The 72,089-nt window shown below is 46.0% G+C and overlaps 3 protein-coding genes and 1 long non-coding RNA gene across 4 annotated transcripts; 1 reads left to right on the top strand and 3 right to left on the bottom strand.

Moving 5' to 3' along the window:
- Positions 1–18,625: 18,625 nt before the first annotated feature.
- On the bottom strand, positions 18,626–21,789 carry LOC123446573 (probable serine/threonine-protein kinase At1g01540). Its single transcript, XM_045123153.1, has 7 exons — positions 21,031–21,789; positions 20,830–20,934; positions 20,591–20,713; positions 20,255–20,425; positions 20,033–20,162; positions 19,730–19,939; positions 18,626–19,090 (listed from the first exon to the last, which is right to left on the bottom strand). The coding sequence occupies exons 1-7, from the start codon at positions 21,699–21,701 to the stop codon at positions 18,944–18,946; spliced, it is 1,557 nt and encodes a 518-aa protein (XP_044979088.1). The 5' UTR covers positions 21,702–21,789; the 3' UTR covers positions 18,626–18,943.
- Positions 21,790–44,655: 22,866 nt separating this feature from the next.
- On the bottom strand, positions 44,656–45,555 carry LOC123401123. Its single transcript, XM_045094852.1, has 2 exons — positions 45,083–45,555; positions 44,656–45,003 (listed from the first exon to the last, which is right to left on the bottom strand). The coding sequence occupies exons 1-2, from the start codon at positions 45,533–45,535 to the stop codon at positions 44,656–44,658; spliced, it is 801 nt and encodes a 266-aa protein (XP_044950787.1). The 5' UTR covers positions 45,536–45,555.
- Positions 45,556–45,709: 154 nt separating this feature from the next.
- Positions 45,710–46,156, bottom strand: LOC123446584. The gene is made up of 3 exons (XR_006631407.1): positions 46,067–46,156; positions 45,886–45,990; positions 45,710–45,800 (listed from the first exon to the last, which is right to left on the bottom strand). It is a non-coding gene; the product is annotated as an uncharacterized LOC123446584 (long non-coding RNA).
- Positions 46,157–53,649: 7,493 nt separating this feature from the next.
- LOC123446591 (protein S-acyltransferase 8-like) lies at positions 53,650–59,049 on the top strand. Its single transcript, XM_045123171.1, has 5 exons — positions 53,650–53,896; positions 54,169–54,354; positions 54,460–54,753; positions 55,765–55,998; positions 58,210–59,049. Exons 1-5 carry the CDS (start codon positions 53,849–53,851, stop codon positions 58,741–58,743), a joined length of 1,296 nt encoding a protein of 431 aa, XP_044979106.1. The 5' UTR covers positions 53,650–53,848; the 3' UTR covers positions 58,744–59,049.
- Positions 59,050–72,089: the final 13,040 nt, after the last annotated feature.

Below are 72,089 nucleotides of genomic sequence, written 5' to 3' on the forward strand. Positions count from 1 at the left end.
GGAGGTGCCGTCCGTTCGGTACTAGATTGTGGGACTGATCGCGGGATTGTTCGCTGGGTGGATCGAGGGACGTGAGGACGTTCCACTACATCAACCGCGTTCATTAACGCTTCTGCTGTACGGTCTACAAGGGTACGTAGATCACTCATCCCCTCTCGTAGATGGACATCACCATGATAGGTTTTCGTGCGCGTTGGAAATTTTTTGTTTCCCATGCGACATTCCCCAACAATCATATGCTCCATGACATTCAAAACATCTTTGAAGTCCCGGTTCTAAGCCATACAAAACTACAAAATGAACTAATGAGTAGTCATCCTTACGCGACTGCCAAGCGTTCAAAATGTCTTGGGTTTTCGTATCACGTAGTGGATCACCTAGCGCTGCATCAAGGACATATTGCTTTTGGCCAGCCGTGAGGATAAGCCTAAGATTACGAGCCGAGTCAACAAAGTTGCTTCCATCATCTTTCAGCTTAGCTTTCTCTAGGAACATATTAAAATTCAGGGTTGCTACTGCGTGAGCCATTGATTTACAACATAAAATTTTGCAAAGATTACTTAGACTATGTTCAAGATAATTGAGTTTAGCTAATCATATTACTAATAAACTCCCACTCAAATGGACATCCCTCTAGTCATACGAGTGTCGCATGATCCAAATTCACTAGCTGAAGTCCGATTATCACGTGGGTTGACTATAGTTTCAATGGTGAACATCTCCATGTTGATCATATCAACTATATGATTCATGCTCGACCTTTCGGTCTCTGATATGTCTCCATCGTATCTATAATTTTTTATTGTTTCATGCCAATATTCAACAACTTTCATGTACTTTTGGCAACTTTTTATACTATTTTTGGGAGTAACATATTGATCCAATGCCGAGTGCCAGTTCATGTTTGTTGCATGTTTTTTATTTGAGAGAAAATCCATATCAAACGAAGTCCAAATGGGATAAAAACTTATGGAGATTTTTTTTTGAAATGTATGTGAATTTTGGGAAGTAGAATCAACAGAAGGCGGTGCCCGGGGGGGCACAAGCCAGAGGGGCGTGGCCCAGGGGGTAGGGCGCGCCAGGCTGTCTTGTGGTCACCCCGTAAGGCGGTTGGTGCCCTTCTTTTGCCGCAAGAAAGCTAATATTTGGATAAAAATTGTGTTAACATTTAATCCCAATCGAAATTACGGATCTCTGGGAATATAAGAAACGGTGAAAAGCCAGAATCTGGAGGGCAGAAAAACACAGAAACGGAAAGAAACAGAGAGAGAGATCCAATCTTCGAGGGGCTCTCGCCCCTCTGCCGTCATGGAGGCCAAGGACCGGAGGGGAAACCCTCCTCCCATCTAGGGGGGAGTCCAAGGAAGAATAAGAAGGAGGGGGGCTCTCTCCCCCTCTCTCCCGGTGGTATCGGAACACCGCCGGGGCCATCATCGTGACGACGATCTACACCAACAACTTTGCCGCCGTCATCACCAACTCTCTTCCCCTCTATGCAGCAGTTCAACACCTCTTCTAACCACTGTAATATCTACTTAAACATGGTGCTCAACTCTATATATTATTTCCCAATGATGTATGGCTATCCTATGATGTTTGAGTAGATTCATTTTCTCCTATGGATTGATTGATGATCATGATTGGTTTGAGTTGCATGTTTTATTATTGGTGATGTCCTATGGTGCTCTCTGTGTCGCGCAAGTGTGAGGGATCCCCGTTGTAGGGTGTTGCAATGTGTTCATGATTTTCCTATGGTGGGTTGCTTGAGTGAGAGAAGCATAAACCCGAGTAGGTGGGTTGTTGCATATGGGAGTAAAGAGGACTTGATACCTTATAATGCTATGGTTGGGTTTTACCTTAATGATCTTTAGTAGTTGCGGATGCTTGCTAGAGCTCCAATCATAAGTGCATATGATCCAAGTAGATAAAGTATGTTAGATTATGCCTCTCCCTCATATAAAATTGCAATAATGATTACCGGTCTAGTTATCGATTGCCTAGGGCAAATAATCTTCTTGTGACAAAAAGATCTCTACTAAGACAAACTTAGTTGTTTCTTTATCTTAGCTGCCCCTAGTTTTTATTTATGTGTTCTTTATTTTCTTGCAAACCTATCCTATCACGCCTACAAAGTATTTCTAGTTTCATACTTGTACTAGGTAAAGTGAACGTTAAGCTTGCGTAGAGTTGTATCGGTGGTCGATAGAACTTGAGAGAATATTTGTTCTACCTTTAGCTCCTCGTTGGGTTCGACGCTCTTACTTATCAAGAAGGCTACAACCGATCCCCTATACTTGTGATTTATTAGTCTCTTGTGTTCCGAGGCCATGTCTACACATGCTAGGCTCGTCAAGTTTAACCCGAGTGTTCCGCGTGTGCAACTGGTTTGCACCAGTTGTATGTGAACGTTGAGTCTATCACACACAATCATCATGTAGTGTCTCGAAATGACGAAATGTCGCAACAGTGCACAGTCGGGGAGAACACAATTTTATCTTGAAATTTTAGTGAGATATCACCTTATAATGCTACCGTCGTTCTAAGCAAAATAAGGTGCATAAAAGGATTAACATCACATGCAAATCATAAGTGACATGATATGGCCATGAACTTGTGCTTCTTGATCTCCATCACCAAAGCACCGGCATGATCTCCATCGTCACCGGCGCCACACCATGATCTCCATCATCGTGATGCCATCGAGGTTGTCACGCTAACTATGGTGTTACTACTAAAGCTACTACTAGCAATAAATCAAAGCATCACCAAGCGCAAAAATAATTAAAGACAGCCCTATGGCTCGTGCTGGTTGCCGTAGCATCGACGTGCAAGTCGATATTTAACTATTACAACATGATCATGTGATACATCCAATATATCATATCATGTCTTTGGCCATATCACATCACATGCATACTCTGCAAACACAAGTTAGATGTCCTCTAATTTGTTGTTGCAAATTTTATGTGGCTGCTATGGGTATCTAGTATGATCGCATCTTACTTACGCATAGCGACAATGGTGATATGAAAATTGCTATTTAACCTTCTCCAAGGACCGCCACGGTCAAATCCGATTCAACTAAAGTTGAAGAAACACACACCCGCCAGTCATCTTTATGCAACATGTTGCATGTTAGTTGATGAAACCGGTCTCTCGTAAGCGTACGAGTAATGTTGGTACGGGCCGCTTCAATCCAACAATACCGATGAATCAAGAAAAGACTAAGGAGGGCAGCAAATTGAACATCAACGCCCACAAACTCTTTTGTGTTCTACTCAAGATATCATCTACGCATGAACCTAGCTCTGATACCACTATTAGGGAACATTGCATGGGAAACAAAAAAATCCTATGCACACGAAAGACCTATCATGGTGATGATCATCTACGAGAGGAGAGATCAGATCCACATACCCTTGTAGATCTCTAAGAGGGAAGCATTAAGAAACACGGTTGATGTAGTCGAACGTCTTCGTGATCCGAATCGCAAGCGTCCCATCAACTCCGTCCCGATCTAGTACCGAACGGATGGCACATCCGCGTTCAGCACACGTATAGCTCGATGATGATCTCCACCTTATTGATCCATCAAGAGAGACGAAGAGGTAGCTGAATTCTCCGGCAGCACGACGGCATGCCGGTGATGGTGGTGGAGCTACTCCAAAAGGGCTTTGGCGTGCCGTACCAAACTAGCTACGGGGTGTCACGAAGTGGTGGAGGGAGAGAGGGCTGCACAATGGCTTGGGGTGCAAAAATCCTCTCAAACCTCCATTATATATAGGAGGAACAAGATGGAGGGTTGGCTTGGCTCCTACTCCAAGGAGGAGCTTCGCCGAGCCCAAGAGGGAGGAGTCCTCCTCCAATTCGGTGTGGTGGAGGACTCCTTCCTTACTTATCCACCTCCTTCCCTTTTTTCTTTTCCTTTTTTTTCTTTCAGCCGAAATAGGTTTATTGGGCTGGCCTCACTAGCCCACCAAGGTCTGGTGCGCCACCCATGGGCCTATTAGGTCCTCTCCTGGGTGGGTGGCCCCTCCCGGTAAAACCCCGGAAACCATTCGTCACTCCCAGTACTTTACCAGTAATGTCCGGAATCTTTTCGGAAGCCAAATGCAACATTCCTATATATCAATCTTCATTTTCTGACCATTCCGGAAACCCTCGTGACATCTGGGATATCATTCGGGACTCCGAGCAACATTCGGTTACCAACATCAATAATTCAACTATACCGAAACATCACGAAACCTTAAGTGTGCAGAACCTGCGGGTTCAAGAACTATGTAGACATGACCGAGACACTCTCCGGTCAATATCCAATAGCGGGACCTCGATGCCCATATTGGATCCTACATATTCTACGAAGATCTTATCGGTTGAACCTTTATGTCAAGGATTCAGTTAATCCCGTATAATGTTCCCTTTGCCCTTCCGTTTGTTACTTGCCTGAGATTCGATCGTCGGTATCTCTATATCTATTTCAATATCGTTACCGGTAAGTCTCTTTACTCGTTTTGTAATACAAGATCGTGTGACTAACTCTTTAGCCACATTGCTTGCAAGGCTTGTTTGTGATGTTGTATTACTGAGTGGGCCCCAAGATACCTCTCCGTGATAAATTCTAGTCTTGATCCATGCTAACTCAATGGACACCTTCGGAGATACCTGTAGTGCACCTTTATAGTCACCCAGTAATGTTGCGACGTTTGATGCACACAAGGCATTCCTCCGGTGTCAGTGAGTTACATGATCTCATGGTCATATGAACGTATACTTGACATGCAGAAAGCAATAGCAACAAAATGACATGATCACATGCTACGTTTATAGTTTAGGTCTTGTCCATCACAACATTCCCCTAATGATGTGATCTCGTTATCAACTGACAACACTTGTCTATGGCTAGGAAACCTTAACCATCTTTGATCAACGAGCTAGTCAACTAGAGGCTCACTAGGGACATTGTCTTGTCTATATATCCACACATGCATTTGTGTTTCCTTTCAATACAATTATAGCATGGATAATAAACAATTATCTTGAAATAGGAAATATAATAATAACTATTTTATTATTGCCTCTAGGGCATATTTCCAACAAAGCCCAAGCCTAGCCCGACCCTGTTGGCGGGCTCAAAACTCAGGCCCAAGCCCGGCCCACGGGCAAGCCCCTCGAGCCTAAGCCCTGGATTTTTGGATCGGGCCGGGCCGAAGGTGGCGAGGTGTACTCTGAGGGTCAATATTAAAGGTCGCATGTATCATACGCCATAAAGTTTGGCGAGAGGACATTTGAGAAGGAGGTGTTGTACAATTTCGTCATGATCGCAAAGCAACATGCATACTACCCTCCCACCTTCATTTTGCCAAATTAACCTTAGTGAGAATCATTTCTTAATAAATGAACCACATGAAAATATTGATTCTTAAGGATACTTTAATCTTCTAAATATGAATTGATTTGGGGATTGGACTGGAGTCGATTAATTCTAAATACGTAGATTTCACAGAGAATACCCCATTGGTGGATAATTTTCAATGAAACGTATCAGGTTCATCACATCGGTGAATGTCCATCACCCTTCGCACAAGATGCAACCAGCTGCCCCATCAACCCCCCACTAGTGACCTCTTGAACTATATATTTAAAGGAACAAACTATAATACTGTGCCACTAAGCATCCTTGCGTTGTATAATATTATATAGAGAATGGTATTTTGTGTCTATGGCATCTCCCCTAACTATGTATCTTCTCATAATCTAGTAGAGTTACTGTTTCCAACGATAAATTTAGTCATGTTAAAGAAGGCGACTTTCGTCCTCATTAGCCCCTTCCAGAAAGATGAGTCATTGGATCTTACGGTAGCCTGGGCCAAGGTCTTGGACTGCATGTACTTTTTGCGCAAGATTTGTACCCACATTCCTTCAATTTCAACAAAAAACCTATACAACAATTTTCTCAAAAGATATCTATTCTTAACCTCCAAATTCTCAATCCCTAACCCATCTTGGCCATTCGGCGTGTAAATAATAACCCATTTGGTAAGACTATTTTTTTTAACTTCATTACTTTGCTAGAAAAATCGTGATTGACAGAAGTAACACCTTTTTCAAACCCTGCACGCACCTTGAAGAAAGAGAGTAGAAACATCGGCATGCTTGTCAACTTGAGTTCGTAGGACTCAGACTTGTTTCCTCCCACACTCGTCAAAGCCCTTAATCTGTAAAACTTGTTAAAGAAACGGTCATTTAACTTGTCATACGCCTTCTGAAAATTCACAAGCAAAATGGCACGTGCGTTGCAACGTGAGAAACAAATACCACACGCTTTTAATCTTTTTATAATCATTTTGATTTATTAAAATAATAAGCTAACTAACTAATGTAGTCAGTCCTATCCTATTTTGTTGAGAAATCACGTCCATTGTTAATTCCACCATGATGAGAAATTAAGCGGGACAAGCAAAGCAAAACAAAGAGGCTACGTGAATTGATCAATGGACTGTTATCTTACTTCACTCATGGGGTAGAGAATGTGGGATCAGATGACAAACTGAAGGTGGTGTTCCATTCTCTGTCTCTACAACAATACAATATTACATTCAATACATTCATTCATCAGCAAACAAATCCCTACAAAACAAAATTTCTTGCCGGTGCTTGGCACGCGGTTCGAGGCATGGGGAGGGGATCTCACCAGATGATGAGTTCCTGCCGGAGGAGGGGATACGATGAGGGGAGCAAGGGTTAGGCGCCTCTATCTGGCCTTAAGGAGTCGTCGTTGCCGCGCCATAACCTCGGAGTTCCCCGTGTGAGCCATGGAGGCCCGCTTCCACCTACAAGTACTTCGCTCCGCCGCGTCCCCGCCGTTCTGCATCAAGCAGACGCATCATCCCCAGCCACTGTAGTTGTCGCGTTGATTTGACCCAGAAGCTGTGCTCCAGCGCTGAAACGGGGGCAGCAAGCGGGTAGAGGTACGGCCGCGGAGGCGGGTGGGTTGAGATCGACAACAGTGGTGGTTGAGGTCGGCCGCGGAGGCGAGTGGTGTGGCAGCGGCCTCCGCACAGTCCAAGGTGGACCAGGGTCGACACGATGCGCTCGAGCGCCGCAACAGGGGCAGTGAGCGGGGAGAGGTACGACCGCGGAGGCGGGTGGGTTGAGATCGGCAGCGGTGGCGGTTAAGGTCGGCCGCGGCGGCGAGTGGTGTGGCGGCGGCCTGGGCACAGGCCAGGGTGGCCGAGGGTCGACGGGAGGAGGCGATGCGTACGGGTATAATTTTTTGCAGCGAATCGTTTTTTCCTTTTGCGTTGCAGATAAATGATGGAGCGCGGGTTGCATAACAAAAATTACACGGGCTTTTTTATAAAAATGTCGCGGTGGGTTTTCTGACGGAAGCCATAGTCTCTTTATTATTAGGTATATAGATATATAGCAAAAGGGCCCGTGCGTTGCAACGGGAGAAAAAAATACCACATGCTTTTAATATTTTTATAATCATTTTGATTTATTAAAATAATAAGCCAACTAACTAATGTAGTCAGTTCTATCCTATTTTGTTGAGAAATCAACCCATCCATTGTTAATTCTACCATGACGAGAAATTGAGCGGGACAAGCAAAGCAAAACAAAGAGGCTACGTGAATTGATCAATGGAGTGTTATCTTATTTCACTCATGGGGTAAAGAATGTGGGATCAGATGACAAACTGAAGGTGGTGTTCCATTCTCTGTCTCTACAACAATACAATCTTACATTCAATACATTCATTCATCAGCAAACAAATCCCCACAAAGCAAAATTTCTTGTCGGTGCTTGGCACACGGTTGGAGGCATGGGGAGGGGATCTCACGAGATGATGAGTTCCTGCCGTAGGAGGGGATATGATGAGGGGAGCAAGGGTTAGGCGTCTCTATCTGGGCATAAGGAGTCGCCGTTGCCGCACCATAACCTCTGAGTTCCCCGTGTGAGCCATGGAGGCCCGCCTCCACCTGCAAGTACTTCGCTCCGCCGCGCCGCCGCCGTTCTGCATTGAGCAGACGCATCATCCCCAGTCACTGTAGCTATCGCGTTGATTTGATCCAGAAGCTGTGCTCGAGCGCCAAAATGGGGGCAGCAAGCGGGCAGAGGTACGGCCATGGAGGCGGGTGGGTTGAGATCGACAACAGTGGTGGTTGAGGTCGGCCGCGGCGGCGAGTGGTGTGGCTGTTGGAATTATGCCCTAGAGGCAATAATAAATGTATAGTTATTATTATAATTCCTGTATCAAGATAATAGTTTATTATCCATGCTATAATTGTATTGAATGAAGACTCATTTACATGTGTGGATACATAGACAAAACACCGTCCCTAGCATGCCTCTAGTTGGCTAGCCAGTTGATCAATGATAGTCAGTGTCTTCTGGTTATGAACAAGGTGTTGTTGCTTGATAACTGGATCACGTCATTGGGAGAATCACGTGATGGACTAGACCCAAACTAATAGACGTAGCATGTTGATCGTGTCATTTTGTTGCTACTGTTTTCTGCGTGTCAAGTATTTATTCCTATGACCATGAGATCATATAACTCACTGACACCGGAGGAATGCTTTGTCTGTATCAAACGTCGCAACGTAACTGGGTGACTATAAAGATGCTCTACAGGTATCTCCGAAGGTGTTAGTTGAGTTAGTATGGATCAAGACTGGGATTTGTCACTCCGTGTGACGGAGAGGTATCTCGGGGACCACTCGGTAATGCAACATCACACACAAGCCTTGCAAGCAATGTAACTTAGTGTAAGTTGCGGGATCTTGTATTACGGAACGAGTAAAGAGACTTGCCGGTAAACGAGATTGAAATAGGTATGCGGATACTGACGATCGAATCTCGGGAAAGTAACATACCGAAGGACAAAGGGAATGGCATACGGGATTATACGAATCCTTGGCACTGAGGTTCAAACGATAAGATCTTCGTAGCATATGTAGGATCAAATATGGGCATCCAGGTCCGGAAACGAAGATTGATATATAGGATGACCTCATTTGATTACCGGAAGGTTTTCGGAGTTACCGGGAATGTACCGGGAATGACGAATGGGTTCCGGGAGTTCACCGGAAGGGGGCAACCCACTCCGGGGAAGCCCATAGGCTTTTGGGGGGGTCACACCAGCCCTTAGTGGGCTGGTGGGACAGCCCACCAATCCCCTATGCGCCAAGAGAGAAAAAATCAAAGGAAAGGAAAAAAAAGGAAGAAGTGGGAAAGGGGAAGGACTCCCTCCCACCAAACCAAGTAGGACTCGGTTTGGGGGGGGGGGAGAGTCCTCCCCCCTGGCTCGGCCGACCCCTTGGGGATCCCTTGGACCCCAAGGCAAGGTCCCCCTCCCTCCTCCTATATATATGGGGCTTTTAGGGCAGATTTGAGACGACTTTCTCACGGCTGCCCGACCACATACCTCCATAGTTTTTCCTCTAGGTCGTGTTTCTGCGGAGCTCGGGCGGAGCCCTGCTGAGACAAGATCATCACCAACCTCCAGAGCGCCGTCACGCTGCCGGAGAACTCTTCTACCTCTCCGTCTCTCTTGCTGGATCAAGAAGGCCGAGATCATCGTCGAGCTGTACGTGTGCTGAACGCGGAGGTGCCGTCCGTTCGGTACTAGATCGTGGGACTGATCGCGGGATTGTTCGCGGGGCGGATCGAGGGACGTGAGGACGTTCCACTACATCAACCGCGTTCTCTAACGCTTCTGCTGTATGATCTACAAGGGTACGTAGATCACTCATCCCCTCTCGTAGATGGACATCACCATGATAGGTCTTCGTGCGCGTAGGAAAATTTTTGTTTCCCATGCGACGTTCCCCAACAGTGGTATCAGAGCTAGGTTCATGCGTAGATGTCTTCTCGAGTAGAACACAAAAGGTTTTGTGGGCGGTGATGTGCGTTTTTCTGCCCTCCTTAGTCTTTTCTTGATTCCGCGGTATTGTTGGATTGAAGCGGCTTGGACCGACATTACTCGTACGCTTACGAGAGACTGGTTTCATCGTTACGAGTAACCCCCTTTGCTCAAAGATGACTGGCAAGTGACGGTTTCTCCAACTTTAGTTGAATCGGATTTGACCAAGGAGGTCCTTGGATGAGGTTAAATAGCAACTCATATATCTCCGTTGGGGTGTTTGCGTAAGTAAGATGCGATCCTACTAGATACCCTTGGTCACCACGTAAAACATGCAACAACAAAATTAGAGGACGTCTAACTTGTTTTTGCAGGGTATGATTGTGATGTGATATGGCCAACGATGTGATGTGATATATTGGATGTATGAGATGATCATGTTGTAATAGAAATATCGACTTGCATGTCGATGGTACAACAACCGGCAGGAGCCATAGGGTTGTCTTTATACTAACGTTTGTGCTTGCAGATGCGTTTACTATTTTGCTAGGATGTAGCTTTAGTAGTAATAGCATAAGTAGCACGACAACCCCGATGGCAACACGTTGATGGATGATCATGGTGTGGCGCCGGTGACAAGAAGATCGTGCCGGTGCTTTGGTGATGGAGATCAAGAAGCACGTGATGATGGCCATATCATGTCACTTATGAATTGCATGTGATGTTAATCCTTTATTGCACCTTATTTTGCTTAGAACGACGGTAGCATTATGAGGTGATCTCTCACTAAAATTTCAAGACGAAATTGTGTTCTCCCCGACTGTGCACCGTTGCTACAGTTCGTCGTTTCGAGACACCACGTGATGATCGGGTGTGATAGACTCAACGTTCACATACAACGGGTGCAAAACAGTTGCGAACGCGGAACACTCGGGTTAAGCTTGACGAGCCTAGCATGTGCAGACATGGCCTCGGAACACATGAGACCGAAAGGTCGATCATGAATCATATAGTTGATATGATTAGCATAGGGATGCTTACCACTGAAACTATACTCAACTCGCGTGATGATCGGACTTGGGATAGTGTAAGTGGATCATGAACCACTCAAATGACTAGAGAGATGTACTTTTTTGAGTGGGAGTTTAGCATATAATTTGATTAAAGTTGAACTCTAATTATCTTGAACATAGTCTAAGTCCACTTTGAATATATTTGTGTTGTAGATCATGGCTCACGCAAGTGTCATCCTGAATTTTAATACGTTCCTAGAGAAAGCTAAGTTGAAAGATGATGGAAGCAACTTTGTAGACTGGGCTCGTAATCTTAAGCTAATCTTACAAGCTGGAAAGAAGGATTATGTCCTTAATGCTGCGCTAGGAGATGAACCACCCGCTACGGCTGATCAGGATGTTAAGAACGCTTGGTTAGCACGTAAGGAGGACTACTCAATAGTTCAATGTGCAGTCTTGTATGGCTTAGAACCGGGACTTCAACGTTGCTTTGAGCGTCATGGAGCATTTGAGATGTTCCAGGAGTTGAAGTTTATCTTTCAGAAGAACGCCCGGATCGAGAGGTATGAGACCTCCGATAAATTCTATGCTTGCAAGATGGAGGAAAACTCGTCTGTCAGTGAACACGTGCTCAAATTGTCTGGGTACTCAAACCGTCTAGCTGAACTGGGGATTGAACTCCCGCAAGAAGCTATCACTGACAGAATCCTTCAATCACTGCCGCCAAGCTATAAAGGCTTTGTGTTGAACTACAACATGCAAGGGATGAACAAGTCTCCCGGCGAGTTGTTTGCGATGCTGAAAGTCGCAGAGTCTGAACTCCGTAAAGAGCATCAAGTGTTGATGGTGAGCAAGACCACTAGTTTCAAGAGAAACGGCAAAGGCAAGAGGGGCAGTTCGAAGAAGAGCGGCAAGCCTGTTGCCAATCCGCCGAAGAAACCCAAGGCTGGACCTAAGCCTGAAACAGAGTGCTTCTATTGCAAGGGTATGGGTCACTGGAAGCGCAATTGCCCCAAGTATCTGGCAGATAAGAAGGCGGGCAAAGAAAAATCAGGTATATTTGATATACATGTTATTGATGTGTACTTAACCGGCTCTCGTAGTAGTGCCTGGGTATTCGATACCGGTTCTGTTGCTCACATTTGCAACTCGAAGCAGGAACTGCGGAATAGACGAAGGCTGGCGAAAGACGAAGTGACGATGCGCGTAGGAAACGGTTCCAAGGTTGATGCAATCGCCGTCGGCACAGTGTCACTTCAACTACCATCGAGATTAGTGATGAACTTAAATCATTGTTATTTAGTGCCTGCGTTGAGCATGAACATTATATCTGGATCTTGTTTATTGCGAGACGGTTACTCTTTTAAGTTTGAGAATAATGGTTGTTCTATTTCTATGAGTAACATCTTTTATGGTCATGCACCGAATGTGAGAGGATTGTTCATATTGAATCTTGATAGAGATACGCATATACATAACATTGAGACCAAAAGAGTTAGAGTAAACAATGATAGCGCCATATTTTTGTGGCACTGCCGCTTGGGTCATATTGGTGTAAAGCGCATGAAGAAACTCCATGCTGATGGACTTTTGGAGTCACTTGACTTTGATTCACTTGACACGTGCGAACCATGCCTCATGGGCAAGATGACTAAGACTCCGTTCTCCGGAACAATGGAGCGTGCAAGTGACTTGTTGGAAATCATACATACCGATGTGTGTGGTCCAATGAGCGTGGAGGCACGCGGCGGATATCGTTATTTTCTCACCTTCACTAACGATTTAAGTAGATATGGTTATGTCTACTTGATGAAGCACAAGTCTGAAACATTTGAAAAGTTCAAGCAATTTCAGAGTGAAGTGGAAAATCATCGTAACAAGAAGATCAAGTTCCTACGGTCTGATCGTGGGGGTGAATATCTGAGTTTCGAGTTTGGTACTCACTTAAAACAATGTGGAATTGTTTCGCAGTTGACACCGCCTGGAACACCACAGCGTAATGGTGTGTCCGAACGTCATAATCGTACTTTGTTAGAAATGGTGTGATCTATGATGTCTCTTACTGATTTGCCGTTATCGTTTTGGGGTTATGCATTAGAAACAGCTGCATTCACTTTAAATAGGGCACCATCGAAATCCGTTGAGACGACACCATACGAACTGTGGTATGGCAAAAGGCCAAAGTTCTCGTTTCTTAAAGTTTGGGGATGTGATGCTTATGTCAAAAAGCTTCAGCCTGAAAAGCTGGAACCCAAAGCGGAAAAGTGCGTCTTCATAGGTTACCCGAGAGAGACAGTTGGGTACACCTTCTATCTCAAATCCGAGGGCAAAGTGTTTGTTGCTAAAAACGGAACTTTTCTCGAGAAGGAGTTTCTCTCGAGAGAATTGAGTGGGAGGAAGATAGAACTTGACGAGGTTGTCGAACCTCTCATCCCTCTGGATGGTGGCGCAGGGCAAGGGGAAACCTCTGTCATTGCGACGCCGGTTGAGGAGGAAGTTAATGATGATGATCATGAAACTCTAGTTCAAGTTTCTGTTGAACCACGCAGGTCGACGAGATCACGCGCTGCTCCAGAGTGGTACGGTAATCCCGTCTTGTCAATCATGTTGTTAGACAACAATGAACCTGCAAATTATGAAGAAGCAATGGTGGGCCCAGATTCCAACAAATGGCTAGAAGCCATGAAATCCGAGATAGGATCCATGTATGAGAACAAAGTGTGGACTTTGGAGATACTGCCTGAGGGCCGCAAGGCTATTCAGAACAAATGGATCTTTAAGAAGACGGACGCTGACGGTAATGTGACCGTTTATAAAGCTCGACTTGTGGCAAAGGGTTTTTCACAAGTTCCAGGAATTGACTACGGTGAGACTTTCTCTCCCGTAGCGATGCTTAAGTCCGTCAGAATCATGTTAGCAATAGCTGCATTTTTCGATTATGAAATCTGGCAGATGGATGTCAAAACGGCGTTCCTTAACGGTTTCCTTAAGGAAGAGTTGTATATGATGCAACCCGAAGGTTTTGTCGATCCTAAAAATGCTGACAAGGTGTGCAAGCTCCAGCGATCCATTTATGGACTGGTGCAAGCATCTCGGAGTTGGAGCAAACGCTTTGATGAGGTGATCAAAGCATTTGGGTTTATACAAGTGGTTGGAGAATCTTGTATTTACAAGAAAGTGAGTGGGAGCTCTGTGGCGTTTCTAATATTATATGTGGATGACATATTACTGATTGGAAACAACGTAGAGTTTTTGGAGAGCATAAAAGGTTACTTGAATAAAAGTTTCTCTATGAAGGACCTAGGAGAAGCTGCTTACATTCTAGGCATTAAGATCTATAGGGATAGATCAAAACGCCTGATAGGACTTTCACAAAGCACATACCTTGATAAAGTTTTGAAGAGGTTCAAAATGGAACAGTCCAAGAAAGGGTTCTTGCCAGTGTTACAAGGTACGAGATTGAGTAAGACTCAGTGCCCAGCAACTGATGAAGATAGAGAGCATATGCGCTCCGTCCCCTATGCTTCAGCCATAGGTTCTATCATGTATGCGATGCTGTGCACTAGACCGGATGTTAGCCTGGCCATAAGTATGGCAGGCAGGTTCCAGAGTAATCCAGGAGTGGATCACTGGACAGCGGTCAAGAATATCCTAAAGTACCTGAAAAGGACTAAGGAGATGTTTCTCGTGTATGGAGGTGACGAAGAGCTCGCCGTAAAAGGTTACGTCGATGCAAGCTTTGACACTGATCCGGACGACTCTAAGTCGCAAACCGGATACGTATTTATTCTTAATGGGGGTGCAGTAAGCTGGTGCAGTTCCAAGCAAAGCGTCGTAGCAGATTCTACATGTGAAGCGGAGTACATGGCTGCCTCGGAGGCAGCTAAGGAGGGTGTCTGGATGAAGCAGTTCATGACGGATCTTGGAGTGGTGCCAAGTGCACTGGATCCAATAACCTTGTTCTGTGACAACACTGGTGCCATTGCCTTAGCAAAGGAACCAAGGTTTCACAAGAAGACCAGACACATCAAACGACGCTTCAACCTCATACACGACTACGTCGAGGAGGAGGACGTAAATATATGCAAAGTGCACACGGATCTGAATGTAGCAGACCCGCTGACTAAGCCTCTTCCACGGCCAAAACATGATCGACACCAGAACTGTATGGGTGTTAGATTTATTACAATGTAATTCACATGGTGATGTGAGGGCTAGATTATTGACTCTAGTGCAAGTGGGAGACTGTTGGAATTATGCCCTAGAGGCAATAATAAATGTATAGTTATTATTATAATTCCTGTATCAAGATAATAGTTTATTATCCATGCTATAATTGTATTGAATGAAGACTCATTTACATGTGTGGATACATAGACAAAACACCGTCCCTAGCATGCCTCTAGTTGGCTAGCCAGTTGATCGATGATAGTCAGTGTCTTCTGATTATGAACAAGGTGTTGTTGCTTGATAACTGGATCACGTCATTGGGAGAATCACGTGATGGACTAGACCCAAACTAATAGACGTAGCATGTTGATCGTGTCATTTTGTTGCTACTGTTTTCTGCGTGTCAAGTATTTATTCCTATGACCATGAGATCATATAACTCACTGACACCGGAGGAATGCTTTGTGTGTATCAAACGTCGCAACGTAACTGGGTGACTATAAAGATGCTCTACAGGTATCTCCGAAGGTGTTAGTTGAGTTAGTATGGATCAAGACTGGGATTTGTCACTCCGTGTGACGGAGAGGTATCTCGGGGCCCACTCGGTAATGCAACATCACACACAAGCCTTGCAAGCAATGTAACTTAGTGTAAGTTGCGGGATCTTGTATTACGGAACGAGTAAAGAGACTTGCCGGTAAACGAGATTGAAATAGGTATGCGGATACTGACGATCGAATCTCGGGCAAGTAACATACCGAAGGACAAAGGGAATGGCATACGGGATTATACGAATCCTTGGCACTGAGGTTCAAACGATAAGATCTTCGTAGAATATGTAGGATCCAATATGGGCATCTAGGTCCCGCTGTTGGATATTGACCGAGGAGTCTCTCGGGTCATGTCTACATAGTTCTCAAACCCGCAGGGTCTGCACACTTAAGGTTCGACGTTGTTTTATGCGTATTTGAGTTATATGGTTGGTTACCGAATGTTGTTCGGAGTCCCGGATGAGATCACGGATGTCACGAGGGTTTCCGGAATGGTCCGGAAACGAAGATTGATATATAGGATGACCTCATTTGATTACCGGAAGGTTTTCGGAGTTACCGGGAATGTACCGGGAATGACGAATGGGTTCCGGGAGTTCACCGGAAGGGGGCAACCCACTCCGGGGAAGCCCATAGGCTTTTGGGGGGGGTCACACCAGCCCTTAGTGGGCTGGTGGGACAGCCCACCAATCCCCTATGCGCCAAGAGAGAAAAAATCAAAGGAAAGGAAAAAAAAAGGAAGAAGTGGGAAAGGGGAAGGACTCCCTCCCACCAAACCAAGTAGGACTCGGTTTGGGGGGGGGGGGAGAGTCCTCCCCCCTGGCTCGGCCGACCCCTTGGGGATCCCTTGGACCCCAAGGCAAGGTCCCCCTCCCTCCTCCTATATATATGGGGCTTTTAGGGCAGATTTGAGACGACTTTCTCACGGCTGCCCGACCACATACCTCCATAGTTTTTCCTCTAGATCGTGTTTCTGCGGAGCTCGGGCGGAGCCCTGCTGAGACAAGATCATCACCAACCTCCGGAGCGCCGTCACGCTGCCGGAGAACTCTTCTACCTCTCCGTCTCTCTTGCTGGATCAAGAAGGCCGAGATCATCGTCGAGCTGTACGTGTGCTGAACGCGGAGGTGCCGTCCGTTCGGTACTAGATCGTGGGACTGATCGCGGGATTGTTCGCGGGGCGGATCGAGGGACGTGAGGACGTTCCACTACATCAACCGCGTTCTCTAACGCTTCTGCTGTACGATCTACAAGGGTACGTAGATCACTCATCCCCTCTCGTAGATGGACATCACCATGATAGGTCTTCGTGCGCGTAGGAAAATTTTTGTTTCCCATGCGACGTTCCCCAACAGTGGCAGCGGCCTGGGCACACGCCAGGGTGGACCAGGGTCGACGTGATGCGCTCGAGCGCCGCAACGGGGGCAGTGAGCGGGGAGAGGTACGGCCGCGGAGGCGGGTGGGTTGAGATCGGCAGCGGTGGCGGTTGAGGTCGGCCGCGGCGGCGAGTGGTGTGGCGGCGGCCTGGGCACAGGCCAGGGTGGCCCAGGGTCGACTGGAGGAAGCGATGCGTACGGGTATATTTTTGCAGCGAATCGTTTTTTCATTTTGCGTTGCAGATAAATGATGGAGCGCGGGTTGAATAACAAAAATTACAGGAACTTTTTTTATAAAAATGCCACGGTGGGTTTTCCGACGGAAGCAATAGCCTCTTTATTATATACTAGCAAAAGGACCCGTGCGTTGCAACGGGAGAAAAAAATACCACACGCTTTTAATCTTTTTATAATCATTTTGATTTATTAAAATAATAAGCTAAGTAACTAATGTAGTCAGTCATATCCTATTTTGTTGAGAAATCAACCCGTCCATTGTTAATTCCACCATGATGAGAAAATTGAGCGGGACAAGCAAAGCAAAACAAAGAGGCTACGTGAATTGATCAATGGACTGTTATCTTATTTCACTCATGGGGTAGAGAATGTGGGATCAGATGACAAACTGAAGGTGGTGTTCCATTCTCTGTCTCTACAACAATACAATCTTACATTCAATACATTCATTCATCAGCAAACAAATTCCCACAAAACAAAATTTCTTGCCGGTGCTTGGCACACGGTTGGAGGCATGGGGAGGGGATCTCACCAGATGATGAGTTCATGCCGGAGGAGGGGATACGATGAGGGGAGCAAGGGTTAGGCGCCTCTATCTGGCCATAAAGAGTCGCCGTTGCCGCGTCATAACCTCGGAGTTCCCCGTGTGAGCCATGGAGGCCCGCCTCCACCTGCAAGTACTTCGCTCCGCCGCGCCTTATCCGCGCGCCGCCGCCGTTCTCCATCGAGCAGACGCATCATCCCGAGTCACTGTAGCTGTCACGTTGATTTGGTCCAGAAGCTGTGCTCGAGCGCCGAAACGGGGCATCAAGCGGGCAGAGGTACGGCCGCGCAGGCGGGTGGGTTGAGATCGACAACAGTGGTGGTTGAGGTCGGCCGCGGCGGCGAGTGGTGTGGTAGCGGCCTGGGCACAGGCCAGGGTGGACCAGGATTGGCGCGATGCGCTCGAGCGCCGCAACGGGGGCAGTGAGCGGGAAGAGGTACGGCCGCGGAGGAGGGTGGGTTGAGATCGGCAGCGGTAGCGATTGAGGTCGGCCGCGGGGCGAGTGGTGTGACGGCGGCCTGAGCACAGGCCAGGGTGGTCCACGGTCGACAGGAGGAGACGATGCGTACGGGTATAATTTTTACAGCGAATATTTTTTTTTCTTTTGCGTTGCAGATAAATGATGGAGCGCGGGTTAAATAACAAAAATTACAGGTTTTTTTTATAAAAATGTCACGGTGGGTTTTCCGACGAAAGCAATAGCCGCTTTATTATATTATATATATATATATATAATATAATATATATAGATTTTAAAGACCGCTTCATCTAGTTTTTTCGAATGAATTGCATGCAGCGTTTTATGTAAGACAACAATACCCTCTAATATGCATTTTTTCTTAAAGCTACTGCACACCAAGATATGGATGAGGAACGATCTGACACCAGAATAAAATTCACTATACAACAGTCCGGCAAGCTATGTCAATCACAGCGGGGAACACCTACGAAGAGCAGACAAACTGGGGGAAACTTTTCATCGAGGATATGCTCACCTACACCTTTTCGACAGATCAAGCAGGGCTTCCACAAAACTTACGAGGCAGAAGAGCCAGAGGAAGAACGACACCGACCAAAACAAGTTACAGCACCGCGTTTCCAAGCTCCCTAGAGCTTACTGAACGCAGCAGGGTTGCAGCAACCATGCAAGCAAAAACCTACGACGTGCGAGCGAACTAGCCCTACTGGAACCTGGACGGCGTAGTGGCGGCGGTGCTGGTGTTACCATCGTAGCAACTGCTGTGGCCTGATTCCGTCGCCGGCTTCCCGGGAACAACCCTTGATTTCTCCAGGGGGCTGCCTTGGCACGGCCGCATAGTCCGACGATCCTGTGGGCAGATGAGCAAAAAACTGTGAGTTTAATGAGGAGTAAGTCGAATTTCAGACTTAAGGCCTAGTTCCTGAAACTTCGGTTGAGATGCAGAATGACAACAGGATGGCAGAAACATATACTGAAGTTGCCAAAACAGAGCACGGTTCATGTTAGTAAACTCTAGTTCAAGGCCCCATCATAATTTTAATCAGAATGATCAAGGTGATATGGTGATCTCGAGGTCATCAATAGTTCTTTTTCGAGATGACAGAGTAGTAATTAACATCCCCAACGGCAGTTCAGAGCAGAGTCAGGTGACATGGTGATAACTTAACTAATCTCGAGGAATCTGCAATGAAGGCTTGATCCAAGGTCAGACATGAAACTAGTAATCAGGACCAACACACTGCTATTTTAATCCTGATGTACCTGCTCTGTCCATTTCTCCGGACTCAGATGCAGAGGTGTCCAGTTTTCAAATTATAGCAAGCATTTACACATTGATTGTAACTGGCACACACATACTTTATGACGGTTACCCGGCAAATGCGTGGATCTCGCCATATGTAACTTGGAGTATGTTGCTGGTAGTATGAGCAAATGAGCAATGTGATGGACTTGATAAACAAAGAGGTGAAGAAGCGGCGGGGCTCACCTCTCGGTACGGGAAGTCGTCGACCTCGAGCATATGGATGGCATGCCCCATCTTGGGCCGTTTGTGCGAGTCGGGGTCGACGCACCTCAGCGCGACAAGGAGCGCCTTCTTCAGGGCCTTGGAGGTAGGCTTCTCCGGCAATTTCGGGTCCAAAACCGCCTCGTAGTCCCTGTTGCCCACCATCTTCTTCAGCCACTCCACGAGGTTAACCTGCAGAGAAATGCGCCGGCAGACAGGAAGCTAAGGCCAAGCTCATCCTGCACGCATGACAGGCCAAAACAAACAGACGCAGAGCCATCCTACCTCGGCTGGAGGCCTCGCGTAGTCGACCGGGCACCGGCCGGAGATGATCTCCATTATGAGGACCCCGAAGCTGTACACGTCGCTCCGCTCGTTCAGCATGCCCGTGCTCGCGTATTCCGGCGCCACGTAACTGCCAGGAAGCAGAGGGATTGAAGAAATTCAGACGCAAATTCAGCAGTTCAGTTACATGTTGCGGAAACGGATGCAGTTCAGGCGACGCACCCGAACGTTCCCATGACCCTGGTGGTGACGTAGTTGCTGTCGGAGCCGAGGAGCTTGGCGAGGCCGAAGTCGGAGACCTTGGAGTTCCACCGCTTGTCCAGCAGTATGTTGCTCGACTTGATGTCCCTGTGCACCACCTTGGGCTCCAGCCCCTCGTGCAGGTACGTGATCCTGAAATCAAACCAGATCGCCGCACTTCAATTCGCAGATCAACCAACCAATTATCGCCGGGCGTACTCGGAGAATCAAAGGTGCTTAGGTGCATGAATGAAACAAGTAAAACACTGACAAATAAGATGATGATGACGATGATATATATGATGATAGTTCACCCACCCTTTGGCCGTGCCGAGCACGATGTCCATCCGGGCGTCCCAGGAGAGCGGGCTGACGGGCCCGACGTCGCCGTGAAGCCACTGCTCGAGGTTGCCATTGTCGACGTACTCGTACACCAGGATCCTGAGACCACAAGCAAGCAAGTGTCAAGTGCTGCGTGGTAGGTGAGATTGACAAGAGTACGTGTAGGCACGACGACGACGCCGATCCATGAGTGCATGTGGTGTGTTGGTGGGTACCGGTGCGCTCCCTCGACGCAGTAGCCCAGCAGCCGGACCAGGTTCTTGTGGCGGACGCGTCCGATCGCCTCCACCTCCACCGTGAACTCCCGCTCCGCCTGCCCCCTGCGCCGGCCATCGACATGAGTTTTGTCACGGAGCAACTAGCTTGGCGCAACGAAAACGAAGAGGAAAGGCACATGCTCTGTTGCTCGTACGCACCTGTTGTTGAGGAGGTTCTTGACGGCGACCTGGCGGCCGTCGGCGAAGACGCCCAGGTAGACGATGCCGTAGCCGCCCTCGCCGACGACGCGGTCGGGGGCGAAGCCGGCGGTGGCGTCGTCGAGCTCCCGGAGCGTGTACCAGTGGCCCCAGCCGAGGTGCGACACCTCGGGCCCCACCCCCAGGGACGACGCCGGGTCGGACTGCACGGACCCGGCCTCCGCGTCGGCGTGCGCCACCATGCGGCGGTCCTTGCCGGCCTCGATGTGCACGCGCTGCGACCCGTGCGCCACGCTGCCGCACAGCGAGTCGCCGCCGTCCTTGCTGCCGTCCTTGAGGTACGCGGCGCCCATCTCAAGGTAGTGGCGGAGGGAGCCGACGTGGACGGCCACCTCCTGGATCTCCTTGGAGACGGGCGGGATGTTCACCGCCGGCGAATGCGGCGCCGGCGCCGCGGCCGCCTTCCCCTTGGGACGGCGCCGCCGAGCGGCCACCGCGAGGTGGACCGAGATGAGCGCGAGGAGGAGCAGGAAGGCGGCGCCGACGGCGAGGCCGACGAGCACCCAGAGTCGCAGCCCCAGCACCGGCGTCCTGCGCGACAGCTCGTTGGTCAGCAGCGGCGGCGGGGGCGGCGCCGCCATTGCGCGCGCGCTCCGCTCGCGCCCGGCCATCTCCGCACGCAGTCCCTCCCAGCTACGCTCTCCTGGTCCTGCAAGGCTCGCTACCACCGCATGCTAATCTTGGTGCCCACCACCAGCAGCAGCAATGGCGCCGCAGCTGCAACGCTGCATATAGTGTGAGAGAGTGAGAGTGTGAGAGCACGACGAGAGTGTAGGTAGCTCTCTCGGGACCTTGGGTGGTTTCTGCGGGCCCGGTGGGGGCGCTGGGCACGGAAGGTTGTCTGTTTCTGTGGCCTGGGCCCGCTGGCAGGCCAAGCCTGGTTTAATCTGACACGAGGTTTTGTAACTAAACAAAAAGCTCAACAGTCCGAAGCAATGGATCTGGGAGTAATTAAAGTCGTGATCAACGTCCGGGATCCGGCTGAAACGTGCAGTCGTACCCTGTCTTGTCTGTACGTTCGCTCGGCCTTATCTCTCTCTCTCTCTCTCTCTGTACTCCAACACCATCCGTGTCTCCAGCTCGATCTGGACCGTCGGTTAACGGATCGGGTGGATGGCAGGGCCTCAAGGGCGTCTCTGACCCCCGAGTCCAGAACGAGACAGTAGTTCCGGGGGAATCTCTGGCCCTGCTTGCCGACGCCTCTGTTCTGCCTGCTCGCTCCCTTCAGCTTCAGTAAAAGTTTTACTGTCGTTTCGTCCTCATCTCCATCCCTCTGTCTGGCCTCTGCATCTTCCCCTCCGAGAGGGCGTGGCTAATTTGCAATATTCCGATCGCCGACCAATTAAATGAGTTTTCCCGTTAAACCAGGTAAACAAAACAAAAGTCAAAGGGAGTCATTATGACAGGAGGACCAGTTGCACAAAGTTGACGCCCGGTACTTATAAGATGCCAGAGTACCATTAGTGTAATGATACTCCCAAGCATCTGCCCGTGCATACACAGTTTGCTGTTTAACTTGCCAATATAGAACGTGTGTGCGTGCATGTGACGGTGCAATGCACCGAGGGGGTGCGTACGAGCACTGGCAATGGAAAACAGTTGGTGCCTTCTCCTTTGTCCCATAGCCTTCCTTCTTTTTTCTATACATGGACAAACCCTTTTCTCCCCCACGCTGCAAATCATTGAGAGGGAAAAAAGAGTGGCCAGACGTACAGACGCGCCCCCATTTTTCTACTCCGCTTATCCGCCCTTTTCCCCGTCGCTCGCAAAAGAACTCCGCCCGACCATCCATGCGCCAGCGAGCAAAGCGCGATCCAGGGCCGCGTCTACCGACAGCCCCGGCCTTCTTTCCGGCGTGCCATATTTGCGTGACTCGCGAACCCGTCACGCATCAGTCTGCTCGCGCGAGGTTGGCTGTGGACGGGAATCTTTAGCCCATTTTTAGACTCCTCAATTGCGGTCCGTCAAATGACACTACCGATCCCATCTTAAATAATGTATTTTACATTCGGACACCTTAAATTTCATATCTTAAATTCATATAATTCATGCAACTACTACGTCGACATATACACATCGTTCGGCTACCTCATTACTGTTAAACATGTCATCGAGCTATCAAAATTTGACATGTTTGGCATCATCTACGACTGCCCTTGTCCTTCCCGACGTCCTTGACGTCCTTGTCGTGGAAGTATCGGTCGAGGACGCAATACGGATCGAGACGGGTCTGCTCGTCGCCGCCGCTAACCTCCTTTTCCTTCTTCGATGGCAGTCCGGTCATTACACGGACCGCCCGATTCTGCTCGCGGACGAGGGCGCGCTTGTTCCTCCGCTGCTGTTTTCTCAAAATGCGGGCACGGATGGCTTCCTCCTCTACGGCCGCCCGCGCCGCCACATCAGCCGCCTCCGCCTCTGCCATTTCCTCTACGAGATAGGCCTCGACGATCCTTATCCTCTCCTTCCCACGACGGGCAGCCCGTTCCCGGTGGGACTCGAAGTCCTCGGGTCCGGTCGTTGGATCCGCCCACCGGGACATGGATGATCCGACCCAGAGGAACCGAGCGCCCTTTAAGCGGACACTATGGAGTCGCGACGGACAAATCCTCCCGTCGGTCGGGCACTGTCCTTGCGGGAGCGGCGGAGTGCAATGTGAACCGACATTGCCTCCTCCACTCCGCACGAGCCAACACCCCAATCAATGGATCCGAACTGACCAAAGCCAGATCCGATGGAGGCCATGCCGGAGAAGGCCGGAGATCGCCGGAGGTGAGTTTGGATGGCCGATGGGGGTGGAGGGCAGTGGAGTGAAGTGGTTAGGGTTTGATACGGCCAACGGATCTAGACAAATATATGTAGGGTTTGATATGGCCAACGGATCTAGACAAATATATGTAGGGTCGATGCGGGCCGGTGGAGGCCATGCCGGAGAAGGCAGGAGATCGCCGGAGGTGAGCTTGGATGGCCGATAGGGGTGGAGGACAGTGGAATGAAGTGGCTAGGGTTTGATACGGCCAATGAATCTAGACGAATATATGTGGGGTCGATGCGGGCCGGTGTGGGCCAGGCAAGGAGGGGTGTCGGTCAGCCCGAACGGTTGAGGCCGGTTTGAGAGGCTCGTCCGGGACAAATTTTTGTGACCGGGTAATGATCGAGCGGCCTGCTCGGGTGTTTGAGGAGGATTTGAGGGGTTCGACTATAAATGCTCTTATTCCTTAAGGAGGTGTTTTTTTTAAAAATTTCCTTAAGGCCTTGTTTGGTAGGGGTGTATTTTCGGAAATTGGTGGGGATTATCCCGGTCAAACCCGTAAATCTCCAAACATCCCAAAACATCATTTGGTTCCAGTGTATTTGACATGTTTCATCCTTACATTCCTCCATAAATCCTCAAACTCTAGTGCATTTTCTCAATACCCAATACACTACCCCTATCTAGTGGATTGGGGATGAATGGGGATTTTAAGGGATTGATACAAGAGTATGGTTTCATCCAATCCCTCTAAGGATTATCCCCGTCAATCCCTAAAAACCCTAGTACCAAGCAAGGCTTCAGGGTGTTTGTTTCAGAGATGGGTTCAATACATAATGACAAAGGCCAATTTTGATTGGTTAATCCAATCTGTCACATGTTTACACCATACAAGAAAAATGTTTCTCATCTTTGTTAACTCCACAACATAAACGCACACCTTCGTAAACGGTTTCAACCCGCTTATGGATTGATACCAACCACCCTTGGTAAGGTCATATGGTATCATGCCCCATGAGCCTCCTCCTCCAAGCATGACCCCCCTCCTCCTGGTCCATCGCCGCCTCCCAATCCCCTTCGAGTCAATCGTCGGCGCTTCCCTGGTCCCCTTTGAGCCCCCTTTGCCTCCCTTGCAACAACTGTCTTGTCCTACGTGACATGTGAAGCCATGGTTGCAAGACGAACAGGAAGAGTTCCCTGTGAAGATTGGAGCAGACAATGGTGCTTGTGATCAGGAAGCCCCGCGACGCTTGAGATTGGATGCGGTGTGCATTGCGCCCACATACTCGGGGACACACAATGGCGTGACACACAAGATCCGAGCGGCCATTGGGCGTGCTTTCAGGGACGAACGACGACGTTTGAGATCTTGGGCGGCTAGAAGCGAGCAATAACATGCCATCTATGAGGACCATGGTGGCCGGTGAGCAGCAGCGTCGAGCAAGAACATAGCGATAGTAAGAAATTCCTTTACCTCGATGTGAACCAAACAAACTTGGAAAATCCTCATTACACTTCCTTAAACAGTGTGATCTAATTACTATTTCCGTTACCAAATACGTGCTAAAGTTTTTAAAGGAGCAAAATAAACGGCTAACCACATCTAGTTGACCTATTTAAACAGGTTGAATAAATTTTTAGGTTTCTCTGGCTCGATGATCTGGTTGATCCTCTTGTGATTGGTCTATGAACTGGTTCTAGGCTGCTCTTAGCTATCGTTTAGCCCTATTTTGGCCCCTCCAGATTGGGTATGTAATAGCATCTTAGGGTGTATGTGGTTGACAAAATCATTGTTTGCCTCTTTGTATGTGTGTTTAGATTCGCCTCACTAGGGTAAACTTAATGCATATATGCTTTCTTGATGGTTTTGATAATTCATAACAACATACATTGTGTCTTGAACTATCAGTTTTATCTAGTTTATTTTAGATGAAGTCCATAGAAAGAATTCGCTGGATTGTGGGAAGAAGCCCCAAGGAAGTAGAAGAATTGGACTTTATGTGAGAAATCACAACCCAGTCCATAGGAAAACCAATATATTAAAACGGGATGAGGTGTATATGATGATCTGGTTGCTCAAGTGCTTAGAGTTAACCACCAAAAATCCTCATGAAATCCTTCCACAAAATATTATGTCCAAAGCCTAACAATCAAATTCAGTGCCAACAATATTTCCAAATCGGCCCTACTGAGTTTTACCCTAGACACAATCCAGAGCCCACCCAACCATCTTGGTGCCACCAAAGAGTGACCAACTCCCTCGTTGCCATTTGCTGGAAATTGGAATTTCCATTTTTTTCAAATCAGTACCACCGAGTTTGGTTAACTGTTGAGGCCATCCAAAATCACACTCATCGAGATTTATATATCGCTCTCACCGAAAAGACAAAAGTTGCCACATTTTGCACTGGTAGATGGGGCCAAGTTTTCACTTTAGTTTCATCGAGTTGGGTAATAATGTTGTAACGACTGAATTTTTTTATATGCCTTCACCTGCCTCTCACTCCGAGAAGAAGCACTCTGAACAAGTCAACACTTGCTCCATCCATTTTCTAAGAAAGAACCACTTACTCATGTGTTGAGATCAAGACATTCCACTTCAACCATATGAATTTTGATTTCTAGCATCCCAAGTTGCTTTCCATCCAATCAATCTTTTCGATGGTAGTTGGACTCCTGCAAACGGTCTTTTCATATAGGGGACGCTCTTGGGTCGTCTCCGAAATCCTTATTTTCATGGATTCGATGGGGATCTTTACCGTGCTCCTTAAAAAAATATAGATCCGAGTTATTTACGGGATCAGATCGGACAACTGTTTTTACGTGGACCCATATTTTAACAATTATTTTATGTGTTGGGGGCATTATGCGGGGTCTAGATGCTCCTAGGTTTGGTTTCGGTCTAGGGGATTTTGAAGGCGAGAAAGTGTTTGAATCATTCAGTTGAGACATACGAGAAATAATTGGTAAGCCGCGTTGGAGATGTCCTAAACAGATGTCGCGTGGGTGCTAAGATTCAGAGTAGCAGACAAAGAAGATGGGAAAATGGTCAGCAATGAGTAGGAGCATTCGCGCAAAGTGAGGAGCTACTAATTAGGCTGCTCCAGTCATAGGGCCGCAATGGCATGCGTCGGTCGACTCGATCACGATGTTAGCAAAATGGTTCATCTTCCCTCGGAGGCATCCGGGGTCGTTCTGGGTCAGATAAACAGAGATGCACGTCCCCTGCCCCACCGTGGCCAAAAAATGTTGTCAGCTAACGCAGGCACGCAGTTGGAGATCGCAGCCCACAATTTATGTGTATCACGATGCCCGCATGCATTTAACACCAACGTAGGACCCTGATTGATTACAGTTTCCCGTCCTTTTCGCCGCTGCAAGAGCCAAGCAAATCGAATCGCGACGAGCGTGCAGCAGTCGCAGACTAGCAGTTGGCAGTTGGAGTAATATGCATGCATGGACATCAGCAGCTGCAGGCGCGAGCGATAGATAGATAGATCTACAACGCCTCGCCAAAGATGGCACAAGTAGGAGTAGGAGTATTATGATGGGCAGGGGACTGGATCGTGATCGTCTCTAGTGTCTACACTCACTTTACTTTAGTGCATCAAATGGAGCTAGCGCTGCACAGTTGGCCCTTGGAATGAGCAGCTGGGCCAAAAGTGGCGAGCTGGCATGATGGCTAGGATCCAGGACCCGGGCATCGACCCCATTTTGCCCCAGGACTGCTAGTACTGCACTACGATGGTACTCCAGTGCCACTTACCTACAGTGCAATACAGGCTGCTCTAGATTAGATGCCGCTGTCATCTCCGGTTACCTGCAAAATAATTAAAGATTGTTCCGTTTGCAGCTCAGGAGTTCAGGTTGCACCATCGGGCTTGTTCCCGTTAGAAATCCTTTGGCAATGTCTAACGGAATTTCTGCTTCGCTGCACAAGAATCAGGTAACAAATGCAAAATCCGCTTTGCTCCTGCATAGTAGATTCAGTGCATGGATGGCAGTACTGTTAGATAAAACGAGATCAACGAGACACGAGAGACACGGATTTTTACGTGGAAACCCTTGCGGAAGAAAACCACGGACGCACGAAGGCGCAATTACTACGAGGAGAAGTATTACAAGCACGAGACGACAGGCCGTCTTTAGATGCGACTACATGGAGTATATATGAGGGGCAATACAGGAGAGTCCTTGAAGGACAAGTAAACGAGTTGTACTCGTACGCGTCGGTACCAACGCAAAGGCCCACACCGTTTGTACTACGTCTAGTCCAATACGGTAGAATTTGGATCACAATTTAACAATCTCCACCTTGAGCCAAATTCCCTCCAGTAGTCGAAGAAAGTGAATAACTCCATCCAAATCAGCTTAAACACCTTGTGCGTCAAAGTCCATAGGACTAGTGAGAAATACCAACTAAGCCTGAGCAAAGCTCAAACTTATTGGTAGGAACTGGCTTTGTCATCATATCAGCTGGATTATCACGAGTACTTATCTTGCATACCTTCAAATCACCTTTAGCAACAACATCTCGAACATAGTGAAATCTGACATCAATGTGTCTTGTTCTCTCGTGATACATTGGATTCTTTGTAAGATATATAGCACTTTGACTGTCAGAAAATATGGTAGGACAAGATGAATATCCACAAAGCTCAGTGTACAAACCTCTCAACCAGACAACTTCTTTGCATGCCTCAGAAATAGCCATATACTCGGCATCAGTAGTGGAACAAGCCACAATGGACTGCAAAGTTGCTCTCCAACTCACAGCACAACCACCAATGGTGAAAACATAACCTGTGAGCGATCTTCTCTTATCCAAATCACCAGCAAAATCAGAATCAACAAAACCAACAAGTCCATCTCCAGTTTTCCCAAACTGTAAATAAGCATTAGAAGTACCTCGTAGGTATCTGAAAATCCACTGAACTGCATTCCAATGCTCTTTTCCAGGATTAGCCATGTATCTACTAACAACACTCAGTGCATAAGATAAATCCGGACGAGAACAAACCATGGCATACATAAGTGAACCAACTGCACTCGAATAGGGAACTCTAGACATGTACTCAATATCTGCATCTGACTCAAGACATAAGGTTGATGATAATTTGAAGTGTGCAGCTAATGGAGTACTTACAGGCTTGGCATTATGCATATTAAAACGACGAAGAACTTTATCAATATATCCCTTCTGACTGAGATATAATTTTCCAGATGGTCTATCTCTGGATATTTCCATGCCAAGTATTTTCTTTGCTGCATCCAAATCCTTCATCTCAAATTCATTACTCAATTGCTTCTTTAGTTCATCAATCTCTGACATGCTCTTTGCAGCAATTAACATATCATCAACATAAAGGAGCAAATAAATAGCTGAACCATTGACAGTTTTCAAGTAAACACAGCTATCATAATTAGACCGTTTGAAACCTTGAGAGAGCATAAAGGTGTCAAATCTCTTGTACCACTGTCGAGGGGATTGCTTCAATCCATAAAGAGATTTATTTAACTTACAGACAAGCTTTTCTTTTCCAGGAATAACAAAACCTTCAGGTTGTTCCATATAAATATCCTCTTCTAATTCTCCATGTAAGAATGCAGTTTTAACATCCAATTGTTCAAGCTCAAAATCATTCATGGCAACAATACTAAGTAAAGTGCGAATAGAGCTATGCTTCACAACAGGAGAAAAGACTTCGTTATAGTCAATACCTGGAATTTGGCTATAACCTTTAGCAACCAACCTTGCTTTATATCTTGCCTCATCATTAGGAGAAACACCTTCCTTTATTTTGAAAACCCACTTGCAACGAATAGGTTTCTTCTCTCTAGGTAATCTTACCAAATCCCAAGTGCCATTCTTTTCAAGTGATTCCATCTCATCATGCATAGCAGTCATCCACTTATTACTATCACCAGAAATAATAGCCTCGGAATATGAAGAAGGCTCAGCATTACCTTCAATTTCTTCTGCAACAGATAAAGCAAAAGAAACAATATTTCACTCCTCAATTAACCTCTCAGGTGCATTAATACCCCGCCTAACTCTGTCACGTGCGAGATTCCAACTGGGTGGAACAATAGGCTGATTTGGAGTGACATGTTCATCATCAAAGACGGGTTCATCATGTGCATCAACATTTTCCTTATCAGAAGTATCACCTGAATCAATAACATGCTCCACCTGAACAGTAGGCTGTTGAACAGTAGACTGCTGTTCACTCTCAATTGGAACATTAGTAGATGCAACATCATGTAACATAGCAGATTCATTAAAGATAACGTTCCTGCTAATAACAATCTTTTGTGTTTCAGGATTCCACAATTTAAAACCTTTAACACCAGATTTGTAACCAAGAAAGATGCACTTAACAGCCCTAGGCTCCAACTTCCCATTATCAACATGAGCATAAGCAGTGCAACCAAAAACTCTCAACTCTGAATAATCAGCAGGTGAACCAGACCATACCTCAATTGGAGTTTTCTTATTAAGAGGAATAGATGGTGAACGGTTGATGAGGTAACAAGCAGTGGAAGCGGCCTCAGCCCAAAAACGCCTATGCAAACATGCATTGGACAACATGCAACGGGCTCTGGAAATAATGGTCCTGTTCATACGCTCAGCAACACCGTTTTGTTGAGGAGTATAAGGAACGGTGTGGTGTCTGACAATGCCTTCAGATTTGCAATAATTCCCAAATTGCTTAGAACAGAATTCCATACCATTATCAGTGCGAAGTATTTTTACCTTCTTTTCAGTTTGTCTCTCAATCATAATCTTCCACTCCTTAAAAGCTGAGAAAGCTTGCCATTTATGCTTCAAGAAATAAGGCCAAACCTTTCTCGAATAATCATCGATAATAGTCAACATGTAACGAGCACCACCTAATGACCTTTTTCGAGATGGTCCCCATAAATCAGAATGCACATAATCAAGAATACCTTCAGTTGTATGAGTCGAAGTGTTGAACTTCACCCTCTTGTGCTTGCCGAAGATACAATGCTCACAAAATTTCAATTTACCAGTTTGGTATCCTTTAAGAAGACCTCTCTTATTTAACTCTGCCAAACCAAGTTCACTCATATGTCCAAGACGCATATGCCAAAGGTTAGAAGCATCACAACCAAAATTCTTTGAAATAACTAGAGTAGCGTTACCTGAAATGGTAGAACCTCGAAGGTAATAAAGACCATTGGTCGAACTTAAGTCACCTTTCATCACAACGAGAGAACCTTTGGTGACCTTCAAAACGCTATCTCCACCTGAATACTTGTACCCCTTTGCATCAAGGGCATTCACAGAGATAAGATTTCTCTTCATCTTCGGAATATACCGAACATCTGTCAAAGTTCTGATTGTGCCATCAAACATCTTGATTCGAATGGAACCAATGCCTTCAATCTTGCATGGTGAATTATCAAAACCCAAAACGGAACCAGCAGCAATAGTAGAATCAAAAGTAGCAAACCAATCTCTATGCGGGCACATATGAAAAGTACACGCAGTGTCAAGTACCCACTCATCATTGGTCTCAGCACATCCAGCAATAACAACAAGAGCATCATCGGAACTTTCATCACGAGCAACATTAGCAGAATTTTCACCTTGTTTGTTACCTTTCGGTTTGTATGTGCCATTCCTCTTTTCCTTGTTCTGCAACTTGAAACATTCTGAGATGTCATGCCCGTCTCTCTTGCAATACCTGCAAGACTGCTTCTTGTCTTTAGATTGCGACCGGCCCCTCTGGCCGTTCTTACTTTTGTGGTTTCCATTATGTGAGCTCTTCTCCTTTGTCCTGCCACGAACAGATAATCCCTCGGCTTGGGATGAACTCGAACCATCATGAGGCACCATTAATTTCATCTTCTCCTTAGAGTTCAAAGCTTCATAAACTTCATTAAGCGTGAGAGTATCACGACTGTATAATATGGTGTCTCGAAAATTGGTATAAGAACTTGGCAGCGAACAAAGTAACATTAAAGCAGTATCTTCTTCATCATACGTAACCTCCATTGCAGCTAGATCGGATATGATCTCTTTAAATTCTGAAATATGATTCAAAACGTTACCTCCCTCGGGTAACCTGTGCATGAATAATTTTTGCTTCAGATGCATCTTGCTGGTGAGATCTTTAGTCATGCAAATCCCTTCCAGCTTTAACCATAGAGCGGCGGCAGTTTTCTCGCTCAAAACTTCCTGCAAAATATTATTATGCAAATGGAGTTGAATTTGTGACAAAGCCTTACGGTCCCTTCTTTTCTCCTCAGCAGTCCAATCCACAATTCTATTCTTCCCAAAACTATCCAGTGCATCATCATAGTCGGCCTGCGCCAACAATGCCCGCATCTTGACTTGCCATAGGGTAACCTTGTGTCACGGTCCAACAACGGAAGATCGTACTTCATGAATGCCATAAGTAGATAAATCTGTGTACACAAAGTAGTACAAACCGGTAAAGAAAATTCCTGGTGGAATTAATATGCGGAGCAAAGAACTAGAAACAATATCACCTGGTAGCTTGGGTTGTGGATGTAGCAATTGAAGATGACAAAGTCAAACTAGTAACCAGCCTTGGCCAGTAGCTTCACGTGCCAAGTTGTCCAGTACGATCGGTGAATGGATGTAGCAGCGGCAACTCAGCAGCAGCAACTTGCAGACGTACTAGTAGTGTGTACTAGCACCTTCACGTGTTGATGGATGGATAAATTGAAATATCGCCAGCAGCAGCACGGTGCACAGATCGCCTCGGGAGCGGAACTCGGCGACAACTGCTATTACTCGGCGAAACAGCGGAATAGCGCACGGCGGCACCGATTTGGACTCGAACTATACTGCCTCGGGACACAACGAAACAGCGCACGGCTTCGGCCAAGTCGACGCAGCACGCAGCAACAACTCGACGGATTGATCGGCTGGATTGGTGGAATCGATGTGGGGAACAGCGGCGGCCTCTACTGCGCAGAGGCTCGGCTTATATGACGCAACCACAGCAGCACGAGTTCCTGCCGGTCTCGGATCCAGGGACGCGTGCGACGTGCACACGTCGGAACCCTAGTTTCTCTCGTCTCTGAAATCTCGTATGAACGAACCTTAGCTCTAATACCACTTGTTAGATAAAACGAGATCAACGAGACACGAGAGACACGGATTTTTACGTGGAAACCCTTGCGGGAGAAAACCACGGACGCACGAAGGCGCAATTACTATAAGGAGAAGTATTACAAGCACGAGACGACATGCCGTCTTTAGATGCGACTACATGAAGTATATATGAGGGGCAATACAGGAGAGTCCTTGGAGGACAAGTAAACGAGTTGTACTCGTACGCGTCGGTACCAACGCAAAGGCACACACCGTTTGTACTACATCTAGTCCAATACGGTAGAATTTGGATCACAATTTAACAAGTACGGCCATCGGGATTGCTTGGCATTGAAGGCAGATAACCTGCTTCTGTTCTCCATTAAACCGATAAAGATCCGGGCCTGACGCAGCCTCGAGCAACTAGAGCACTGAGAGCAGGCAGGCCTTCAATCCGTCCCCAACTGCACTGCAGCTGCTTATAATTTGCTCATGGGTTTAATCATGGTGGTCCGCGTTACCGCCACTTACCGGTGATCCCGCTAGCTCTACCATTAACGGTGAAGCAAGATCCAAGTGGAGGGGTATGAGACAGGAGAAGCTTCTTTCCGTCCTGTCCCGCTGCTGCCGCTTGTCGATTTGTACGTACGTACGCCGCCCATTTATCGGCCTGCCCCCACCCCGCGGGGTAGGTTTGCATTGCCTCGGTCGATCGATCGATCCCATGCAATGCAATGCATGTGTGCGATCGATCGGCGGATGCGGATGTGGATGCGGCTACGTACGGTTTACGGGCGATCGAATTTGATGCCGCGGATACAGGTCGCTCTCGCGCCGCCCTGTGCTCCCCCGGCCCTTTCCCGCGCAGCGCCTTTCTCTCGATCGAGGCCTCACTGGGCGTGTCCGTGGCAGGACAGCATTATTATTGGTTAACCAGATCCACCCGTCACGGCGCGCTGGATCCATGGTACTTCCTGCTAATCAACTCGCTGTCCCGGAGAGTGTGGCGGGACGATGAACAGTGGCAGCGGCGCTGGCGCAGAGGATGGGTGGATGGACGGACGGATTCCGTGGACCCTGGGCGGCGCTGGTTGCTTCCGGAGCTGTCCAAGGTTGGAAGGAAGCGCGGGTGTGTGGCCGCGTCTCTGCGGCGGAGTTACAGCCGGCGAAGAAATGTAGGTGGTCTGCCTGTCTGGGTGTGTTGGCACTTGGCAGCGGCATTGATGGACGGGGCTGCAGTGGCAGTGCCATTGACCGCGCGCGGCCGGGTGATCGCCGTCGTTGTCGTCGCCGTGGCCACCATCAATTCATCTCATCATTCCTTCCGTTCTTCCTTGGGCCGCTGCGCAAGGCAAGGCTCGTGGGGAGCGGGATCACGGGGAGGAGCGGGCCTGTATGGCTCCCCACTTTGTCGAGCCGAGGTCAAACAGTAGCGGGGAACCGAGCGATTTTGCTGCACGAATGATTACAAACACTGTGCTGGCCGGGCGGTGGGCGCTGTGAAGCGCCATGCCGCGTGATCTGGGCATATGTCGGGCCGGCCCGGGATTCGGGCCGGGCTGAAAACCCGGGCCCGAACTTGGCCCGGCCTGGCTGCCGGGCGTAACAAATCGGGCCCAGTCCTAGAATAGCCCAACAAAGCCCGGTAGGTTCGGCCCGACCACGGTTAAAATGGTTTTTTGCAAGCCTGAGCCAGCCCGGTTTGCTCGCCGGACTCATTTTTCAGGCCTCAGCCCGACCCGATGACACGATCAGGTCCGGCGATTTTTGGGTCGGGCCGGGCTGTCCATGTCCATGTATGGCGACGAGTGGCTAGGCCGCGCTGGAAAGAGAAGAAGCCCAAATTGTAACTATACGAGGAGCTCTCATTTAGAGTCTTTCAAGTGTCTTTTTAGACGCACTTATTTGACGCGTTCTCACTCGTCGTCACATGTCGCGTTTTAGATATTTTTTTGGATTTTTTTCTCACATGTTTTTGGCTTTCTAGATTCTTTTTTTTTCGGCTTCGATTTTCCATTGGTCTTTTTAGCTTTTGGACGAAAAAGGAACGGATTCGCTTTTATGAGAGGCATGAATTTGCTTTCGCAGAAGTCATAACTGTTACTTTTGAAAAGAAAAACATGTTTTTCTTTCTTAAGAGGCATAGTTTTTCGTCCGTGAAAGCGTGTCTCTCGAAAAGAAAAAAATGTGTTATCTTTTCTTTCACGAGAGACATGGTTGTGTCTCCCGAAACGGGAAAACATTTTTTTTGAAAGGTACGGTTTTGCTTCCGTGAAAGACACGGTTTTACCTTTTGAAAAAAAAATCGAGAGGTACGGTTTTGCTTCTTTGTAAGGTACGATCTTGCCTCTCGAAAACGAAAACGCATGATTTAATAGATAAAACGTTTTAAATAAAAGAATCTAGGATAAAAAAACTCAGATTGCGACAGTGTGTCATTTGTGAAAAAATGGGAACGAGTCGAACGATATTTGCAAGAAGTACCTCAAGTTAGTGTTTCCTCAAATTGTCGGCTCCATTAGGTGATTGGGTTGGGCTGGCACATTTGGAGATCGGGATGGGCCTTGCTCAGTGGGCTTTCTGGGTGCTGCTGTGGCCTTCGGATCACGTGGAGAACCCTTCCCCCCCCAAACAAAAAACGTGGAGACGTGGAGATGGTCCGTCGCCGGGCTGTGTGTGGAGTCTGGCAGCAGCGTCGAGCGTGCGTGCGTTCGTGTTCGCGCCCTCCGCTATCGACTGCCACGGCCACACGCCGCTCCCGGCGAACTCGACAAGGCAACGCCGGGTTCCTGCGGGCGTTGACGCTGTGCAAATTGTCCGGAAACACGCGCGGCCGCCGCTATCGTTGCAGGTGGAGATCGAGGGGTTCGGAGGGTTTCTCCATCGCCGTCGCCCGTGACAGCTTCTGTTTCAGTTCCGACTTAATCGCTATCTTCCGGGAGAATTCGTTCGATGATGAAGGGTTTCCAGGTCGTACCAGAGTCAGACCACACGGCTGCGGGACAAACGAGCTGATCGAGAAGGCAAGCCAAAATTTGAGAATTATTCGCTGCCGTTACAGTTGCTGAATTCGCTAACTCGACTGGTGAAATGGGTGAAGATGGAGGTGAGGAGGAGGAGAAGTGAGAATGGGATGCGATGGTACGGTAAGGTTGTGTGGATGAAGATATTTCAGCCTGGAGCAAAGTTTTGGAGGCGAAGAATGCATCAGTCATGGCGATGAAGCTGGACGGAGACTCCCAGTATTCATTGGGAAGGTGAGATTGTTCTGCTGTGCTAAAATGGTATCAGGGTGCTCTGGTGCGTTTTGCTGAATATTACAGTGTTCGATGTTTGCCCCACTTGAAAATTGTGTATCTATTTATTTATTTTGAAACAAACACTTGAAATTATAGATGCCATGCTTTTTTTCAGAAAATTATAGATGCCATGCTGCTGAATATTTGAGCTAGTTTTTTTTCTGATAAATTGTTGCCCAGCTAAGGGGCGTGCACATTATCACAGTCCCCCACTCCCATTGCCCTTATTAATACTGAGAACTCTTATTGGTTGGAGTCAACTTGAGCTGTTCTGGCCAGGTAACTTTGGTTCAAGAGCACTGGACTTGACAAAAGCACCATAGTATTATCCAGATGCTGAGATTTGATCTAATGTTCATAAAAAAAAAAAATCACACTGTCTGTAGTTTCTGCTTGATTTCTGCTGGATATTCTGGTTTGGGTTGTTTTGCATTACCAAGAAGAGCCAGCTATAAAACCGGCAGGCGAGTTGCTGATTGGTTAATGAATTGTTTCCGAAGCAATGATATGCAACTTTCTGATTGTGGTTGTATGGAGATCGGGATACTCTGGTTGCTCTGCTGCTGAATGTTGATGCAGTTAGCTAAGAGCATCTTCAACAACCGCATCAAAAACACACCCGCACGCTAAAACCTTATTTTAACGCACGCGGGACGGTATCGCGCGCTCGAACAGAATCGAAAAAGCTAGGCGCGTGAAAAACGGATGCGCGCACGTGGAAAAATCGGGTGGACCCGCTCTAGATTTGGCGCGCGGCGTCCAGCGCGCCTATAAAATGCAGTGGTCGCCACACGCCCATCCATCGAATTAGTCGCCCCCTCGTCTCGCCACGCGCCCCTCTGCCTCCTTTCTCGCCTCGCCGCTGCACCGTCCGGGGAACTTCTGGCTACCGCGGCGTCCGTGCGCGCCTCTCTGGCACGTTCTACGCCGAGATTCGCTCCGGCGAGATGCGCCTCGGCCTCGGCATGTTCGGCACCGCCAAGAATGCCGCCCGCGCGTACGACGCGGCGGCGTGGCGCCTGAACAGGCCTCGAAGGGAGATGAACTTCCCCTAGGCGATGACGATGGAGTGGGTGCAGAACATCGCGCGTCGTCCACGGGTAGTCACCGACGAGAACCGTAGCCGGAACCGGAGACGGGAGCGCCGCCTCAGCATTGCTGAGATGGACGAGCATGCCATGGCGAAGTGGTGCTGACAGTTCCTGCAGGACGTCCCCAACGAGCGCCAATTCTTCGCGCAAAGGAGGGCGGAGAGGAGGGCGAAGCAAGCCGCCTATCGTGAAGTTAGGCATACACTCTTTCAGATGAAGCTGAAGGAAGCGTCGACTTGGTCCTCTGACGATGAGCGCTGGATTGACGCCTTCATCACGAGGAGGAATCGGACACCGACGCCTCGGAGTCCGACGACGACGACGAGGAGTAGTTTTTTTATCTATGCTATAGTATGTAGTTTTTTTTAACTATCTAGACTATATATGCAACTATGCTATGTATGGTTTTTATCCTAAATGCTTATAAAAAAAATGCATGCTGCATGTGTTGAATTTTGCGCGTCTGCTGAAGTGCTGCGCACGCGCCTAATATTTTAATTTCCGCTAAAGCCAACGTTCGACGGCGCGCTAAATTTTATAGTGTGCGTGTTGTAAACAGAAATTTTATGCGCCACGCGTTGGACGCCTGTTGGAGATGCGCTAACTAATTATGGCTCAGGAGGTACTAAAAGAGGTCGTTCCTTCCTGTTTTAACTTGCACCCCTACCACTTACACAGTAACGAATACTTCTGGGAGGGCCATATTTCGTTCAAAGGAGAATATGAATCTTGCAAACAGGGGCGGTGCTAGCTATTTGGCAAGGTTTGGCTGCTGCCACACCTAATATTTTCTGCAAATACATCTTAATATGCATACTAGTACATGTACAACTTTGAACCGGTAAGATTCAAGCGTGTTAGGCCTGATTGTTGACCAAGTGTTGGACTGGTCTATGCTTGTGAGTTGGGACTCTTCTGTACAGACGAATTAAAACACAAATATATGATCCAACCGGCCAACTGGCAATTGCAAGTTTAAAAACCCTAAAAAGTCAAAACCCTCATGAATCCATAATTTTGCATGGAGATGCAGTCAGCGAGTAGTGTCCTTCTGCTTGTGAGTTGGGCGAGAAAATGAGCACGGGTACAAATGAGATGTACATGGAAGGCGCCGAAGAAGAAAAGAGGAAGTGCATAATGAAATATAATTTAGAATGTTTTAGGTTGTATTTGCTGAACACAAAAAAATATATGCAAAATGATATATGAACGCTCTTATATTTCTTTACGGAGGAAGTATTTAGTAAGTTTTTGCATAGCTGTACTTGTATTATACTATAATTTTTGTCTTCATAAACCCCGCCACACCTTAATATTATTCCTGCGTTCGCCACTGCTTGCAAACATTTGAGCCTTCACTTTGCATCGTGGTTGCTTATAATAATCTCGTTTGGCTGAAACTTTCTTTTAGATATTTGGGTGTTAGCCTAGCCGTTTTTTTTTTTTTTTTTTGAGCAAAGCCGTTTCTTTCTTGATCACGTTACAAAGGAATAAACTATTGCGTTTCCAAACACATGAGATGAGATCGTCAGATTGAAATCATCAGATTGTGCAATTTATTTTGCTTTATTGGATTGCAGACTTGTATATTTTTTCAAACTTTTTCGACAACTTAAGAAAAACATGAGAATTGACACCAAAAGAATGTTCTACAAATTCCCCTAAAAGAAGGATGTTCCAAAAAACGGATAGCAAGAATTTTGAGTTTTGCAATGCGCCCAGACATATACATGTCATTGTACTGCGTATTGCGAACACAGCCGAAGAGTCTGGCGCCCTTTAGAGCTGAAAACAGATCTTGACAACTGGGTGATTGACATCGACTATTGCCTGCCATAGCAGGTTCCCCTATGCATCAGTTTTCACTCTTGAATTGAAAACACATGTCTGTACTCCTATATTTCATATAACTACAAAAATAGTCCTTCAAAAACTGTACCAGTCAGTTACCTAGTAGAAAATCAATACAAGATTATTCGAAGAAAGAATTTGGTTCAGTGTGGATTTCTAGAACAGTGGCCTACAGTGGAGGCAAGACTTGCCTCGTTCATTAATTAAGAGAGAGGGACGGAGTTTAAGTGTGGAGTTATAAGGTGAAGCTTTTATGTCTAGCGTATTTCATATGAAATTCGCAACCCTTAAGGCTGGTCATAGTGGAAAGTATCATATAGTAATATCATGCATATGATACTATTGTATAGTCTCATAAACTAGTGCATAGATGACCTAATTTATTGACATGCATGACACATAGTAGCATTGCATTTCACATGTCATGATATCTACCTATGTTACTCTAACCCTCTCTCTCTTCTTTAATTATCTGCCACATCAGCATGTTTGCTACTCTCAAATATATGTTACCACCTAAGTTACTCCCACTACGGCCAGCCTTATTCCATTTTCCAAAAAGGTACTAAATGATCTTATATTTCTTTACAGAGGAAGTAGAAAATATAACTTATTTTTAGTTCAGGTCTACTCTTTTTGACTTCATGAGTTCATGTGTGTGGCTTCAGAATTCTAGATCCCTTGAGAAGGTTGCATCTTCCATCTAACCTTCACTACTGATACTGTTAACTACTTTCTCTGTACCTAAATAATTATAAGTCCTTCCTAATTACAATTATTTAGGTACAGAGGAAATATTTCATAGGGCAAATATTACGTGAATACAACTTGGTGTATTAGTTGGCATGTGCAACTATTTGGAGTAAGAGTTTGCGGCACTAAGTCAGGCGGTTACTTCAGCATTAATGGAGTCCTGGATGGGTTTGAACTTGAAGTAGCTTACAAAGTTGCAGTTTTCTTAGTCTGATGGATTGTAGCTGCAGCTTTACAGGTATCATGCAAACACTGATCAAAATGGACAAAAAAACCTTATAAGGCCCTGTTTAGATCACCGTTTCTCTTTTAAATACACTTGTAAAAAATACAGACCTGCGTCCGTCGTTTCACTTCCGGCTGGAATTTGCACATCGTCCAGTAAGTTACAGGTGTAAGTTATACACCTCCGCAACATTCATTCCAAACAGGGCCTAAAGTGGTATCTTTGCTGTCGAAGCTGGAATCCCTTTTGATGAACAAGTCTGGGCGTACAGGGCTAAAAAGGATGAACTTCGGTCCATTTGATGAATGGGTTGCAGCCTGGCCAAGCAAGTCTCCTTTTTCTTCTCCCTTTTGTCCCTCTAATTTGTACTTGTATGTCTGTTTTCACCCCTCTCCCTCCCCTTCTCTCCGGTTATGTACTCTGGTTTGTAAGAACTACTGTATTACCCCAGTAAGCGTTTTGATGTCCTTTTTTATAAAAACCTACAGGTAGGGGGTCACCCCTCCCAAATCCCAATTTCCTTCAGAAATGAGTGGAAATGTAAAAGAAAAGGAGCTGATGCAGTGCGTTGCAGCGGTTGCCTCGTTACAGTTAATTAATTAACCAGCCGAGGTTCGATTTTTGTATCGGCATTCCAAATTTTCGCATGCAAAACATTCTGAAACAGTTGTTTCACATATTGCGTGAAAACTTACATAATGCATGCCCAAGCATTTTGAGCAAAACATTGTACCAGTACTGAACCCTGACCTGTAGATTTTTACTGCACGCCATGGATCCCGCAGCCTGTGCACACTCAAACCCTGCATCACTCGTTGGTCACATGATTGACAAGAGGAGATGTCCTGCCCATTGCGATTTTCCATTTCTCTTTTGCTTTTCAGGTATTGTTGGTCTCAAAAGATGGAAAAGGCAAAAGAAACCCACAAGCTAAAAGGGTCTGTTCCACCGGGTATTCCTCAGGTGTGCTCGCACCTTTGGTTAAGATCTTGCTTTCCGTCTTGCAAAGTTGATTTTATGGGGCTACTTCCAATTTTTTCGGATTTTTTCACGATTTTGATCCATGGGATGAAAGTATTTCACGGAATGAACTCTGATTGAAACCATTTCACGATCTAACCTTTTTTGAAACGCCAGAGCTCGTGGCGTTGCAGACGCACATAGAAACGTCAGTCTAATGTGGCGTTGCAGACGCACACAGAAACACCAGTCTAATGTGGCGTTGCAGACCCACTCAAACGCCAGTCTAATGTGGCGTTGCAGGCCACGAGTGAAATGCCATGTTGCTGGCAGCGCCGTGGGCTGGCTGGATGTCGTTGCTGCGTTCCATAGTGGGTCTGCAACGCCAGCACTGTTGGCGTTTCACAATCGGCTTGCAACGCCACATCAGACTGGCGTTGCGAGAAATAAAAAACGCCACGGTAGGCAGACGTGTCACTGTAGGGCAGCAACGCCAGCACTGTTGGCGTTTCACAGTGTGTCTGCAACGCCACTTTAGACTGGCGTTGCAAAAAAGAAAAAATGCCACGGTAGACAGGCGTATCATCGTAGGGCAGCAACGCCACGGTAGACAGACGTTGCGTAGTGGGGCAGCAACGCCACGGCTTATGGCGTTTCTAAAGGGTCAGATCGTGAAATGGTTTCATATCTGGTTCATTTTGTACTCATGTTTAGAAAAAAGGTTAAAACAGTGAAAAAATCCAATTCTTTCTTCACAACACTACATAACATAACACTGGATATGTCAATCTGGCTGCATATTTTTGGGTCCCTTGGGCGTTCCATCCCATTATCCTGCACCAATCTGGATTAGGATTTTTGTCCAAAAGGACCCCCTGTCGAGTGGGATTGTCCAAAAAGACCACCTTCGAGTGCAAATGGCCAAAAAGACCCCCACCCCGGGCGGCGGCAGGCGTGCCAGGCGGCACATGGCACCTGCCGCCACCGCAGGAGGCGGCCGGGGGGCCTGCCGCCACAGCCCCTGGCGGCCGGGGCCTGCCGCCACCGCCCCTGGCGGCCGGCGCGGGATCCCGTTCCCGCCCACTCCTGCCCGTAACGGACAAGGCCGGGTGGGCCCTGCCGCCTCGGGAGCAGGCGGCCAGGTGCATTTCTCCGCGCGCCGGCACTGTTGCTGATTGATTGCGCTGATTCCGATGCTCTTTCCCGCTCGAATTTTTCCCGCGCGGCCGGCCTGAACTGTGTGATTTTTTCCCGCTCTCCACCGACGAAACAGTGCGAAATTTACTCCTTTGCTCCGGTTCGGACCGTGCAATCCTTTTGAACAAAAATATTGTGCAAGTTGCACGGATGGCTAAGTGCATGGAAGGCATATACTACGGATATTTTGTTGGGCCGTGGTTATCCCCCATCCCTCGAACCAAACCAAGATATCCACGCTGGTGAAGGCGGGCGGTTTTTTCCGTGGTTTCACGGGGCTGTCATCTTCGGGTCAGCATTGTTCACCGTGGCGATTTTAGAGTGACTCTTTGTGTCCTGGTCGACACTGTTCGTTACGGTGGTTTCGCGGGGCTTTTATCTCTATGTCGACATTGTTTACAATAGCGTTTCTTATATTTATTTATAGAGAAAGTATGTTTTAGCTCTCGATCAAATATTTTGAGAGTGAATGTTTGATTGCTATCGCAGCAGTGACACGCGATAACGACGGACGAGCAGTGCAATAGTTTCCCGCCTAATTTTCCCGCCTAAGTTTCCCGCTGCAGTTTCTCGTTTTCGCGCCCTTTTTTCCCGCGTAGACATCCGACAGAGCCTATAAAAGGAGGCAGGGAGTGAAACTCTCTTCACCATCAGACAGACTTCAAAGCACCTGCACCTCCATAGTCAGTATGAGTTTGCCTTGTTCGGATCAGAGCATTAGGCCTAGGAAAATGCAGAGTGCAAGCTTGCCTCGGGGGGTGGAAGCAGTTCGGTGTTGGTGCGGAGATGTCTGCAAGGTGAAGGAGGTGACGGATTTTTCAGATTGGTTGGGCATGAAGTTTTTCATGTGCGCCAATTATGAATCTGATCCACCCGAATCTATTTCTGCGTACGTCAGGCCTCCGGTATGCTCTAGTCATCCAGATTATTGTTATTTGATTTTATTGTTTACTTGAATCTGATCCATCCTTTAGTCTCCTCCTCCTCTCTGCATGTACTATCGTTGGATTGACACGGAAATGCCGGACTGGGCGGTGACCGAGATTCGTGAAAGAGGTCGCCGTGCATGGGCTAGCTTGGACTTGGAAGAGCGTCGTGAGAAGGCTGAAGCAGAGGAGAAAGCAGAGCAGAAGAAAGAGTGGGAAGATTACTGTGTGGAGCAGAGGGCTTTTCTTGATGAGATGAAAAGGAAAAATCAAGAAGAGAAACTTCGGCTGGAGGAGGTTTACAGACAGCGGGAACAGGCCCGTGAAGCTGAGAGGGAGAGAAAGAGAGAAAGGGCTCGTGCCGCCAAGGCAGCAGAAGAAGCTGGTGATGGAAAAGGAAAATATCCACGTTGGACTCAGTAGATTTATTTTATTGTATGTTAAGTTGTCTTAGTTGTATCTTATTTCTGCAAGATGTATCTTAATTTCGGCAAATTGTATCTTAGTTTCCGCAATGGGTATCTTAATTTCAGCTACGTGTATGTTCATTTTATCCCGCCATTTATTTCCCGCCTCGCTTTCCCGCCATTTTATCCCGCGTATAGCTTTGCCGCCAGTTTGTTCCCGCCCTTGTTTTCCCGCCCTTGCTTTCCCGCCCTCGCTTTCCCGCCTCGTTTTCCCGCCATTAGTTATTCGTCTCGCTCTGCTGCACCTATAAAACCCCCTACAGACCAAGGTCGGTAAGGAGTGTGCTGAAAATGTCTCATTATCCTTTCGATCGTAGTTTTCATAGTGGTATGTCCGAGTGTCTTCTGCGCTTAGCTAGCAATTTCAAGATAGATAATAGAATAGTTTCATGGGACGAACTCATCAGTAGTGACACGCTACTGAATGAGGTTGCCCACGCATTAGCTAGGAAGGGGTGGCCTGCAAGGACATATGAGGAGATTCGGAAAGAACTTCTGCGGTTGAATGAAAAGATGGAAGAAGAAAGGCCAACACATACGCGGTGGAGGTGGAGTAAAACATCCCTTCTTGTGGATTGACGATAGTGAGGACGAAGACGATATCTTCATGCCGAGTACCAAGAGCGCGTCATCGACGAAGGCCAAGAGCGCATCATCATCGAAGGCCAAGAGTAGCGCTTCGTCAAAGGGAGAGAGCTCTGCATCGTCGAAGGATGACGACGACTTTATGTAGTTTTTTTTATGAACTCTACATCTTAATGTATCTTATTTTATGTATGTTATTTTATGTATGTTATTTTATGAATCTTATTTTATGTATCTTATTTTATGGAAGCAACTTCAAATATATCGCGAACTTTTATTTCATGAAACTACATAGATGTCTTGTACGTACATCTAAAAGTTTGAAACTGACATAGAGAGATGCAATTGTTCGCACACATACATAGACGAATCACCCTATGCGACGACGACCAGCTGGCCTTGCCCGACGACCGGAGAGTGACAATCGATCAGGGGGTCTGTGTTCACGAAGACCACGACCGTACTGTCCCTCGTGTTCCTGTGTCTGCGACTGATGCATAGGTGGCGGAGTCTGAAATCCATATTGAGACGATGATTCTAAATTGTAGGTGAATGGTTGTGACTCAGAATTGATGTAAGATGGACCAATAACGTCCTGCCCGAAAAAATCATTTATCATTCCTGGGAGCGTGCATTGAGTATCATGGGTTTCTGTGAGTATTTCTTTCTGTACGCCACGCTGGGTATGTTCATCTCCCCATGATGGATCATTAATTTCCTGGTCCACGAAAAAATGTTTTTAAAATAAATTGTGTGTAGCAAAAAGATGTGTAATTGCTTATTATAATTGTACATACCTGTCCGCTGTTGTAGCTTTGTGCTCCCTCGCTTGTCTCAGCCCAACGATTCTCCTCGGGCATCCTAATCCCTCGTGTGGGCAGATATGGCTGAGATCCTTGAATGTGTGCGTCATATGCTGTATATGCATCCTGCTCCACGAAATGAGTCTGTTCGGGTGTCGATCCTACATCTGGAGCATTTACCTCTGATGTCTGCCCATGTATTGGTAGAGAAGAGTCATGTCGTGGAAGTGTCGGCATAGTATTACGACCCTCTGCCCACCGCATGGACGACGACGGCGCCCCACTCGGTCTAGCTGACCTCGGTTCCGGAATGTTGTACGCTGCAGTGGCAACGTCGTTCTCTGTACCGCATCTTGTAATCCTTGTGCTCACGAATTCGCTAATTTTTTTAAACCACGACCTGCGTTTAGGATCACTTCCCTCGGCTCGCATTCCTTCACTCGCCATCGCTTGTACTTGGGTGCAAATATCAATCTGAAAATAATCGTTCTTCGTTGGTTAAATTGTTTATGAAATGATGGACCTGAATAGCAAGATGTTGATTATTACCGCAGAGTCACGATAGTAAGCTGATGATGTGTCCATCCGTGTCTGCAACTGTTCCATATGCGTTGGATGTGTTGGCATCGTAGGTGGTTCGCTCGTCAGTCTAGTACGCGTGCTCATGCGATACCAATTATAGTACGCTTCTGTCGTAGTTGCATCGTACGTTCTGCATAAATAAATTAACATTACTAAATTGACATCACATTCTGTATTTTATAAGCACATAATTAAATTAACATTAGTAAAATTACCGTTGCTGAGGCACTATATTTTGTAGAGCTTCATTATTCCACTGATTTATCCATTCAATGTTTTCTGCATTCCAGTCCACACCAGATCTGCCCATATTGCTCATCCTGTAATTATAGATAACAAAAAAAAATCAAGAATAGTTGATGGAATATCTATTTAGCTAGGTCACATCTTACTTACTTATGAGTTTCTTCGTCGATACATCTTGGAACCGGTGGTGGAATATCTTGATATAGACCGAACTGTCTCATGACACGGTCAGGATTATACGGTTCCACAAACATGTTCCGAATATTACATCACGATTAAATTAAAATACATGTTCCGAATATTACATCATGATTAAATTAAAATACATGTTCCGAATATTACATCACGCAGTGTTGTTGTTACGATACGGACAGTCCCTACGCGGGTGACCAGCACACCTACATACGCGGCATCGCCTTGGTTCTCCCAACTGGCTGTGGTCCATGTCATTGCGATGACGCCTAGACTGACGTCGTCCCTTGCTGGTTCGCATCAATTCGGGATCTGGAACCCATGTGGTGCCTTCTGGCCATAATTGCTTGTAGTTCGTATCAATGCCCCAATGCCCAAAACTCACCGTTCCAAGTGTTGTACAAATTGTGCATGTTGAAGTATGGTGATACGTACGACTCGACACTAATTTGTTGATCTGCAGCTGCCCGCAATACGTGACTACAAGGATATCCCAGAAGCTTGGGCTTGTTGCAAGTGCACTCACACGAGGTTGCGCCAAGCGTCACAGCTTGTTTTTTTGCTCCCCTGTGGTGACCATTCACAAACTTTGCTCGCACACTAACTTCCCATTTATTCCTAAGTGCATCTACCTGCCTGCACCCATGTCTTTGCGACTTCTTTGCTTTGTCATCAAGATGTCTTTGCATCTTCTCAGACCAGGTCTTGTTCAAATCAACTAGCGCCTTGGCAACGGTGACTCTATCTGCAAAGTATGACACAGTCCGGTTCCAAGTTTCATCAATTAGTGCTGTGATAGGTAGTGCCCTCACCCCTTTAAGAACACCATTGTACACCTCGGACATGTTGCTTGTCATTATACCGTATCTAGCGCCAGTGTCATGAGACTGCGCCCACTTGTACAAATTGGGACAATTCTCATTAATCCACTGGCTCAAATTTATTGCTCTTCGACGACCCCTCCGGTCTTCTCTCGCCTGGAGGGATGCGCGCTCGATCTGACCATTGATACCTGCCCAGATAGCACTCATTTTTGCTGTAGTTTTCTGCATGCACATCCTCTTGAATAGCTTGAACCAATCTTTGTTTTTGAATTTCGAATAAAAATTAGCTGCCAAATGCCTCATGCACCACCTTGTCTCCAGATCGGGCCACCCCCAATTTGGATCTTGTGAAGCCTTAATTATCTCAAGCGCGCTTAATAGTCCGGTGTTGCGATCAGAGATGATGCAAACCCCTTCCCGGTCTTTGATGACACCCATCTTCAGGCAACACATGAACCATAGCCAACTATGTTTGTTTTCGCTCTCCACTAGTGCATAGGCAATAGGAAGAAGTTGATTGTTTGCATCAGCTGCCATCGCCACTAAGAGTGTGCCCTTGTACTTTCCTGTGAGAAATGTACCATCAATTGATACAACCGGACGACAATGCTTGAATGCTTGTATAGTCTGGGCGAATGCCCAGAATAAGCGATCCAGGATTTGCTCGTCCGGGTTCAATGGATTTGGACGTTCTTTCCGGAAAACTTGAGTCCCCCTATTAGCAACTGAAATCTGATGCAGCATTCTAGGGGCAAAAGAGTACGCCTCCTCATAGGTTCCATACAACCTCTGAAATATCTTTTCCTTTGCATGACGAGCCTTGCTATAGCTGACAGGGAAACCAATCAGATCAGATGCAGTTGCACGCAAAGCCCTAATACTAATATTAAGACTTTGCTGCACAATGGTTTGCATCACCTGTGACACATATTCTGCAGTCACGTTGCGGTGCTCTGAAAGAGTGCCGGTTTGCTCACAACCATGTTGCTCTATTTTTGTGACATGCCATGGCTGACATACCCCAGGCTTCTGGCGAGCAATAACTCTTCCGCGGCAACCCGCTTCGCGATGGATGCATATGAGCTTCAACTCCTTTTTATCAGACTGCTTCACTCTATGTTGCTTGTGTATAGCAATTGCATAGCTATGTATTGCTTGTTTAGCAGATTTCTTATCTGGGAAAATCTGTCCAACGGCCAGACTCCCCGCGTCTAGGCCAGCAACAGAGTGAAATTCATTGGTGATGCTCATAACCTGTAAAAACTCTGGGTTGATTGCTGCAGCGACCGCATTCTCAGGAGGAACAACTTCATCATCATCTGATTCCGAAGACGCAGAAGAATGACCATCATCGTCATCATCTAGCGCCTCCGGCAATCCCTCGACATGTTCGCTCATGTCAACGACCGCAGACCAATATCCCGTGTCATACACTTGATGGCCACCTGTTGGTTCCGTTGGGCCGGCGTCGTGGGCTACAGTTATGGCCATATGTTCGCCACCGCTTGGTTCCGATGGGCCGGCGTCGGGGGCTACAGTTGCGGCCAACTCGGCCTCACCGGCACCGCTACTGCACTCGGCGACATCACTGGCAGAAATGAACTCCACATAAACCATGGGTTGTCCATACATGGAGTTATTGGGATTGCTTGCAAAACCCATGTACGACGCCCATGCTCTTTCACCGGTAACCCGTCGCAAAACCCAACGATTTCCTCCCTCAACCACGAAAGCCTCCAGGGTCATTTTTTTTCCATTCATCGCTGAACCAAACACCGATCGGATGCACCTTCTAACTGCCGCATACTCTACATTAACCATGTCTTTCACTACAACCGTAGTCATCCCGCACCTAGACACATCCACACCAGAAGGACCCTCACGTACGATGTGCCCATAAAACACTAACAAATTTTCATTAGTACCTAACGAGCAGCCATATTTACATCGTTAGTCCATTAAAAATCATATTTTTATATTTACATTGTAATAACAACATCCATTACTTATCTTTTTTACATATAACAATTTAACAACATCCATTACATCTACGCATAATAATTTATATTGTATCATTTATCGTGACACTACATCTATAAAATAAATAGAAGATGAATTACAATATGTCATTCATACCTCTGGTTTAAATAAGGATATCCTTCCGAATATAGTATATCACCAGAATAATATCAGCGAATTCCACCTATTTTCATATGAACAAAAATATTACACACATAATTATTTCCGTGCTAGCAAAAGTCTAAAAATACATACTGCATGCATATATATATATATATATATATATCACGAGTCATATTTCGACGGGGTTGACAAATTATCAAATAAACAAATATACTACACACGCGTCTTGCATGTAATAATACTAATGGAGCTAACATATTATTACATGTTTTTTACAGAAATGCTAGTTACATTGGCATTTTTCCGGCTCCTTTCTAAATACCAGTTGCATGCAAACACGAACAAATCATCGGTAATATATGAACATAGTTGACCTATTATCACATGAACAGAAATATGAACAAAGTCTCATACCTTGATCTTCAACTTAGTAGTTCATATCGCATGACAAAATAGTTCCACAAAAGTGATAATACGCTCCCTAAGACAAAAGAAAACACATACTTAGAAACTAATCAAACAAAATAAAAACATCATGCATGCAAACACGACCAACAGAAATGGAAAGCTCTTACCTTGATCTATCTTTTCTTCAACTACAACGTCTTCAAAATAGTTCCACAAAAGTGATAATACGCTCTCTAAGACAAAAGAAAACACATACTTAGTAACTAATCAAACAAAATAAATACATCATGCATGCAAACACAACCAACAGATATGGAAAGCTCTTACCTTGATCTATCTTTTCTTCAACTACAACGTCTTCAAAATCTCACTTTAATCCGTCCTAAATCGCCACATAAACATTCATACGGAGTGAGAAAGAGAAGAGAGTGGGAAAGAAGAGTGACACGGGAGGCAACGACAGGAGAAGAGAGTGAGAGAGGAGGCAGCGACGCGGTTCGCTTATAAAGGAGTAAATTTCGCACTGTTTCGTCGGTGGAGAGCGGGAAAAAATCACACAGTTCAGGCCGGCCGCGCGGGAAAAATTCGAGCGGGAAAGAGCATCAGAATCAGCGCAATCAATCAGCAACAGTGCCGCGGAAAAATGCACCTGGCCACCTGCTCCCGAGGCGGCAGGGCCCACCCGGCTGCACCTGGCCGCCTGCTCCCGAGGCGGCAGGGCCCACCCGGCCTTGTCCGTTACGGGCAGGAGTGGGGGGAACGGGATCCCGCGCCGGCCGCCAGGGGCGGTGGCGGCAGGCCCCGGCCGCCAGGGGCTGTGGCGGCAGGCCCCCCGGCCGCCTCCTGCGGTGGCGGCAGGTGCCACGTGCCGCCTGGCGCGCCTGCCGCCGCCCGGGGTGGGGGTCTTTTTGGCCATTTGCACTGGAAGGTGGTCTTTTTTGACAATCCCACTCGACAGGGGGTCCTTTTGGACAAAAATCCTCTGGATTATGGAACACGGTGGAAGCAAGCAGTTTGGCAATCGTCCAGCGAACTCCTAATGCCGTTTGCTAATTGAAGCAGCAAGAGGTCGGTACTTTGCTTGGCCTTCAGTCCTGTCTTTTGTCTCGAAATAGAGTTGGTTCGGTTGTTACGGAAGCTTTGCTAAGAGCGTATTATTATTACTAGGATGTGCAAATTGTCCCGTCTTGCCACTTGGCCAGCAATCAGATGATATATGTGCTGGCCATGAGCATAACGGGGGCTTCGTTTTGTCTGATTGACGGACCACACTCGGTAAGCACAAGTGGTAGAACATACTGTACTATACTGTATGTGCAGAGAGAAAACAAGCAGCTAGACTGAACCGGCTCGGCCGGCTGAATACCACGCTGAACTTAGCAATGCCGCGACATGATCTACTAACTCCTATCCGAATGCACCGGAACCAAATGCACAGGTTTTCCTCGAGAAAAAAATGGTTGAGGAGGAGTAGCAGAGGGAGCAGTTTAGCAACCAATTTATTCTCACACGCTCAATCTAATTCCGGGTGTTAAAATATGCTGCTATGTTTTTGCTTGCGGCCGACGACAGGTCAGGCCTGGTCGGTCAAAGAATACGAGCATCATTCGCTCCCGGAACAAGATATCATATCATATCCTGTGTTCGTTTCCATGGATGGATGGATTGACGAACACGCACACGTGCAGCTTAATAATACTCGTAGCAAATCATGCTCCTCGGGGAGCAAAGCCTACTTACTAGGCAGTACCCGAGGCGTAGGCTCTTCTGGTGTCTGTACTGGTGGGCCCACCCGGCCTCACTTCAATGCTCCCCACCGGCCAAGAGGGGCTTGGCTGGCTGGCTGGCTGGGCCGGGTCCACGGCGCAACCGGAAACGCAGCTGGACGGTTGACCGTCCGTGGACCCTTGCGCCTCAACTGCCTGCGTCCGTTTCTTCTGGTGCAGGGGGTCGCTGCGGTGGCGTCGGAGATGGCTTATTTGCGCGTAAACCCCTACGCTAACTTGGATTTCTCTGATTTACTTCCTCCATTTTTAAATATATGTTTTTTTAGAGTTTTCATTAGAAAACTATATACAGATGTATATAGATATACAACAACAACAACAACCAAGCCTTTCAGTCCCAAACAAGTTGGGATAGGCTAGAGTTAAAACTTATAAGATCTTGAAGCCAAGTCATGGCTCTGGAACATGGATAGCTAACTTCCACGCACCCCTGCCCATGGCTAAGTCTTTGTCGATATTCCAAACCTTTAGGTCTCTCTTAACGTACTCCTTCCATGTCAAGTTTGGTCTACCACGACCCCTCTTAACATTCTCAGCACGCTTTATCCGTCCGCTATGCACCGGCGCTTTCGGTGGCCTCCGTTGAATATGTCCAAACCATCTGAGACGATGCTGGACCAGCTTCTCTTCAATCGGTGCTACCCCAAGTCTCTCTCGTATATCGTCATTCCGTACCCGATCCTTTCTTGTGTGGCCACATATCCATCTCAACATGCACATCTCTGCTACACCTAACTGTTGGATATGTCGTCTCTTGGTTGGCCAACACTCCGCGCCATACAACATCGCAGGTCGGATAGCTGTCCTATAAAACCTGTCTTTTAGCTTTTGTGGCACTCTCTTGTCACTGATTATGTCAGAAGCTTGGCGCCACTTCATCCATCCAGCCTTGATTCGGTGGCCCACGTCTTCATTGATATCGCCATGCTTCTGCAACATGGACCCCAAATATCGAAACGTGTCTCTCTCCGGTACCATCTGCCCACCAAGGCTAACCTCTCCAAGATGTATAAAGATATACATTAGAGTATATATTCAATCATTTTGCTTTGTATGTTGTACTTTAGTGAAATCTCTGAAAAGACTTATATCTAGAAACGGCGGGAGTATATGGGAAGGAGACCAGGTAGCAAGAAAATGCCCATTTGGCAAACCAACCTCTTGTTTAATGGTTAGAGAGACAGTTGTATCCTCAGCTCATCAGGATTCAAGTCCTATTTTTGACTTTATTTCAGGATTTTTAACGATGCGCATTCAGCGTGAGGCGACGTTTCCGTCGACGACGAGACGCCTGCGTTAACTAACTAAATCTCAAGATGATATACCGGCTCACTCTTTTAAAGGTGTGCTCATAATGATAGGATATGTGTGTGTGTTTATAGGGATGAATGTATGAGTGTTTATATGAACGTTTGTGTGTGTATATTGTGTAAAAAAATGTCCATTTGATAAAGCGAATGTTTACGCACAAAATAATTGTTTTTTTTTACAAAAGGTCGTTTAAGGGCGTGTTTGATTGATAGCCAAGTTTGTCACCCTTTTTTTTTTTTTGCTAAATGTTGGCAAGCAATAAACACAGTGTGGCGAAAGAGTGTGACAAACATACGTGCACTCGTAGAGCGTTGAGTGGACCATTCTAGCCATGGCCCATCCTTCCCTCTGGTATTTTCTTAATCCACTTCAACAAATGGCCTATTATATGTGTTGAATTGGCCAATTATGGTTGTTGTAGTCCGTGCTTAGTACATGTATGATTTGTTTAGATCTTCTAAAAAGAGTCTGATTTGTTTGGAAAGAATGAATGTCACATTAAACAAAAAGATTCATCAAATGAACACAAAGCTTCCGAGTGGTGAAAAATTAAAACTCTTTGATTTGCATGATTAAAAAAGGAAAGATCTAAAAATAATAGGATTACAATGACATACTCCTCTAAAAAACTAGAGAATCCAAACCTACATGCGCTTGGTCGATTTCATGACACAAGAACTACGAGAACTTTCAACAGGTCGCAAGCCAATCAATTTTTCAATGTGAAACGGAATACAAAGGTGTCACACGGGTTACAATCAGTCTTAAGGATCAATTAAAAACCGCATGGAATACATACAATATATCAAATCTTCTTCTTCCTCTTCTCTTGTAAAATTTATAGGAATCAAACGAGTCCTCAAGTTTTCTTCCGTAGTCCCCTAGTACCCATGAGTTATTTCGGTAAAGACCGAGGGGCCATGTGCAAAACGGAACGCCCTCCCCTCTGTCGTCTTCAGTTCTGCCAGCTTGCTGCATCTCCTCCCCCGATTTTTCTACTGTCCCAAATTCTGAGAAAGGAAAAAAGGCGGCCGTTTTACACCTCACCGCAGCAGCCACCCCCACCCCCACCCCCACCCCCACGCACAGCACAAAGGCGACGCAAGCAAGCAGCAGCAGCAGCTTTTCCTCGCCTCATCTCCCTTGCTCGCGCACCAACTCTTTCAAAATCCCCCCTTTCTCGCGTGCGCGTGTCGATTCCGCCGTCGATTCGGGGGCCGCCTGGATGAGGCGGCCGCGCTGACCGGAGCCGAACCCGCCGCCGCCCCATGGCGCAGCCGCAGCAGCGAGTCTACCAAGCCTGGAAAGGGAATAATGTAAGGATCCTGCCCGTACCTCCGGCCCGTGAACCAGGAATCTTGGTTTCATGATCTGCGCCGTTCCTGCTCGGTTTCTTGGGGGGGAATTCGGCTTCCTGCTCTTTATTTTTGGCAGTTTTGGTGCCTGTATGTGCCTTACTCTCCTTGACAGTTCGGTTCCGGGCATGAACAGTGGCGATTTGGTTCGCTGCCGTGTTGTCGAGGATGTCAAGTATGCAATGCGCGGCTTTGCTGACGGCGCGGCATGGTTTTGGTTTGGCTGTCTGCAGAGGTTCTTCCTTGGAGGGAGATTGATATTCGGGCCCGACGCCAAGTCCCTGCTCGTCTCGGTTGCGCTCATCGTGGTGCCGGTTCTGGTCTTCTGCGCTTTCATCGCGCCGCACCTTCTCCATCGGTTCCCCGACTACAACGCAGGATACGCTATTCCTGCGGTGGCGGTAGGGTTCATGATCTATGTGAGTTCATTGTACCGATTCCTGCAGCCTGTAATCAGCTAATCAGTGAGCATTTGGGGTACTCATCTGAGCATAGCTTCTGTTTTTTCTTATTGTACACTGTAGGTGCTTCTGTTACTGTTGATCACCTCAGCTCAGGATCCTGGCATCGTGCCTCGCGCATCGCATCCGCCCGAGGAGGATTTTGCGTATGGCAATCCATTGGCCGGAGAAACGCCGGGCAGGCTGCAGTTTCCCCGCATAAAGGAAGTGATGGTTAATGGGATGCTTGTCAAGATAAAGTATTGCGATACCTGCATGATTTACCGCCCTCCTCGGTGTTCGCACTGCTCCATATGCAACAATTGTGTGGAGCGCTTTGATCATCATTGCCCCTGGGTTGGACAATGCATTGGTCAGGTACGCTGTATTTTCTGCATGCTGAAAGTAGTGTGACTGCCATTGAAATAACTCTATGCTTTAAGTAATTCAACAAGATCTTGATCCATTTATCCAGATGGATTTACCTTGAGCCAGAGGGAGGGAGATATAACTTTATATGGACTAAATCAGATGGCACAACCATTATAAGACATAATAGTAAGATGGTCACAGCATGATTGTTAACTTAGTCAACAAAAGTGACATGATTAGCATGATTCTTGGTGTCTAGTTACTCAAGAGCACTATCTTCTGGTTAATAGAGGCAAAGGCAAAGAACTTCAAAAAGTATTGTTCTCCTCTGCTGAAGTGTGTGCCCTCCTTAGAATTGTCATGCCTTATCAGTTGTGCAGAATTGCCTTATTAGTCATATCCTTTCTTATCTGCTCTTTGTTACTTAAGCATGAAACGAAACTTACAACATCACAATAATTGATAACACTTGAGGGACAAGTTTACGTTTGAACTTCTATAAGGCACAATGTACACCCATTGTTTATACTTTAGTTCAGTGCCCTGATTAGTTTCATATTTGTGGGATGGCCATTTTACCAAAAGAGAGAAGAATCTGTACTAGGTTACAAACTACAATTTACTTTAGGATATTCCCTAGTTTCCCTTTAAAAAAGGTTAGTACAATACAAACCAGCTGAAGAATCAGCTAGCCTGTAAGTAGCTAGGGCAACTGAATAAAAATCATCAAAATGGTAAATCTCGCTACAACAACAGAGGATTACAGTTGTGATAGGCCCAAAGAGATTTGTGTCCTCTGTCTTCCACTGTCTGCAGTAAATTTTAGAACCCACAAATTTTATTTGTGCTCTAGGTGCCGTATAGGTTATGCACATGCAAGAAACCATTGCTTTGCTGGGAACTAAGAGATACCAAGGACCTTGTTTTTGCTGTAAATGTTTAGGAAATTTTGATTCAGTTTGTATGTTATCACTTTTGTCTCCTGATATTTTATTCTTCCACTTCTACATTGTGCAGCGCAACTACCGATACTTTTTCCTATTTGTTTCTTCCTCGACTCTTCTTTGCATTTATGTCTTTGCCATGTCGGCACTACACATCAAGTTTCTCATGGGCGAAGACTATCCTACAGTATGGAAGGCTTTCAAACACTCTCCAGCCTGCTTGGTGCTTATGATATATTGTTTCATTGCTCTCTGGTTTGTTGGCGGGCTCACTGGATTTCATTCATATCTCATTAGCACTAACCAGGTTAGTTTGCTTACACGAAATTACTCTTTGTTAGTAATTTATTTTCAACCATGAATGCACTTGTTTATTATTCCTTAAATAATTTGTTCTCATTTATATGCTGTTTTCAGCCATGAGTACATAGAATCTGTTATATATTAGAAATACATGGTGGTCTAACCAGAAAAAGATACAATTAGAAAATTTCACAAAAAAGCAAATCATCTAGCAGTTAATTTGGTGGATCTTCTTTCAATCAACTAAGTATAACCATTAGATTGTCGTAACTGCACCCAAGTTCAATGACTGAGGGCCCCATATTATTTCATTATTTGATAGATGTACCAACTCAAACACCACACATTTTGATATATTTCGTAACCTTCATATTTTGTCTCTTTTGTTTTATCCCTCCATTTATCCGATACGCACTCATGCACATATCATAGTCTGTTTTCTTTAATCTTAACAAAATTAATTACTTCCTCTTTAGCTGTTTCCATACATATGCACCTACACATAATCAGACGCCTTTTAAATAGTCACAACTCACAACCACCACACGTCTTGGTATCCGTATGTAAAACTTCTATGACAATCATCGGTTCCTGCCTGCCTACCCAAACATGACCTCATCAGTTCCTACCTGGCTACCTTACTGTGACTAGTGCACCAAAACGAACGTAAAAAATCAATTAAACTATTTCAAATTCAAAATTTGTAAAATGGGGGGGGGGGGAGTCCTATGCATTGTGCATGTGTTACTTAAATAATACTTAAAAATAGAGTAAATAACAAAGATTTCTGAACATCCAAGAAATAAAAGCACAAGCCGGATTCATGTGTGCCTTGATTAGTCGAACCAACTTGTACACCATATATCCGTATTTAAAACTTTTAAGAGACTCATCTGCCTCATTCACATATATATGATGAAACATTCATTCTGTGTAGAGTATGAAGTATAGGAAGAGATCACGGTCAAAGTCTAAATGCACTCATAGGATCTGCATAGGATGTATCCTCTACAAGTGTGGTTGCAGCCACCGTCGATGTGGCACCTAAATCTATCTGCCACAGTTGAATTTCTCCTGTACGATTTTGCTAAGATGACAATCATGCATGGCACTAATTATGTGAATTTTAACTCTTCGGTCCATTCTACCAGTATGGCAATTGTAAATATCAAGTTCGTTAGCAAAAGGAAAAGTGAAATTAAGTTGGTTGGTCTAGAAACTTGATGCATCATTACAACTTTATTAATATTGGTTGCAGTGAAATAAACTATTAGAAAAACGCAAATCAGACATATAACTTACAATTTACATCAAATTGAGCAAGTGGAATGGGAAGAAAATAAGTGTCCTCCATCATGTTTAATTTGATCTAGGATGAATTTTAAAGTTTGGTTGGCACAAGTGGTGGAGGAAAAGATCTGCTTGCTAGGCGGAGACGTGAAACAGGAAAGCTTTTGGGAAGAGGGGTATGTGTCAGCAAAGAGAAGAGGGGAATTTTCTGTTTTTAAATTTGTCGTCTTAATACAAGGTGAGAAAATTGCACACCAAGCAGTTTGTAATAGCAAAAAAAGTTGATACCTCGGTTCGATTAAAGCCTAACACGGACCGTATATTTTGATCTCAGTCAGTAATACAGAAAATTCTGAAATGCAACTATACTAGTGGTTAGGTAGACTATATTGATACATAGACATTGTTTAAGAGAAAGCATGTGAGTGGGCCACCATGCTATTTTTAGCTAAAGGTGTTTTTGCATGCTAATATCCAACATAACTAATAGGCTTGCGATGTCTCATGCAACCTCCAGAGCAAAAGCGAGATGCTTAATGTTCTCTGCCGAGCAAGTTTGAGGGCTGCCATTGTTGCCGATTGCTTCTGTGAAAATGCAAGTTTGAGGGCCTGTAGAAAGGAAGGCCAACTATTTTTGTCCTCATAGCTCACTCTCAGTCTCATACTGTATTTGCTATAGGTTGGGCAGGCCATGGCCCATTTTCGTAACACGTGCGCCAGTGAGCAACTGTATGTACCATCTAGTGAAAACAAAAACAAATTATCACCAGGCCACACTTTAGTCCTAGCAGGTGGGAAGGAACAAAACTGCAGTTCTGTGCCCTCAGTTAGAATGACGTAATGTCGTATGCTCAATGCCTCTTTTGAACGCATAACTTGTAAAAGTGACAGTGCATAACTCTGATATGTTGCTTTGTTTTTCCAGACGACGTACGAGAATTTTCGGTACAGAGCAGACAGCAGGCCTAACGTGTATGACCAAGGATGTCTGAACAATTTCCTAGGAGTCCTGTGCAGCAAGGGGAAACCTTCTAAGCACAGGTTCCGAGCCTATGTTCAAGAGGAAGTACGTGCTCCGGTGGTCAACTTTGGTAGGCAGATGGAGGAGGAAGCAGCTGGCGGCCCTCGCGCAAAAGTAGAGGATGATCTCGAGATCGGCAGCGATCTCCTGAAGATCTCTCAGCGGCGCAACTACGAGGACGTTGATGTCGAAATGGGAAACCAGGACGACAGTGAGACGAAAGGCATGGGCAGCGCCAAACCGAAACCGGCGATGGGCTCGGGATCGCAGATCCCCGCGGTCGGAAGCGAGGTACGAGTGCGGCACTCGAGCTGGGATCGGAGGAGTGGGAACTGGGACATGTCGTCGGAGGTGATCGGAAGGAGCGCGTCGGATGTGCTTGGAAGAAGCGCTTCCGTCACCGAGGCTGCGTCGCAATCTCGAAGAGAAGCTCAGTAGTGGCCAAGCCATGTGTGAATCCTGAACTTTGTGTTGGCGGGCTGGAATCTTGGACGATTTTTACTGATGGCGACACACCGTCCTCGAGAAGAATGACCATGATCCATTTTGACTTTTGACTGAGATGTTTGGTGTTTTCGATCCCTTCTCTATGTATGAACAGTTGTTGTAGTCAAAAGGATCGGTGGTAATTGGGGGTCACATATCGGTCCTTTTTTTTTTTGCGCCGTTGTTGTCTGACAGCGTTCGGCATCATCATTCTTTGTGTAAATTGCTAATGCAGGATACTCATCCACCTGTTTGGAATGTCTCTAGTTCGCATCTGACTCAAGTTTTTTTATCATGTCTTTGGCGTTCAGTTCTTCCAAGGAATAAGGAGAGATGCATCAAATTGATCGGCATCACTACTTGCTCAACATTCTGTTACATCGTTGGTCCTCGAGATGCGTGTCGGCATCATCGCTTTGTTTTGCAGGCGACGGAAGCTCGGTTGTTCCTTCTTGAACTGACCGTTCGAAGGTTGACGGTTCCATTGTTTTTGAGTGGAGCTGCATTCTCATCAAGGAGGATGATGAGAGCATCTTTTCGTTGGCTTCTGACTTGAACCGGAGGAGGACCGGAGCATTGCCTGATAGCGACAAAGCATAAGACATCAGGATCATCCCGTCGCAGGTCCATTCCTCGGACCAGCGACCAGGAAGACGAAGATGCCTTTGGCCTTTGCAGCTTCAATCAAACTTCAAAAGAGTTTTTACGCGCAGCTCATGCCGGGATATTTGGAAAGTCAAGTCATGCTAGGCTTTTAATCATTGGTAGGAGTGCTTTCGAAAATGACTGCCACGGTTACCAGATCTTTTCGGGCAAAGTCCACTCGACGGTCGTCGGGTGGCAAGTCTACTGCTTTGATCGTGGACCGTGGCAGTTCTGAACCTGGCCGGTGTTTGTGCGCTGGTACGCTCCAGGTCAAGAGCCTGCTGAAGTTGAATGGCAGGGAGACCACCTTTATTCTGATTGCTTCTACTCGTTCTGTATCTAAATAATTGCAATTGACGAGAATTAGTCAGTTTTTTCTAACTATAATTATTTAGATACATAGATTCCTCTGATTTATTTTCTCCCCTTCATTTTTCATTTTTTGGGTCTTCTCGTGTCATACTATTATTCTCCGTGTATTGGAGCGTTCACATTGCAACATCTGCAAATTAATGGATTGGCTAATGCTCATATAGGCGAGAATTAACAAAGTCCGATTCAACTCCTAGATCATTTGATTAAAATAGAAATGGAAAGTAAAATGTCCCCACGAATCTAGCTATACGAGACTTAGTTATTAATCCTCATGTAAATTAGAGCTAGTCACATCCACAAAAGTACTCCTTTCGTTCACAAATATAAGATGTTTTAAAATTTTCAATATGAACCACATAGGAAGTGAAATGAAAGAACAAACACACTAACACGTGTTTATATACTTCCTCCGATAATTGAAGAGAGGCAACTGATTTATACTTTTTTACCGTAACGTGACGCCTAATTTACAGCTGCCCAATTAGTGTCTCATTGACATCTAGAGATGCAGATGGTCTTATGCTACTTCTATTCAGACTTACAGTATTTTAATTTAATTGTACACGGCCATTGTGTTCATTTTCATCATGAAAATCACAGGCCCCCACCTAGCCTCGGAATCTTTCATGCGGCCTCGTTACTTACATCACACCAGCCGTAATAATCTCTCCCGCTGGAGCCATAGTACGAGTAGTATTTTCTATTATTATTTTGAACTGCCCTTGCAGCTTTCTTCACGCGTTTTCGTCAACCTGCTGGCCCCTTGTGGTGGTGATCATTCCATGAGAGCTACTCTACCTGCTTCAGTGAAGGCGACCTCACTCGTTCCATCCACTGCCGCCCGATTCCGGATCTCAGTCAAGTTGCAAGACTTAATATACGGCAGAGAAGAGATGGGCATTATTGTGGTTCGTTACACTTACAGATCGCATGGTCGGGGAATGGTCATTCAGTGTCGACGACATTTGGCCATGTTCCCACGTGCCATCTGCACTGCCCATGATAGATTCCCAATTTCCACTCCACTGTGAGCAAGATATATAATATGAGAAGAAAAAATGAGGGAGTTTTTTTTTTCTTTTCTTTTCAGTAACTGGCAGGAGAGAGAAGGAAGGAAACAAAATGTGTCGTTGAAACTTGATAGCAGGGTTGGGCGTACCATCTGACTGGAAGACTCTTTTGTCCTGTTCAAGCTACACATTTGCTTTCGTATGCATCGAACAGAGGGGATGCGGTTATCCGTACGCAGTGCTGCTATGATCCGTCAGCCCCATCCGATGTGGTTTGTTTGATCCACACCGGCTCTGTGCAAACAGCGGCGCCGCCTGTCAACCTAATTTTTATTTGGCTTGAACAGAAGGATCCCGTTGCTCATATGCCTATTAATTTTGGACAGGACTACACAGCCGCGCCGCACCTATGTTTTTCGGTGCGGCGGCTACTACCACGTCTGCTAATTGCCACGAAAAGTAGCCACATGCATGAATGACGTAGATAAATTATGTGCACGCATTCATTACAAGAAGTAACAAAACGAGCAACATGCAATGCCAGGCTGTCAGCGCAAGAAAAAAGCATACAACACAACAATTCCCTTTGATGTTTGAAATTCAAAAAGTTTTATCCACAAAACCGTTAATTCAATCGATGATCTGTTTTCACCATTGGCTTTCTCGTGATGAGTTCTTCGAAACTAGATTCCATATCGACATGTTCTAACAATTATTATTTTCGGTTCATGCTTGCCACATTTTTTACCCCACTTGCCATAATATTAACCACTTACTTGTCTGAAAAAAATAATTTGATTACCATTTTTTAATGTTGTTTCGTATAAAGCCTTGTAGCAGTTTCTATTATGCTTGTCGTATTTACATACAACTTTACCAGAAAACTATTTTGTGTGCTTGTTAGTTTAACGGTGCCGAGTTGTCATATTACAAACGATGACCAAAAAAGATTTCTTATGATCATCGGTTTTAAATATGTTGAGTTGTCATATTTTCGCGCGTAATCGCCTACAAAAAGTTGTTTGTGTTTGTTAGTATGATTATGTCGAGATGTCATATTTATATGCAATTTTTAAAAAATATGACGATTAAGTTATTTTTTATCAGACAAGTAAGTACTTACTAATATGACAAATAAGTGTAACAAATGTGGTAACTACAAGTAAAAAAAAAAGTTGTCGAAACATGTCGACATGGAATCTAGTTTCGAAGATTTCGTCGAAACAAAGTCAACAGCAAAAACGGATCATCGATCGAATTAACGGTTTAAGATATAAAAGTTTTTGAATTTCTGTCACTTAAAGATGAATCATTGCATGCATGCATTACGAAGAGAACAAATTAAATGCTTGCGCAGCCGCCGCACGGTAATGCCGAGATGCGACACTGTTAGTTAGATTTTCCCATTAATTTTTATTTTCTTTAACCCTAAGTTCCAAACAAACATACACTTTGGATTAATTTTTTCTCAAAAGATAACGTCCATACGTGTGGACGTTTGCAAACCGTCCACACGCATGGATTACCGTCCGTTTGTTGTTGCACGAATCTTGACAAGTGATATCTGAATTTGTTTGCCACGTAGTACTGTGTTGGTGTGTGGACATTTAACCACTTCGTCCGCATGCTCGTTTCTCTCTCAGCATAACTAGGAGCACTTTTATAGTTCTATTGGTTCATCAACCACTCCAGTAGGACTAGGGTGTTACCTCCCACGGAGGGCCCCGAACCTGGGTACATCATGTGTCACGCATCGCTAGCTACCAATCCCGTTCTCGGAGCCCGCCGGTGTCCTTGCGGCTCCAACCACTCTCGATAAGCCTACCCATGACATCTGTTTGAGAAAACGACAACACAAACCCTAATTTGTCTCTTGTATTCAATCTTTGTCCCAAAACCTCACATTGGTACCTATGGGTTGCTAGTAGTGTTGATTACATCATGTAATTAATGCTGGTTAGTTTATTTCATGGAATATAATATGTTGAGATGCTCAATGATATGCAATACTCCTCTGATCTTGAACATGAACATGCTTCGTGAGTAGTTACTTTCATTCTTGAGGACAAGGAATAAGTCTTGTCACAAGTAATCATGTGATGTTGGTATTCGTTCGATATTTTGATTATATGTGTGTTGCTCTTCATTTAGTGGTGTCATGTGAACGTTAACTACATGAGACTTCACCATACTTGGGCCTAATGGAATACATAGTGGAGTAATAATTAGATGATGGCTTGCTAGAGTGACAGAAGTTTAAACCCTAGTTTATGTGTTATTCCGTAAGGGGATGATTTGGGTCCACATGTTTCATGCTATGATTAGATTTATATTAATTCCTACTTTTTAGTTGCGGATGATTGCGAGAGTGGGTAATCATAAGTAGGTTGTTTGTTCAAGTAAGAACAACACCCAAGCACAGGTCCACCTACATATCAAATTATCAAAGTAGCGAAGGTGAATCAACTAAATATGATGAACGCGACTAGACAAAAAACTTCATGTGTCCTTGAGAGCGCTTTGCTTTATATGAGAGGACTTTCTGACTTGTTCTTTGCTATAGAAAAGGATTTGGACACCTTGTTGCACCTTTATTACTATTGTTAATTGTTACTTGCTACGAATTATATATCTTGCGACAAACTATCAATCACTGTTACTTACAACACTTACAGGTAATACCTTGCTGAAAACCGCTTGTCATTTCCTTCTGCTCCTCGTTGAGTTCGACACTCTTACTTATGAAAAGGACTACGATTGATCCCCCAATACTTGTGGGTCATCAACTAGCAACAAGTTTTTCCCAAGCCATCAACAACATGACAGACTACACAAAAAATATTATATGCGTCATGATTAGTAGGGTAATAATATGGTAAAGAATCTGAACACACAAATCTTCCATCAACAGAACCCTAAGCATATACTTCCAGGTAGAAATTAACAACAAAAACTGATCTCAACAAATGATCTAAGTAATAGTTCATATATTGAAAACTAGGATTCAAGGTGGATGATGATGAAGATGGTGCTGGTGATGATGATTCCGAAGATGAATGAAGTGTTGGTGATGTTGATGAATTCGAAATCCCCCACTAGAAGGGAAGGTTCCCGAAGAATCAACCATCCAGGAGAAGACAATGATACACTCTCTTCATGCCTCGAAGATGGTGGCGGAAAACCCCGTACAATCAATAGGTAAGTTCTAGTGAAAAATAGGACTAGGAATGTCGGAGAGCATAGGGTGGTGTATGTGGCCCCTGGCTCACGCCTACTCCCTCCGTTCCTCAATATAAGTCTTTTAAGATATTTCATTAAATGTCTACGTAAAGAGCAAAATGAATGAATCAATACTTTTAAATATGTTTATATACATCCGTATGTAGTCTATTAGTGAAACCTCTAAAAAGACTTATATTTAGGAACGGAGGGAGTAGGTTGCATGGTGGTGCCACGTGATCCCTATAGAGGGCTCCTCCACTGGGGTCTACCTCTTAGCTCTCTTCATGTGATAAACTTCCCAAAATAAATATTTTTCTGTTTTTTGCTTCTAAAATATATGTATTTCATTGTTCCTTGTTTTGGAGCTTTTTTGGAGATTTCCGGCAATTACCCCTCCTTCGATAGAGTATGCAAAATAATAGGAGAAGTGCATAAGAATGGTGTTGTAATGGATAAAACATGTATAAATTGAACAATTTACAATAAAAATAGTGGTGCAAAGTGAAGATATCATGACTCCTTGGCGGCTACAACTCGTACATGTAACCAAGATGACAGATTCGGTAGGAGCTCGAGCTGCAATCTACGTCTATGCTGAGACACGTCGACGCCCTTGCTCATCAAACCAATGTATGTCGTTGGGCTCGTACTCCTCCATCGTGCCCGCGATCATCATGGAGGATCTTGTCGTGAAAAAGGACGATGACACCAACATCGACTCGAGAGAATGAGCCCAAACACGAACAACCTCCAGAACTTAGTTCTCGACTAAGGCTTGTGATAGGCGTCACTCCTAGGGATGGCACCCGCAGGGTATGGGTACGGGTGGATCGTCCCCATACCCTTACCCATCTCACCTAAGCTTACCCATCACCCTTACCCATATCCGTCAACGGGTATAATTTTTTCCTATATCCTTAACCTATAGGGTAGACGGGTACTCGCAAGTGAAATTACCCATGTTTGCAAACCATCAATTTGAACAACTTATAGTCATAAAATACATCATATAACAGAGTTTATAAAGATATATTATAACAACAACATATACTTATAAATAATATCATATAGTCATGAATTACGAGATATAGGCATGCACTTTCAGTTCACAAATTCTTGACATAATGTAGATTATAGAGACAATTTTCAGTTTACATAGCTTTTATGTGGGTAATGTTGGAAATATGCCCTAGAGGCAATAATAAATTAGTTATTATTATATTTCTTTGTTCATGATAATCGTTTATTATCCATGCTATAATTGTATTGACTGGAAACACAATACTTGTGTGGATACATAGACAAAACACTGTCCCTAGTAAGCCTCTAGTTGACTAGCTTGTTGATCAAAGATGGCCAAGGTTTCCTGGCCATAGGCAAGTGTTGTTACTTGATAACGGGATCACATAATTAGGAGAATCATGTGATGGACTAGACCCAAACTAATAGACGTAGCATGTTGATCGTGTCATTTTGTTGCTACTGTTTTCTGCGTGTCAAGTATTTGTTCCTATGACCATGAGATCATATAACTCACGGACACCGGAGGAATGCTTTGTGTGTATCAAACGTCGCAACGTAACTGGGTGACTATAAATATGCTCTACAGGTATCTCCGAAGGTGTTCATTGAGTTAATATGGATCAAGACTGGGATTTGTCACTCCGTGTGACGGAGAGGTATCTCGGGGCCCACTCGGTAATACAACATCACACACAAGCCTTGCAAGCAATGTAGGTTAGTGTAAGTTACGGGATCTTGTATTACGGAACGAGTAAAGAGACTTGCCGGTAAACGAGATTGAAATAGGTATGCGGATACTAACGATCGAATCTCGGGCAAGTAACATACCGAAGGACAAAGGGAATGACATACGGGATTATATGAATCCTTGGCACTGAGGTTCAAACGATAAAGATCTTCGTAGAATATGTAGGATCCAATATGGGCATCCAGGTCCTGCTATTGGATATTGACCGAGGAGTCTCTCGGGTCATGTCTACATAGTTCTCGAACCCGCAGGGTCTGCACACTTAGGTTCGACGTTGTTTTATGCGTATTTGAGTTATATGGTTGGTTACCGAATGTTGTTCGGAGTCCTGGATGAGATCACAGACGTCATGAGGGTTTCCGGAATGGTCCGGAAACGAAGATTGATATATAGGATGACCTCATTTGATTACCGGAAGGTTTTCGGTGTTACCGGGAATGTACCGGGAATGACGAATGGGTTCCGGGAGTTCACCGGGGGGGGGGGGGCAACCCACCCCGGGGAAGCCCATAGGCCTTGAGGGTGGCGCACCAGTCCTTAGTGGTCTGGTGGGGCAGCCCAAAAGGGCCCTATGCGCCTAGGAAAGAAAATCAAAGAGAAAAAAAAAAGAGGAGGTGGGAAGGGAAGGAAGGACTCCCACCCACCAAACCAAGTCCAACTCGGTTTGGGGGGGGAGCCTTCCCCCCTTGGACTCGGCGGACCCCCTTGGGGCTCCTTGAGCCCCAAGGCAAGGTCCCCTCCCTCCCACCTATATATACGGAGGTTTTAGGGCTGATTAGAGACGACTTTTCCACGGCAGCCCGACCACATACCTCCACGGTTTTTCCTCTAGTTCGCGTTTCTGCGGAGCTCGGGCGGAGCCCTGCTGAGACAAGGTCATCACCAACCTCCGGAGCGCCGTCACGCTGCCGAAGAACTCTTCTACCTCTCCGTCTCTCTTGCTGGATCAAGAAGGCCGAGATCATAGTCGAGCTGTACGTGTGCTGAACGCGGAGGTGCCGTCCGTTCGGTACTAGATCGTGGGACTGATCGCGGGATTGTTCGCGGGGCGGATCGAGGGACGTGAGGATGTTCCACTACATCAACCGCGTTCACTAACGCTTCTGCTGTACGATCTACAAGGGTACGTAGATCACTCATCCCCTCTCGTAGATGGACATCACCATGATAGGTCTTCGTGCGCGTAGGAAATTTTTTGTTTCCCATGCGACGTTCCCCAACAGGTACATGGGTATGTGGGTATGGGTTATATGATCCCGTACCCGTACCCGCTCTATCCGATGGGTTTCAGATTTTCCTACTTATATATCCATGTATAATATTTTGTCCCATACCCTTACCCTAATAGGGTTTTTACCTGCAGGGTACATGGGTAATGGGTACCCACTGCCATCCCTAGTCACTCCCCTGCACCTTGTTGCGATTACCATGGGCCATGGAGTCTTGATATCTAAATTATACGCCCGTCAAGCAAGAGCGGGTGCCACCACCTCCGTCGTCATGGACTGCATTAAGTACTACCTCAGCCTAGGCTTCGGATCAGTCGAAGACAACCATGAAGTCCAAAACCTGTGGTCTTATCAACTGGGAGCTCCTTTTCCAAGGCCTCGTCGACTCGGAGCGCGGCCTTTGCCTCTAGGGCGAGTCAAAACAGCGCAAGGCAGAGGAGGTGGCTGAACGGTTGCGCACAAGCATGACGCTGAAGCCGGGGACGGATGTCGCAGTGGCTAGGGGCGGCTTCTGTGATGGGGTGACAATGATGATGATGACGACACTGCCGACGGCCTCGGTGGCCATGTCTATGATGCCTTGGTCCGGTATTTAGTTTAGATTATGTTGTTTTTCTCTTAAGCTTGGATGTAGTAATATATAAAACTACTTAACTTTCGTCTAGTTTGCATGTAATATACTGAATTCATTTAAACTTTGTCTATTTTCATCTAAATTTCGTGCTTCGAATGTTTGAAATGGGGACTCCTTTAGTGATAGCTTTGAGTGGTAAGCGCGTGTCAACATGCTTAGGAGTGGATATATCTGAATGTGTCCAACAAACAAAAAGAGATGCCCATTTTAGATTTTCTGTGGATCATATGCCCTCACGATATCTCCAACGACAACCCACAAATTTGCTCCGGTGTCCATCCCCGGACAAGGAAGACCAATCGGCGGACATGAATGTCGAAGTCGGTCATCCAACGCTGCCCGGATACATTTAAGATGGGTTTCGACTTAGTGGAGGAAATCTTGAATACCGGCTGATATACATCAAAGTTTGGATAGAAAATAGAACAAATCATTCATACATAACATGCAAATAAGTCTAGTACAACAAGGTCTCAAATTCCATGTCAAACAGAATTTTCAATAACGGATCATGTAGTCCCATACATGCTGCACTTCAGCTTCATCCAACAATGTGTGTACACAAATGGCCGCCTTTTTCTAAGGTACGCCACAACACCAAAATGTGCTTTCGTGCGTGAAATAATTCATACACTTGTTGCCAGAAGGTACCCCTCTGCTCCCGCCTACTAAAATCCACGGATGCGACCAACCATGCATTGCATAACAACTCATTCTCCATGGTCGAGTACCTGGCATCCTTATTACTCTGAAAAAATGGCATGGCATCCTAAATTAAGCTCGTGGCATTTGATAAAACACATGTCGGGCATGGAGGCCACCATGGAGGTGTCGACATGGTGGCGAAGTGTAACTGGGTACAAATGGCTCTATGATGGACATCGCCATTGTAAAAGCTGAGTAGATGTGTTGGTGCTGGTTTCGAATGTCCGACAATGCCTCTGTGGTAAACGGGGACGTATAGCAGTGGCGACGAAGGTGGAGGATGCAGATGCAAAGCACTTGGGAGAAGTGACTACTGAAAGAAAATGGGATTGGGAGGACGGATTTAGTGGGCCACTGGTGTCACAGTCCAACATGGTTACCATCCAGAACCCCGCATGCCCCCTGTCTTCATTTTGCAGGAGAAAGTATATGTGGATCATCAATCAGATCAATACATGAACATGTTAGATGACACACCACATTCGGATCACGCGGTCTCGACGTATGCGCGCGGTTTGAAGGTCGGTGTTGGAGATGCCCGGCAACCCACAAATTTCTTCCACCATCCGTTCGCGTACGGGGGACCAGTCCGCGGACATGGATGTGGGAGGACGCTATCCAATGCTATTTGTGTTGGGGAACGTTGCATGGGAAAAAATACTACGCACACAAAGACCTATCATGGTGATGTCCATCTACCAGAGGAGATTAGATCTACGTACCCTTGTATATCGCTCAGCGAGAAGCGTTAAGAAACGCGGTTGATGTAGTGGTACAACTTCGTGATTCAAATCACCGTCGTCCCATGATCCATTCCGATCTAGCGCCGAACGGACGGCACCTCCGCGTTCAACACACGTACAACTCGATGACGATCTCGGCCTTCTTGATCCAGCAAGCAAGACGGAGAAGTAGATGAGTTCTCCGACAGCGTGACGGTGCTCCGGTGGTCGTGATGATCTACTCCTGCAGGGCTCCGCCCGAGCTCCGCAGAAATACGATCTAGAGGTAAAACTATGTGGAATAGGCTTGAGTTGCACGTGGCAAAGTTGTGTCTCAAAAAGCCCTAAACCACCAATATATATAGGAGGAGGGGAGGGGCTAGCCTTGGGTCACAAGGGCCCCAAGGGTGCGCCGGCGGCTAGGGTGGAGGAGGACTCCTCCTCCAATTCGGTTTGGGAAGGAGGAGTCCTCCTCTTCCTTCCCATCTCCCTCTTTCCTTCCTTTTCTTCCTTTCCTTTGGTATTTTTACATGTGGCGCCATAGCCCTCTTGGGTTGACTCCACCAGCCCACTAAGGACTTGGTGCGCCACCCTAGGGCCTTGGGCTCACTCCCGGGTGGGTGGGCCCCTCCCTGTAAACACCCGGAACCCATTCGTCACTCCGGGTACACTGCCGGAATTGCCCGAAAATTTCGGGTGACGAAATGAAACCATCCTATATATCAATCTTAATTTCCGGACCATTTCGGAAACCCTCGTGACGTCCGTGATCTCATCCGGGACTCCGAACAACATTTCGTAACCACACATATAACTCAACTATACTAAAACATCATCGAACCTTAAGTGTGCAGACCCTGTGGGTTTGAGAACTATGTAGACATGACCCGAGACACTCCTCGGTCAATATACAATAGTGGGACCTGGATGCTTATATTGGATCCTACATATTCTCCGAAGATCTTATTGGTTGAACCTTAGTGTCAAGGATTCATATAATCTCGTATGTCATTCTGTTTGTCCTTCGGTATGGTACTTGCCCGAGATTCGATCGTCGGTATCCGCATACCTATTTCAATCTCGTTACCAGCAAGTCTCTTTACTCGTTCCGTAATACAAGATCCCGTGATTTACACTTAGTCACATTGCTTGCAAGGCTTGTGTGTGATGTTGTATTACCGAGTGGGCCCCGAGATACCTCTCCGTCACACGGAGTGAAAAATCCCAGTCTTGATCCATACTAACTTAACGGACACCTTCGGAGATACCGGTAGGTCACCTTTACAGTCACCCAGTTACGTTGCGATGTTGATACACACAAGGTATTCCTACGGTGCCTCTGAGTTATATGATCTCATGGTCATAGGAATAAATACTTGACACGCAGAAAACAATAGCAATAAAATGACACGATCAATATGCTACGTTCATAGTTTGGGTCTTGTCCATCACATGATTCTCCTAATGATGTGATTTAGTTATCAAGTGACAACACTGGCACATAGTCAGAAAACCTTGACTATCCTTGATCAACTCGCTAGCCAACTAGAGGCTTGCTAGGGACATTGTTTTGTCTATGTATCCACACATGTATCTATGTTTTCATTCAATACAATTATACAGGGCCGGCCCTGAGGGGGGGCGGCCACCCCGGCCCCCCGTGAGCAGCCCCCCCCCCCCCGCAGGTATGTGTGAGCATATATAGCTGGAGTTGCCATTAAAAAGCCCTGGAACCTGTTCTGTGTCTCGATGAAGAAGAAGGTTAAAGCGTTATCTCACTTTAGAAGGCTGGACTTTGGCATATTTTTTATTTAGCAGTTTGGGCCTTGGTCGGTCAATTCGCTAAAATGAAATTGTGGTGAGTCACACAACAGGCTGGCTGGCTGGGGGCAGAGGCCGCACTGGTTAAGCGTAGTTAACGAGCCCATTATTTGAAGAACGAATTAGGATCAATTGATTCGGAGTTAGCATCAATTGTACTACAAAAAATGACCTCCCCCCAGCTGAAAAAAAGAGACCCCCTACTTTGTATTAGTACTAATTCAAATATTTTTGAAAGCTGATTTCATACTATTAATCAATGGCTGATGTTGTATTAACCTTTGTTAGTTATGTATGTCTTCTATATCCAACTTTGAGTTTAATATGTTCGTAGAGACACATCGTAGTTTTTTTCTAGCTGATTACACATTTTAAATTACTGGATGTTCATTGCTATCGGTCACTGTACCAGAAAATTTGTTCATCATGCGCCATCGCAAGCATAATTTGGTGCATAATAAGTTGTTAACCATAATTTGGCTTGATCTTATGTGCGACTCTGCCAACGAACGCTTGATCTACATTGCCTCTTTCTAAAGAGGACCAATCATCATCACCACACGGTCACGTCAAGAGGCTGAGTCGTTGAGAGGAGACTACACCGCGCTTACCGGTCTCCGTAATTAAAAGATTTAGATAAAGTATGTCTATTATTCTATCTTATGTGTTAAAAATATTATTAGTGACTTTGCATCTTTAAGTAATATTCATAAATTACTTGACAGCTATATTTTTCTGTGCATTAAAAATATTTTGATAACATTTTACATAGACATATATTGATTATTTGTATGCTTATATTGAAGGGCCCGTGTTTTAATTTCGCCCCGGCCCCGAAAATCCGAGGACCGGGCCTGCAATTATAGCATGGATAATAAACGATTATCTTGTAAGAGGAAATATAATAATAACTATTTATCATTGCCTATTTCCAACAGTCTCCCACTTGCACTATAGTCAATAATCTAGTCCTCACATCGCCATGCGATTTACATTATAATAAATCTAACACCCATACAGTTCTGGTGTTGATCATGTTTTTCCCGTGGAAGAGATTTAGTCAGCGGGTCTGCTACATTCAGACCGTGTGCACTTTGTAAATATTCACGTCCTCTCCTTAGACGTAGGCGCGGATGAGGTTGAAGCGTCGTTTGATGTGCCTGG

Source organism: Hordeum vulgare, chromosome 1H, assembly GCF_904849725.1.
Source record: "Hordeum vulgare subsp. vulgare chromosome 1H, MorexV3_pseudomolecules_assembly, whole genome shotgun sequence".
In the NCBI taxonomy this organism is placed as follows: domain Eukaryota; kingdom Viridiplantae; phylum Streptophyta; class Magnoliopsida; order Poales; family Poaceae; genus Hordeum; species Hordeum vulgare.

Bases quoted from the DNA above. Each gene is read 5' to 3' on its own strand.
- LOC123446591 (XM_045123171.1), top strand. From the start codon at position 53,849: ATGGCGCAGCCGCAGCAGCGAGTCTACCAAGCCTGGAAAGGGAATAAT. The intron at 54,355-54,459 runs GTGAGTTCATTG...TGTACACTGTAG, and splicing joins CGGTAGGGTTCATGATCTAT to GTGCTTCTGTTACTGTTGAT. The intron at 54,754-55,764 runs GTACGCTGTATT...TACATTGTGCAG, and splicing joins TTGGACAATGCATTGGTCAG to CGCAACTACCGATACTTTTT.
- LOC123446573 (XM_045123153.1), bottom strand. From the start codon at position 21,701: ATGGCCGGGCGCGAGCGGAGCGCGCGCGCAATGGCGGCGCCGCCCCCG. The intron at 20,935-21,030 runs GTGCGTACGAGC...TGGCCGGCGCAG, and splicing joins AAGAACCTCCTCAACAACAG to GGGGCAGGCGGAGCGGGAGT. The intron at 19,940-20,032 runs GTAGGATGGCTC...ATTTCTCTGCAG, and splicing joins ACGCGAGGCCTCCAGCCGAG to GTTAACCTCGTGGAGTGGCT.
- LOC123401123 (XM_045094852.1), bottom strand. From the start codon at position 45,535: ATGGCGAGTGAAGGAATGCGAGCCGAGGGAAGTGATCCTAAACGCAGG. The intron at 45,004-45,082 runs GTATGTACAATT...TTCGTGGACCAG, and splicing joins AAAGCTACAACAGCGGACAG to GAAATTAATGATCCATCATG.